This window comes from Talpa occidentalis, unplaced genomic scaffold (assembly GCF_014898055.3).
Source record: "Talpa occidentalis isolate TD23 unplaced genomic scaffold, MPIMG_talOcc4v2.1 talOcc4.7, whole genome shotgun sequence".
Lineage (NCBI taxonomy): Eukaryota > Metazoa > Chordata > Mammalia > Eulipotyphla > Talpidae > Talpa > Talpa occidentalis.
Window position 1 is genome coordinate 26925238 of NW_023605083.1, and position 51790 is coordinate 26977027.

Sequence of the window (51790 nt, forward strand, 5' to 3'; positions counted from 1 at the left end):
CAGTTTTATGGGGCATGGGTTGCTCTTAGTGAGAGATAAGAGATGTTTGTACAACAATTTAGTCAGAGCTATGTAAGGGAATATGCAAGAATGTGCCTGAGAAATATGTAAGAGAAGATGCTCAGGGCTCTAACAACTTTTGTTCAGGCAGTAATGCAAAGCTGAAAATCACCCAGTCAGTTCATGAAAGTAAAACCTGCAATGGACAGAAAAAGGATACATAAATTGCTGACACACAATAAACATAGCAGAATATAGGAAATTTGAGTTGAAATATATAGATAACTCCAGGAGATGCTATTGTATACTACTCTTTTATTAAGTTCAAAGCAAAATTAAACAACATGTTGTCTGGGTAAATATATGTATTATAGGACCTTTAAAAGAAGAAAGAATGATCAGCCCTCAGTAATCAATTCACAGTGGTGATTACAAGCGGGGCGGAAGATGGGAACAGGAGAGGGGCACAGGTAGGTGTAACTTATTTGTAATATTCTTGGATTAGGAGTCAAAGGGATTCATTACAAATATATATAAAAATATAAGGGAGGGTTACCCATGGGTTAGAGATGATGTCACAAACCAGAGAATAAAATAAATGAACTCAGGTTGCCCGAGGGCCAAATAAATGACAAGGGAAAATAAATTAATGCATGCCAAGTGTAAAAGTTTGGATTCGTATATAAGATGTAATTATAAAAAACGTTTCACTGGTTATTCTTCCCGGTAAAAAAATTAAATAAATATTCTAGTGTTCTTGACTCCCAATCTTTCCCCTACGAATTAAAAAAAAACAACCTGATACTGAAAAAATGTCAAGTTGATAAAGTCTGTGCCTTGTGGGAATGGCTTAGTTCAAGCTCAAGCCACCCACTCCAGATTCCAGCGTGGCCTCAGCGCTCCCAGCAGCCATTAACTCTTTAGGCAGCTGTCGCACAGTGACAGCTCGAGGGCGGGGCTGGCAGCGCGGACCGCTCCGCCCCGCCTCTCGGGTCAGAGAGCACGCCCGGGGGCGGGCCCAGTTCCTGGGGGCGTGGCTAAGACGCCAGGCGGTCTTCCGCTGAAGCTCAGGTAATCCGGGCGGGATCCCGAGAAAGTAGCTCCGCGTCGCAGCGTGGTGACGTCAGGACGCGTCTAGCGTGGCGTGTTCGGTGTGCGCGGCTGCTGTTTGGCGTCCTGGTCTCGTAGCGCCTGAACTAAGGAGGGTCCTGGTGTCCGCCGGGATGTTACAGGTTGTTGGAGCTGTGGGTGAGGAAGAGGAGCAGGCGGAGGAGGACTGTCCCGAACTGATCCCCATTGAGACGAAGCTAAGAGAGGAGGAGGAAAAATCTGCCCCCGGCGCTAAGATCCCAGTCACAATTATCACCGGGTATTTAGGTAACTAACCATCCCGGTCAGAAAATGCCGTGAACTCTAGTATCCTAGAATTTTTGGGTGCTGACGGCGCTGCTCTTTAGGTATCGGGGCCTTCCGGCCGAGAGCAAAAGTCCCTGAGGTAGGGGCTGGGTCACTTGCTCTCGGTAAGGGTTGCTTCTCATCTCGGGGGTTCGTGATAGCCGGACCCCTCTACCTTAGAGTCACAGTTCTCAAGTGAGATGGAAAGTTAGACTCGATTTTTGAAGAGTTCTGGCTTTGCGGTTTGAAGCCGGCACCCCTGTCTGCCCCCTGTCCTTGTGGCCGCTAACGATTATCTTTCTGAAGCTCATCTGCCTCGCTTGAAATTGAAATAATAGCGATTCGGTCACCTGTCTGAGCTTGTTTACTCATCTCCTGAATGGGCCAGGAAACACCTTATAAGTCTATTACGACGAAAGGATTGTGCTGTCTAAAATACTCGACACATGAGCTGCATTTTTCAGTAGATTCCCCTTTCCTCACGAGTCCATCTCCTCCAGCCATTCGTGGAAAGTGTTCCTATTGCAAACATTTTTTTGGAGATCTGTTTGTATAGCACGCGAGGAGAAAGAGTGAGAAGTCTCTGCCCTCCATGACTAGATCTCTCAAACTGAGAACGTTCGGGAGTGCACGGGGACTTTTGAATTCATAGGTTTGTAAACATGGTGCAATTCCCAGCAGAACAGTTTATGCAGTTACCTTGGAGGAACTTTATTGGCAAAGTTTGAGAAGTTTTTTAAAAACCTATAGTTAAGTAGAAGGGCTAGCATAAGTACATGGCCTTTTTAAAAGCATGGAGAAAGTTAAGAAATGTAAATAAAGTGATGTAATTTCTAGGTGCTGCTAGAGAGAAATACAAACTTGGTGCACCTGAAGGCCTTTTACATAACACTAGTTAAATCACTGGTATTCTTCCTGCCCTTCCTTTACTTGATAGTCCCTAAGTTTATTTCCATTTTTTACAAAGCATTGTTTTTATAATGGAATTTATTTTTGGTATTTCTCCACGTGTTTTCAAAAACTGCGCTACTGAGAAGTTGAGCAAATTCGGTGCCCCAAACAGTATATTTCAGACTTGCCCCCCTGATTTTCTGATTTTACTCAGTGAAGTTTAGGAGTGAGAACTAATGCCAGCAGCCTTGCCTTATTGATGAGTAAAGGGGATAGTTTCACGGCTTACCCTTGACCATTTTTTTATTCCTTGAAACAGTTCTCTTGTCTTCCATCACATTTTCTCTTGATATTTCCTTCTACTTCTATGATATGGTTTCTATTTTTTAAGGTTGTTTCTTTTTCTTTATTTTTCTGTAGCTTCCCTCTGTATATCTTTTACCTGTGTACCCAGATAGTTTACAGACATCTCAAAGTGAACATGTCCAAATCTTCATGCTGCTATTCCCTCCAATCCTGCTGTGATTCCATCCACTTGGAATACTATAAAAACTTCCTAGTCTTGAGCTATGCTGCCCTTTAATATACTCTGTATTTTAGCCTTAGTGATCGTTATCAATGTCAATCTGATTGTGTCACACCCTTCAGTGATATCCCTTTGTATTAAAGTTCAAATTCCTAAGCATGAATTACAAGGCCCTAGACCACTGGGCTTTTGCCAACCTTTCTAGTCTGCTAAACTGTTGGCCAGCCAATCGAACTAATTTTACTTCTGGTGGCGCAGCGGGTTTAGCGCAGCGCTGTGAAGCTGTCTGCAGCTTCTGCAGCGCGGTTTCGATTTCCAGTGGGCCAGGAAGATTCCCACATGTCGCGGCAGACCTTTCCTGTCTCCCCCGCTGCTCCCCTCAGCAGTGTATTTCAATCAGTCTGCCTGTTCTGCTCCCCACTCTGTCTCTGGTGAATCCTCTCACCCTCCTGTGACTCTGCTTTTACCCCAGCTAATGTAAATAAAAAAATAAATCTTCAAAAAAAATTAATTTTACTTTTAAAAGTGCCAGGTAGTTTAGTCCCTGGAATATTTTTCTTAGTGTTACTTCTTTGGCCAGTCGTTCTTCATAGGTACTCCATAACATAATTGTCCTTGTCCTATTGAATGTATCAGCCTATAACATAATTGCCACATCACTGCTTTGGATTCCCATACGGTCTCCCACACCCTTAATTTTTCTACGCTTCAATAAGGTAGAGAGACTGCCCTGTCGAGCATTTTCCACAAGGCCCAGCATAAAACATGGTCTATAGTAAAGGTGTGAATAAATGAACTGTGTCTTACAGTCTTTTGCTTTATAATATTGTTAATTACTAAGCACAAGTAGTTAGCTGATATAGTCTCTTCTTCATGTTTTCATGTCTTCCACCTTGTGCAGCACTCAAGTTCATGGCCTCTGTCCCACTCTTGGACTGATTTTAAGAATTTCCTCACTGCTCTGCCTCCTTAAAGTGTATCCCTTCCATTTTATACTTCACACTTTAGTGATGTGGTACTTCCTAAACGGCTCTAAATAAAAAGCCTTTATCTTTCTATAAATTTTAAAGTAACATGACCTATAAATGAAGATATATTCAAATACTCAGCAAATCCCTCCTCGTTGTATCTTAGAAAACGGAAAGGTAGTTCAGAAGATGTATACAAGCTCTAGGTAAAAGTTCTTATCAGCACTGTTTTAATACCAAAAGACTAAAAACAATCCAAATCTCCACCAACAGAAAAATAGGCAAATAAATGATATATTCATACAATTGAACAACACTACTGTGCAATTAAGATTTGTTTTTTACTTTCCTCAGGGAACTTAGATGTGTGTGGTTCACCAGACATGTTTTTCTCCCACTCGAGAGAACATGTATTAGGTCTAATATGCCACCTACTGGATAAAGTTGGTGTAGCTTTGAGTTTATCTTTCTAAATACCAAATATGCTGTTCATTGTTTATACTTTCAACATACATTTTTGTGTGTTTGTTTGTGGATATAGCTAATCAATTTTATAGATTGCTTTGAGCATACTAAAAAAGTAGCCATATAGTCAGTTTGAATTTGTGTCTGGTTAATGATAGATGTTAAAAGGTAGGTCTTGATAATACACATTTTGGGGAAGTAAACCATGTATTCTTGGCCCCCCCCCCAAAATTTGTCTTCATATAAAGGTATTTAAATAGTCCATATTTTATAAAATACGTGAGTACTTTATTCCTTGAAAGCCATAAACCAGTAATTTAATAGAAATTTTAGTAATTGTATTTTAAGTCATGTAGAAGGCATATTTTGTGTCATATGCATTTCAAGAAAGCTATTGATTCAATCTACAGGAGTATTTGTAAATATTTATAAAATTTTCTTGTTAACATAAAGTGTTTTTAAGGTTTTCAGAAGGTATATTCATCTTTTTCTCCACATTGTATGGCATAGTTAAATAATAAAATAACTTGCAAACTCTTAAAAATAATGGGATTCTTTGTGGGGTTTTTTTACCTTTAAAATTAATCCTTAAATTTCATTATTTAAAACAAATGTATTTTATAGGCGCTGGGAAGACAACACTTTTGAACTATATTTTGACAGAACAACATAGTAAAAGAGTTGCAGTTATTTTGAACGAATTTGGGGAAGGTAAGTAAAGTTCAATAAATGCCATATTTCAAGAATTTATGGGGCAATTTGTTCCACTAGTGAATTGATATATTCCATATTGTAATGTGAAAATTCTTGATATTATTTTGTGACCACATTGATATTGGGTAGTTTCAGAAAGAAAGGATTGTTTTAGAAAAAATTGATTTCAGTCAATTTTTATTTTGTATAAGTTTGGCATATCGAAATCACTTAGTTTCTATTTTGTGTACCCTTGAAATTCATAACAACAGAATTAAATAATTCTAAAAGTAAAAATCTCAAGTTCCTCTTTCTCTGAGGAACTCCTGTCTGCATTGTTTTTGTACTCCTGTCTACATTGTTTATTGCAGCTTATGAAAATACTTCAAAATGAAAAGTTGTAAGTTTAACTTTGTTGAATGTTTATTCTCTGCAAAGCAGTTAAAACTGAAGATTTTTTTAAAATAGACTTAGGTCTCTATTCTCACACAATTTCAATTATCTGTGAAAATACATTCAACATTCCATTTTTTTCTTCAATATTGAGCTGTGGTTTCAAAAGTCTGTAATACAATGTTAGTATAAATTTTAATAAAAGCTCTCTTTTAGTCAAAAATATAATTTCTGTTGGAATTTTTTAAAAATATACTAACTTTTTAATTTTGTTTTTTTTAAGATTTATTTTTTATTTATGCCTACAAGAACTGGGGTGTAGGCCAAAAGTACAGGGGGTGTGAGAGGATTCACCAGAGACAGAGTTGGGGAGCGGAACATGCAGATCTACTGAAATATACTGCTGAGGGGAGCAGCAGGTGAGATAGGAGAAGTCTGTCATGCCATGTGGGTCAACTCCCTTGCCAGGGTTCAAATACGTGTTGCAGTGGCTGGTGAAAGCTTGATAGTGTTGAGACTTAACCCCTTGTACCACCAGCGAGGCTCCAATTTTTTAAATTTTGAATGAGAAAAGGATTTGAATGAGTAATAGATTTTATGAGCAGGATGGGATGCTTGTGAGTTAAATTTTATTTCTGACTTTAGTAAACTAAAGAGAAAGTCCTGTTAGACAAAATAAAAATCCTAAGATTTTTATCATAGCCTCTTATTCTACCTTGTTATTAAATGCTTTTCTGTTGAACACTGATTACATTTATTATTCTTATTGTATTTCACTATTCTTGATCATTTTCACAATTTTATCTTTTATGGTATACTCAATACTTTCCTTTGAATTTTGTTACTGTTCTTGTAGTCTGTTTATTTATATTCTCTTTTGTTTCCCTTGCCATTGGAGACAAATACACAAAGACATCTCTGAAGCCAATGTTATGGAGTGTTTTGCCTATGTTTTCATCTATGTATTTTATGGTTTTAGGTCTTATATCTGCATTTTTTATCCATTTTGAGTTAATTTTTGTATGTGGTATGAGAGAATGGACTAGTTTCATTCTTTTGCATGTGGCTGTCCAGTTTTCTCAGCACCATTTGTTGAAAAAATTTCCTTTATCCAATTTATACACTTCGCTCATTTGTTGAGATTAACTGTCCAAATAAGTGTAAGTTTATTTCTAGGCTCTCAATTCACTGGTCGGTGTGTCTATTTTTATTCAGGTACCATACTTTTTTGATTACTGTTGCTTTGTAGTATATTTTGAAACCTTGGTTTGTGATGTCACTTTTTTGTCCAGTTTGCTTTGGCTTTTTGGGGTCTTTTGGTCCATATGAATTTCAGTATTGTTTGCTCTATTTCTTAGAAGAATTCCATTAAAACTTTCATAAGAATTTCATTGAATCCATATATTGCTTTAGGTATGATCACCATTTTAACAGTGTTCAATCCACAAACCGGGAATATCTTTCCATTTCTTTGTGTCTTCCATTTTGCTTTTTTTTTTAATTTAGCAATATCTTCTGTTTCTTTTCATTGTATAAGTCCTTCACCATCTTTGTTAAGTTTGCTCCTAGGCATTTAATTCTGCTCTGATACCAAAAACAGACAAAGACATCACAAAAAAAGAAAATTACAAACCAAGTATCCCTGATGAATACAGATGCAAATATCCTCAACAAAATCTTAGCAAACCCAATTCAACAATGTAGTAAAAAGATCATACATCATGACCCAGTGGCACTTATTCCAGGGATGCAAGGATGGTTCAACATCTGAAAATCAGTCATTGTAATTAACCACATCAAGAAAAGGAAAGGTAAAAATCATTATGATCATATCAGTAGAAGAAGAAAAAGTATTTTATAAGATGCAGCATCCATTTATGATAAAAACCTAAAAGAAGTGGTGATAAGTGTGACATAGCTTTACATAATAATGTCCATGTATGGCAGACCTACAGCCAACATCATACTCAATGGTGAAAAACTAAAAGCTTTTTCTCCAAAATCTGGTACGAGGCAAGGAGGTCCACTTTTACCACTGCTCTTTAACATAGTATTAGAGTTCCTATCTAGGGTAATTAGGCAAGAGAATGATATAAAAGGCTTCCAAATTGGAAAAGATGGAGTAAAACTATCACTAATGCAGACTGCATGATAATATACATAGAAAGCCCTGAAACTCAACTAATTGAAACAGTGAACCAAAACAGTAAAATGACAGGTTACAAAATCAATTTACAAAAATTAGTTGTGTTCCTACATGCAAACAAGATAAATCAAGAAAACAATCCCGTTTACAGCCTGAAATCCTCTCATAGCTCTTTTTCATTACCTAGATGCAATGTAAACAAAAATTGTATGTAAATGAGAAACTTTTTTTTAATTTTGTCATGCTTTGATATTTAGAATTCTTACTTAGCTTTGATATATTTCTTTAATTTCTTTGATATATTTCTTTAATTTAAACTCTTCTTTATATAACAAACTCTTTATATAACAATATCTCAGATATCTTTGTTCTTCTCAAGTTAAACATTGCTAGGGAATTTATGTGTATTTGACTAAAATTTAATTTTTAAATGAGCACATTAATAGCTTGGCCAAAAAAAACTTCCTCAAAATAAACTAGGGGTTTTTACTCATACTGGGAATACTGAACAGTCTATTAAATAGAAATAAAAACAAATTTAGAGGAAGAATGGAAAGAAAAATAATAGGTAAAAAAATCCCTTAAAGCTTAAGGCATAGAAAAACCAATTGTAAGACAAACTAATCTATCTAGAAAATTGACCATTAAAGATTGCCTTTAATAAAATATAGCTAATTTATTAGGAAATGGAAGTGGACAAGTAAGAGACCTAGAGAGTTAAGAGGGATAATTCTTTCGTTTTGGATTTACTTTTTTAGGGGAGTAAGTCTTTTAGATATAAAAACTAAAGCTAGAACACTATAAATTATTGAGACTCTAAGTGTAATGAAAGAATTTAAGTTATTAAATATATCTTCTGCTTTGAAATCTGCTTTGTTATTGAGTACCCTTATCTGTGTTTTTGGTTAATTAGTGAACATAATCTAAAAAGTGCTTCTGAGCCTCCCTGTTTGTGCAAGGGGTTGGGCACAGCACTGTGAAGCTGTCTGCAGTCTCTGCAGCACCAATTTAATCCCCTGTGCCAGGGAGCTACCCACATGGTGCAGCAGTCCTCTCCTGTTTTGCCCACTGCTCCCCTCAGCAGTGTGTTTCAGTAGGTCTGCCTGTTCTGTTCCCAGCTCTGTCTCTGGTGAATCCTTTCAACCACTGCACCTCTGACCTGTACCCCAGTTCTTGTATGCATGAATAGATAAATCTTTAAAAAAAGTGAAATAAAATAAAAAGTGCTTCTTGTTAATTACTCTAGGAAGTGCAGTGGAGAAATCCTTAGCTGTCAGCCAAGGTGGTGAACTCTATGAAGAATGGCTGGAACTTAGAAATGGTTGCCTCTGCTGTTCAGTAAAGTAAGAATTTGTGCTTGTTGGTTTACTCTAAATGTTTATTGATGATATTTCCAGCTTTGCCTTTCTTGTGCAGTTTAACTGAATTTACGGTCTGCTTCATTGTGTTTTCTAGTAGATAATAGACTTATTAAGATACAATTTAGTAAAGTGGTTTTTTTCTTTGCTATCTTAATTATTTTTCTATCTGTTTTAATGTTTTGGTTCTTTTGTTTTTTATGTCAGGGTTTAATTAATAATCTTTGTGGTGCTTATAAGTTTCATTTCATGTATAAAAAGGAATATTTTGAATTTAATAAGTCATTGGTCTTATTTCCAAGTATTCAACCTTTAAAAACAAAAATAATTTATTTTTAAAATAGGAAAAATACCTTACATTATATTCCACTATACGATTAAGTTTCCAAGGAAAGTGTCTATTTCATCACTAATATGCAATGAATCTTAGAAAGGTACCTGACACATAGTAGTCACTCAGACATATGTTGAATGAATTAGGAAAATTCATTTTGTATATTCTAGTGATTTTGTTGATTTTGTATATTCTAGTGAATTGAATTTCTTCTGCTCCATTTACCTTATCATGTAATTAACTTTGAGTCAGTCATATGTAATTAACAAGGCTAAAATCATAACATTTTCTTGAACATCCAAAATGCAACCCATTAAGTATTTGTTCTAAATATTATAAAGAAAAAGGAGATTGAAGTCTGATATCCTAATTCAGAATGGAATTAAAAGGTATTTAAATTAAAAGGTAATATACCTTTAGCTTTTAAAACTACTGTAATTTATAAGTTTTATCATTGTTTTGGATGTAATTTCATAAACCTATAGAAGTAACAGATTCTGACTTGTTTTGGTCAGCTATATTGAAATTACCTCTACTTTTAATAAAATTATTAACTCATGTATGTGATTTCTTTTTACTTATCAATATATTAAGCACATATTTTTTTCTCTATAGTGGTAAATAATAGGTAGACATATTTTTAGAGGTTTGGCAAGGAGGTAAATTTTCAAATGCCTAAAGATATTTTTGTCTCAGGTTACTGAATATATTTTAAAATGTTTATAAGAGTACTTTACTATTCACTATACATTGTATTTTGGTATTTTCTAGGGACAATGGGCTTAGAGCAATTGAAAATTTGATGGAGAAGAAGGGGAAATTTGATTACATCTTGTTAGAGACCACTGGATTAGCAGATCCTGGTAAGAAATGACATTGTTGATAACTAAATATAGTTGTGAAATATTTTAAGATAAATGTATTGGAGTAATAATTAAAATGAGTATTAATGCTTTGATTTAGATTAAAATAATTTTTTTAGCTCAAAAGAGAAAAAATTTGGGTTATGTTTCTTTGCCAGATGAATTATGATAAAAGTAGTTTAAGCTCTTAACAAAATTTTAAGTGTTATTCATAGATTTGGTTTAGTGGTAAGAACAAAAAACTTAAATTTTTCGTATATTTCATACATTTCCTGTAGACACATCTGACTGATGATAGGACTTGGACTATTTGGGTGTTTAGTGTTAACAAGAAATTGTTAAATTTCCTGAATGGAAATTTAGGAAAAACAGACTTGCTATTTCTAAGTATATATTTGATTGGTTATACTCCAAAGAGATCTTATTTTCTTTATTTTCTAAGCTAGCTTCTTAGAGTCATTAAGAGAGAGTTAAAGGATTTTGAACTCTGTTCCCAGCAATACTTGTTCCCTTTAAATTGCTAGTATTTTGTTTTTCTACTACTGAGCCTGAAATAACATTATGTATAAATGCTGTCCTCAGGTACACAGTTAAATCAAGCCTACTAGACCTTTTTCCTGGTGTTGAATTATGGAACGTCTAAACTACTAAATATGACACAGATTTGGCCTATATTTAACAATGTTTTACTGTTACCTTCATACCAGAGTTTTAACTCTAATAATAAGATCTATTTTCTCCAAATAACTTTTGTGTGACCTCTTTATTCCTAGTTTGCAAAACATTTACTGTTTATTCTGTTACTCTACTCATACTATTTTTTTCTTCTTTGATCTGAGTTTATGGCATTGGGCTATTGAAATATTGTTTGAGAATAATTTATCTAAAAAGTCGTAGTTGTTTAAAACAAGTATTGGTGAATTCTGAAGGTATAAATGTAGTCAGTAGTTATGGTTCTTCAAAGTATTACAATATCATTATTGCCATGTTTTCAAATTAGTGTTGAGTTGGTGGTATTTTAGTTCTTATTATAGGCATGGAATTTTCATATCAGTAGCTCTGACTGATCATAGGACTTGGCCTGGTGTTCAATGTTAAGTTGAATCTGGTAAAATGCAGAAAGTATGCATCTTTTTGAGAGAGCAGTTTCTTTCTTTGGAACCACTTTATAGAGAAAAAGTCTTGTTACTTTTTTTTCCAAAATAGATGAGATTAATGAACTATGGTTCAACTTTTCACATTAATTAACAAAAGTTCAATAAAGATCTCAGAGAAAGCTTTTTTAGAAATTGTAGGTATTAGTGCATCCATGTTTCTTGTTTCTAACTCTCTGGGGAACAATGATCCTATAGTTTGGATAAAAATGGAATAATCATTTAAAAAAATTTTAAGTAATACCTAAGAAAATGCAAAGAAGAAAAGTAACCCTATATTACACTATGATGTAACACAATCAGGTAATTTCATTACAGTGAGTACTACTTGATGTGGCATGGTAAATGACAGAAGCAGTCAGGTTCTTGTGAAAATGCAGATTCTTGGGCCCCATCTTAGATCTGTTGAATCAGAATCTCTTATGGGTGGTGGTACCTAGCAATCTGTTTAAGAAGCTCTCCAGGTGATTCTTGTATAGTTGTCAGTTTAGTAAACCCTGCTTTGTGTACTCCAAAAAGCTGTATAAGTATACAAAAACAATTTTATAAAAATTGGATCATATTCTTTGTGTTTTTTTTTAATTTAAATTTTATTTTTATATTCCCCATACAATTACAACCCCCTTATTTTGACTTCAATCCCTCCTTTCCCTGCCCCCCACCTGCCATAGAGTGTCTCTGGTTCGTAGTTGTTTGACGATTTTGATACTTTCTTTCTTAAAATTATTCTTTTTCCTGGTCCCTTATTTAAGTTTTCTAGATTCCTGCCATGAGTGAGACCATCCAGTATTTTTCTTTTTCTTTCTGGCTTATTTTGCGGAGCATGATCCCTTCTAGCTCCATCCATGTTGCTGCAAATTGCATGTGTTTATCTTTTTTGAAGGCTGAGTAATATTCCATTGTGTATATGTACCACATCTTCTTGATCCAGTCATCTATTTTTGAGCATTTGGGTTGTTTCCAAAGCTTAGCTATTGTAAATAGTGCTGCTATAAACATAGGGGTGCAGGTGTTCTTTGGAATTGATGTTTCTGTGTCCTTTGGGTAAATACCTAGGTTATTTTTAATGATTTATTTATACTTGAATCTAAAAAAAAAAGAAAACTTGAAAAATAAGTGAAGGAATTACTGAATATCAAACAAATGCTTTTCAATGCAGGAGATATGTATTAGAAAAATATATAAAGAACAAACAAATTGAACATGTTATTTTTAAAAAAATCTTACATTTTAATTATCATAGTATTGTCTATTGATATCTCTAGAATAAAAGATGAGGGAATTAATACTCTTCCACTTTGTCCCATCTCCTGGTTTTCATTGATTGTTCTTTGCTATGTTGTCAAGGTTTCTAACATTTATGTGCTGTGATAATTTGTTTATAAAGTTCTGCCTCTATATTTAAATATTTTTGATGCTTATTACCAATATGGTAACATCTCTGTTTCCTGAGTTGACCAGTTTCTTGATTGATAGAATTTTAGGATCAGGTAATATTTTCAAGCTATAAATACTATCTTCCTTGAATTCTTACATACCATACCACTTGAAAATATATGTCTTTTATTTTTATATTTGAAGAATATTTGGCTAGGTATAAAATTTCTAGGTTACAATCTCTTCTCCCTCAGAACTTTGCAAATACTGTTCCAAGATATCTTAGTATTTTTTGATTGGCCAGCTTTGCCTATTTTAATTCCTGAAAAAACAGCTTAGCAGGAGGTGATATCCTTAGGGAAAACTTTCATTAGAACTCTATGGTCATTATATTGGGCAGTAAGTACCACTGTGGAAAAAATCTGATTTTTCTTGAAGGTGATAAGTTTTTTCATGAAAACTGGTTATACATTTTTTTTTTATCTTTGAAGTTCAGTAATATAACCAAGATACATCTATAGGACATTCATAATCATTTTTTCCTGAGTTACAATATACTTCTTAATCTGTAGATTTAGTACTTCATTTAGGGACCTACCCTAGTCATTACCAAAAAGAGTTTCTTTTCTGTCAAATTATTTGGTCTTCTTTATGACACCAATTTTCTTATTTTGACTTTTCTTTTGCTCTCCATATTTTAATTGTTTTGATTTGTCTTCTGTCTCTGCATTTATTGAATAATATGAAAAAGTAGTTAGGATCCTCAAGAAATAAATTTAAAGCCAATACAATAGCTACTTAACCAATTAATGCATTTAAAACATCAACATACAGAAAAACTGATGGAAACAGATTACTGACAGAAAGAAAGGCTTTTTCATATTATTCTGCTTTATCTTGCTTTTCATATTATTCTGCTTTATCTTGCTTTTGAGCTTGTTTTTATTAAGGTTTTGTTGGCTATATGTTCTCTTTTTATGATGAAACCCCAGAAATTTATTTTTGTATTCTTGATTATGCTTATTTCCAGATTTGGTTCTAAGCCAGTTGTCTGCCCTATTTATTTCACTTCTTTGCTTCCTGCCCATTATCTTTTTTTTGTTTCATATGAGCTATGATACATATGCATAGTTTGTTTCATCCCTGGTTGAAAAAACTTAAAATACCTCCAGACGTTGCCAAATATTTCCTGGGTAAAAAAATCATCCTGGGTTGAAAGCCAGTGATTAACCTCATTCTCTTATCTCTACTCCTACATCCAAATTTTAAATAGTTCTTTCTTGTGTGGTTTGTTGTTATACCAAAGACAACATCAGATTTAGAATAAAAACTATAACATATTCTTTTAGTTAAACTTATTAATAGGCAAAAAAGTTAATTGTAGTACTTAAAAGCTGCTTATCTGAATAGTAATCTGTAACGTTAAAACCAAGAAAATAGCTCTATGTACAATGTTAGGAATTTTTAATGATTTATTTAAAATAAATTTAAAAAACCTTTTAAAATGATTTATTTTTGTTCAAACTGATGATATGCTCACTGGAATTACTTTTTTCTCCTTCGTTAATTAAAATCATGTTGTTAGCTAAGTAAGTGAGGAAAATTCTTATTGGCAATTCAGTTGTTTCCCGTTTAGGAGACTGACACTCTCTAGTTCTAAGCTAAATAATTGTCATGGTAAAGTAATTTCCTTGAAAAGGACAGGCATTGATTCAGCCCCTGTTACTCACAAATCCTATTTCAGTCAAATTGGAAAACTATTAAGTTTTTGGGAAAAAAATCAATAGGTATCAGGAAACCATTAGATCTTGTGGCCCTTGCTATATCTTGCATGAGTAATCACTGTAAACAGCTGACAGGTATTTCATTGTTGACACAGAGTGATGCTTCGGGGACCACATCTCGTCAGGGTTGGTGGACAGCTTCAGACATTGGAATGAGTTCAGTTATCCTTGTTTTTCCCTAATACTCATTCTTTTAGACAGCCCTGTCACTAACTGGACCTGTGATGGTTTGAAAAATCAAATGCTTTTTTTTTTCCTGTCAGTTTTCTTTCACTTGTGTGGTGGCATACTAATCAGGATGTCTGGTTTGGTCCTAGCCAGTATCTGTTAAGAACAAGTTCTAATTTCTGATTTGGACATTACTTTTACTCAGACCCAAATTTTATATCAGCACTAAATAGTGTAATGCCATAGAGCATAATTATACTTTTTATTCTTTTTCTATTATAAAACTTACAAGAAAGTTTTTTAAAAAATTTAGACATGTAATTTTGGAATTATCTCTTTTGTTTTGCTTTCCTTTAGAGCCATAATTCATTATTTGTGAGCCATATGATTACTAAGAAGAGAGAAAATAAAAATAAGTCCTGTGTGCATACAAACATATTGCCTAAATTAGTTGATAATTTATGTTGGTAAATTATTTTATTTTTGGCAGAAACTTACTATTGGGTTTGCATAGGATGAGTTAATCTGTTTATTTTTTGAGAAAAAGCAGAGAAAGGAGGAAATGGGTATAGTTACAGATTCTGTCACTAATTCCATAAGAGGATTAAGAACTCATATTTAATTTATATAAGTGTTTGCTACTTATTCTATTGAGACATATTAAAACATGGATAAAATTTTGTTTTCAGTATGAAGAAATTTTTTACTTGAATATTTTATATTTTAAGGTGCTGTGGCTTCTATGTTTTGGGTTGATGCTGAATTAGGGATGGATATTTATCTTGATGGTAAGTTACAAAATGAATTTTCTTTGGTTTTCAAGTAAAATTTTATTTTTATAGTTAAGATCACTTTTGTTCATGTTATAATTCTAATTCCTTGCATAACTCTTTTAATATCTGTATAGTTTCATGATGAAATCTTTGTTCATATTGATCCAAAGGCCCCAAACAGTCATAGTGCTAAATGTCAAATTTTAATCCTAATTTAGTGCTTCCACTAAGGTTTTCCTTTTAAAATATGTAGATTTCTTATATTCTCTATTATTTGATTTTATGCACTTGATATAATGTTATAGCTTTTATTTTAAATTAGCCAGACAATATGAGGATCATATTTCTGTTTGCAGTTTCCTTGAAGAAAAGAATTAAGCACATCCCTCCATCTTTATTTACCTTAACACTTTTGGGAAATTTTATTCATAGACTTCATTAAAGACATATTAAATTGGCGCAGCGGTTGAGCGCCGGGTTGCGAAGCTGCCCGCAGCCTCTGCGGCGCCGGTTCGCTCCCCGGCTGCTCCCCGGCCACCGGAGGAGGGTCCCGCATGGCGCGCAGACCTCTCCTGCCGCCTGCTGCTCCCCTCAGCAGTGTACTTCGGTCCTTCTGCCTGCTCTGCTCCCCGCTCTGGCTCTGGTGAATTCTCTCACCCTCCCGCGCTTCTGACTGTACCCAGTGCTTGTATAAAAAAAAATAATAATAAAATAAATAAATAAATCTTTAAAAAAAAAAAAAAGACATATTAAATACTTTCTTAGTTAAGCAACCAAGTTGCCTCCTTCCCCCAGCCTCTACCTTTCTTTAAGGCCAGGTCTTTCATAAACTGAGGGATGAGAATTAAATCATTGAGGTTGAACTCCATTATTATAGCTGGTTGAATTCCTTAGGCCTCATTGAACTCATTCTGCTGATACTCTGAAAAATTTATTTAGCATATAAATTCAGAGATTGCTAAGTTAAATGATCAGTTGGAAGCTTAGGTACATGCTACATAAAACATTTGTGTAAGTAGACTTGGTAAAAGATGTAAGATATTCTAAAATGGCAGATTTATTAAGCAGTAATTTAAATATTAAGAAAGGTCTTGATTTTGATTTTGTGAAAATAAACAATAATTAACCTATCTATGTATTGTGTAATTTATCACATTCTGCTATATAAAATGAAATTTGCCTTATATTTTGGAGTGTAAGCTTTTTAAATGTTTATTTGTTTATATAATTTAAAACTTTTAAATCTCTCTAGTGCCTTAAAAATAGTATTATGCTTTCAGTACCTTTTTGAAATTCATCTACTTAATAGTGGAGTTGAATTTAATGGCAGTGTTGGCAAGAGAAAAAAATAATACTTTGTTTTTCTGAGTATCATTTGTGAACTGAAATGGATTAGTTTCATTTTCATTCTCAAGTATAAGTGATTTAACAGTTTATTTCTTTTGTAGGTATCATAACTGTAGTGGATTCAAAATATGGATTAAAAGTAAGTAGATAAATTGCTGTGAGTTCTTAAAGCTGGGTATATGGAGATTGATGATAACATTTTCTCTATGTTTGTGTTTGTTTGAAATTTTCATTAACAAAAACTGGTTTTATAAAGTATCCTGAATAATAAATGTGTGTGTATAAAAATTGGAAATGTAATAGTTGTAATAAGATGGAGACAGGATTCAGTTTGGGTATGTGTAACTCCTTACCCCAATATTGGTTTTTGTTTGTAGAGGAAACTGAGATTGATAAAGTATATTAGAGCTTTTTGTTGTTATTGTTAAACTGCTATCAGACACAAACTAGAGGTAACTGAGCTTTTAAAAATTGCTGCTTTATCTTATTTTTGAAGAAATCTAGGTACATGCATAGCATTATAAAGAAGGGAAACCCCATTAAAGGCATCCTTCTGTGAGTGTTTTTGTAACTGCCAAGGTCCCTAAATGCACTTATATGAACTTCAGTTTATAAAATACATTTAATAAGAGCTTTAAAAGCATATTGCCTACAGTGAAATAGTGTTTCTTACTATTATTTCTAAGTGAAATTTTAGTAAACGCAGAAGAGGATGAAATTATCCCATTACCCACTATCTCTCAAGCATACTTAGAATATATGAAAGGCTTGTCAAATGGCTGCCTCAGTACCCCATGACTGTACCCTCAGTTCACTTAGGGTTAGAGCATCCTCATTTGAGAAGTTTGGAGATAACTCCATTTTAGATTATTAAGTCCAATTTTTTTGATAGTATGAAGAATCAAAAAAAAATCCCAATTACAACTTTATTCAGGAAAAAATCCAATGACTGTTCAGAAATCATGGCATTTCTAGCAAAATGTTTCCAGAGGTAGAAAAAAAGTCAAATTTTTTATTTTGAATGTTTATTATAGGCATGTTTGAATTAATTGCCTATATAAATTTATTACTAACTGTGGAATATCGATGAGATAGATAACATTTCATTTGTTTTTGCTTTCTTGGCAGATTTAAAGTGCCATACCAGAAGTCAAACTCTATCTATATATGTATAGAAATAAATTTATGTGTATGTTTGAGTGTGGCGATTAGTTAAATAGAACCTATTATCTGTGTGATAGAAGCCAAAATGAAAACAAAGCAACATTTTGAATAATGCAAACACCGTAAATGTTTAACCCCCCCCACACACCTTGATAAAACCTCTTCAATTATTAAATCAATATACCTACACAAAAACTGACATACTGTCAGGATAATGGAAACTTTAGATTTTCTAAGTCAGATGCCAGATAAATAACTTTTCCTTTATATAAAGAATTTGCCAACTTGTCCAATTCCTCTGGTTGCAAAGCTTGACCTCAGTAGCTGCTTGTGATTTGGAGAATTCTGAGGCAGTTCAAGTAATGACACTTGGATAATGGGCAGCAATTTAAGGGTGTCATGCTTCACAGAGCCAGCCCATCACAAATAAAGCTGAGAAATGGTACCCCGTGGCCAGCCAGCCAAATTGAAACTGAAGTGGTAATTGATATCATGGGCTATCACTCTAATGGGATTGTCACCCATTGATCTGAAATATTCATTTTTTAATCATGGGCGAAGAATTGGACAACTTCAAATGACAGCTCTCTATTCTCAAGACTTGACACCCAGGCTACTGACGTTGTTCTTTTCAGTTCTACAAATGTGACAGTATTTAATGCAATAGATTCAATGAATGAAGTTACACAAAAAAGGTCAAGTGAGAGGTTTCATTTTGGTTCTTCTGTTATATTGCACAAGCTGTTGAAACAATTGAGTCAGAAGAGTTTGGCTTGAAAAAGACCAGAAAAATAAATAGACTGGCATTATGCAATACTTTCTTTTTAAGCTAAACTAGTGTTAGATCTATAACTTGTATATTGGAAAAGAAATAGCTTATGTTTTTAAATGACATCTGGCATTTTGACACGAGATTTATTTCCACTTCAGTCAACAACAGTGTTGTTCTTTTATTTTGGCGCAGTTAGTTTTTGTTTCTGTAGAAAGGACACCCTATATATAACCTTTACTGAAGTTATGTTTATAATGGTGTTATTTCTTGTGTTATGCTAAATCGGAGGGTTGAACCTTAACATTTTGAATGTGTTGAATTAATTAGTAACTGAAGTTATTTTTCTCTCTTTTGATTTACAAGCAAAAGCCACAATCTTTAAGCACAGATCTTAAGACAGAGAAATCCGTGGGGGGGGGGGGGGGGGGGGAGGTGTGTGTGTGTGTGTAAATAATTTTGAAAAAGTTTCTAAACAGAAAGAATGTAAAAAAATTTTCATATCTCACCTTGATTTTAGTCTTTTTGCAAAGTTGGCTTAGGGAGGCTGGAAATTTCATAAGGGAAATGCTGAACTGATGTCTAGAGGAAAATATTAGTTGCATTTATTATTTCTCTGTTTGTATAGCTCCACATGGGCACGAAACAGGGCATTTATCTCTTCTGTTGTAATTATACATGGTTACTACATATAGTCTTAATAGAGTTGTATATATTGGCAAGTTTTTACTTTAGGGTATTTTAACATGCTTTTATAATTGACACTTCTTGGTTTTCTGTAGGTGGTAAAATATTAATCTATCCCCAGTTAGCTTTGTGGAAGAGTTTTAAGTAATATGAATTTCTTTGTGAAACTACTATTTTTATTAGTTCCGTTTAGGTATGGAAATTCAGAAACAAATCTCTAATTTTCTTGCCATACTTGATGTACATTATAATATTTTGAAAAATATTTATAATTTTTAAAAGAACTTCAGTATTACAGGATCATTCAGATACAGGTGGCTTGCTACAAATATATCTTTGTTAAGTTGATATACTCCTGAATAGAAGGGGAGTTGTTGCTGCATGCTATGTAGAATTTTGCATGTTAAAACCTCCATGTATCTATTTTACAAATAGAGGATGTTAAAAATTTCATTTTAACAAATATTTATTGAGCTTGGGTGCCAAGAGCTATGCCAGGGATTGTATCAGCCTTATTTTTATTAGGACATAACAATAGGATTTGCTTTAACTTTGGGCCAAGATTAATTAGCAAAGATAGTTAACTTGGTCTTTTGGCAAGAACAAGTTTTGATAGGATTTTCTTCAAGTATTGTGACTTCCATAATTTCAGAGTGGATTTGCTGTTGAATTATAGAATTGTTCCTGAAGTGGAAATCAATATCATTACAATAGTTGTAGTTTAGTCCTGTTCCCCTAAAATGGAATTTAGCAATATTTAGAACAACAACTATTTTTTTCCCTATAGAATTAAATAAAGTTATTACCAGTTAACTCTTAGGTTTCAAACTGTCCAAATATTGTAATAATCTGCCTCCCTGTGAATTGTGAAAGTGGTTTTGTGAAATAACCTTGAATATAATTCTTAGGTAATCTTGTGCTCATGTGATACCATTTGTGTAACACTGTATATAGACCTTATTTTATGTAACAAAAAAGGATTATTTAAATCTTTATAGGACTTGAAAAAGAAAAAGTGTGTTCATTTTATTGCTATTGAGCACATTTTTAGTTTTTTAAAGATAGCCCTTAGAGGGCCTCCCTGATGGTGCAGGGGTGTAAGTCTTGGCGCTATCAAGCTATCACCAGCTACTGTGGCCTGAGTTTGATCCCCAGCTAGGGAGCTAACCTACAAGTGCAGCAGACCTCTCCTGTCTCTCCCACTGCTCCCCTCAGCAATGTATTTCAGTGGATCTACCTGTTCTGCTCCCCACTGTCTCTGGTGTATCTTCTTACCCCCCTCCCTACCTCTGGCCTACACCCCAGCTCTTGTATGCATAAATAAATTTTAATAACTAAATAAATAGCCCTATAATAGGATATCCTCTTATAGTGAATTGTTAGATTTAGTTTCTCCTTTGTAAAATGAGGAAAATGCCCATTTCCCACAGTAGTTACAGAGGCTAATATATGAAACAATGTATGAAAAGATATAATAATTTGTGAAGTTTGACTCAGATACAAAGAATACTGTACTAGTCTGTATATCTTAACAGGCAGCTTATAATTGTGAGAGGGAACATCTGTTGAAGGTTAAGGTAATGAAGGGGAAATATGATTTTTCAGAGATGAATTTTTTTTTTAAAGATTTATTTATTTATTTATACAAGCACTGGGTACAGTCAGAAGTGCGGCAGGGTGAGAGAATTCATCAGAGCCAGAGCGGGGAGCAGAGCAGGCAGAAAGACCGAAGTATACTGCTGAGGGGAGCAGCAGGCGGCAGGAGAGGTCTGCGCGCCATGTGGAACCCTCCTCCGGTAGCTGGGGAGCAGCCGGGGATCAAACCGGTGCTGCAGAGGCTGCAGGCAGCTTCGCAACCCAGCGCTCAACTGCTGTGCCACCCGGGGGAGGCCCCAGAGATGAATTTTATGGCCTTGATGACTTTTTAAGGATGTAAATAGGTTTATGGAAAAATAACTGCTCCAGAGAGATGCAGACAACTTCATGGGCCCCTAATATTGTTTTGGACCCAGCTTGACTCTGGAGAGACCAACAAAATGAACAGTTGCACTGAGAGACCTCATCACTTAAATGTGGATTTCTTTTTTTTTTTTTTTGAAAGAACTTTTTTTTTTTCCCAAGATTTATTTATTTGTGATTATAAGAGCTGGGGTACAGGCCAGAGGTGTGGGAGATGAGAGGATTCACCAGAAACAGAGTTGGGAACAGAACAGGCAGACTGACCGAAGGACACTGCTGAGGGGAGCAGCAGACGAGGCAGGAGAGGTCTGCTGCGCCATGTGGATAACTCCCTGGCCTGGGATCGAACTCGCACTGCAGAGGCTGCGAACAGCTTCACAACGCTGCGCTCAACCCCTTGCGCCACCAGGGAGGCCCCTTAAATGTGGATTTCTAAATGATAAATTGCTTTTAGGCAAGAATTGAGTCTGCATCTTGCCCACACTTTCTTTTTTTTGGAGAATGTGAAGGCCCAGTACTGAGTTCATATTAGGTATGATTCTGGGATGGGGAGTAAGGCATGGGGAATAGGAACAGAGGGAAGTATATTCAATTTTAAGAGTATAATTTCAGTGGCTGTCTCTTTTTTCAGTAAGTTATAATGAATAGGACAAGAACAGTTTTATAAATAAAAAAATGTCTAAAATCTGAACTATAATGTTCTTTTTTTTTCCCCCAAAATTTGTTTTTCTTTAGCATTTAGCAGAAGAAAAACCTGATGGCCTTATCAATGAAGCTGCTAGGTATTCATACTTAAAGTATATGTTGACTACCTGCTAATAGGAAACAAAATTAATATGAAAACCAAAAATAAACCTAGAAATAGAAAACTCTTAGCAAAGAAAATTTGTTAACTTTGTCCTATAGTTATTTGAATTGTTACTAGCTAGCTATTTATAGTGGTCTAATACATAAAATTTTACTTTAAACCATTTCTGAGAATTTAATTACATTCTTTGAAATAATTAGGTATACCTTCAGGTAATATAACACTTGAATTAGTAGCAAATATTCTAGTGGTTAATCTATTTTACAAAGATAATATGTATTTGTAGTAATGAGAAAGACACTTGTTCTTGATCCCGACATGTCTTCTGAATTGTAGTTTTTCAAAAACTTTAATTTAGGTAAATTTATTCTCTTTCTTTGAAAAATGTGGTAACTTTTAAAAAGGCAGTTTTAGCAAGCTGACTTGTTTCTACCCATATTGATATTTGAATTTGATGTAACTTCTTTATAAAGAATTAATGAGTGAAAATTATCCTCTTGATTGTTTTCTTTTTTGAGGTTTATTTTTGCAGCTCTAGAGAAGCAAGAGCGTACTTAGTAAATATTTTTTGAATGAATAATTGTGAAATCTCAATTTACATAGTGATGAATACAATTCATTTTCACTGTATGAAGGATACTAACATTGGAAATAAATCACCATTTAGAGTACAATGTGTTCATAACTACAGCTTGATCTGAATGAGGTGTTTCTGTTTTTAATTTCTTAACATTTCTCTTTTTACACTTGTTCTTTGTTTGCTAATTTAGGCAAGTTGCTTTGGCAGATATCATCATCATCAATAAAACAGACTTGGTTCCAGAAGAAGATTTAAACAAATTAAGAACAAACATTAGGTACAAAATTATGTGTTCAGTACCTGCAAATCCAAAGCTTACAAAGTAGTAGTCCTTATCCTGTTTCATTTTCCTTGATTTTCTTTCCACTTTTGCTTTGCCTGGTTTATTAATTAAGCTTCATCATAGGTGTGTAGATATAGGAAAAAACATAGTATATATAGGGTTTAATAGTATCCACAGCTTGAGGCATTCACTGGGGGTCTTGGAATATATCTCCAGTAGATGGGAACTGTTGTACACAAATATCTTTACATATAGAAAATTAAGGTTCAAGGCTTACCTACTTCAAATAGTATTAGGAAATCATAGACGACTTGTTGCCTAATTGGTGGTCACATAAATAATAATATGTAATATTCCCTATTGCTTATGGAATATAATTAAAAATTGATAGACCGATAAGGTCTTCTCTATCTATCCTTTTCCTCTTTTCTCTTTGACTCTTTGCCAGTGTGAAACTTCCCTAACTTTACTTAGAATGATTTACTAACTTCCCCATTGATGTGTCTTGCCAAATCTTTTCTTTACTCATGATGTGTTCCTACTCTGAAATCCTTGAATTCCTTAATTATCTGTTTTGGTTTTTTTCCTCAGTAATTTTATCCTTCTCTAGAACCTACTTCCCAACATTTTTTTCTTTCCCAACATTTCCAACCTCCTCTGTGAAGTCTTTCCTACTCAGGAGGACTCACTTGTCCCTGAATTCATTTCCCTGAATTCTCATTGACTTTATGTCTTCCTTAACTGTCAGCTAGCCATGCCTGAGCTTGCTTTAATGTCTTCAGAGTCCATGACTGAGGCTTAAATATAAGTTCAATGATTCAGTAGTTGTGTGGATTTTTCAAGTGAAGCTAGAGTTCAGGGACTTTGTTTTGAATTGTTTTATAAGACCTAAACTACTTAATGGCATAATGCAAAGAAATATTCAATAACTTTTATTATTAGTCATATTTAATGGGTATAGTATCTTGTGTGTGATGGCTTGAAATGATCTTTTATAGTATTTATAACTTCTGCTATCAGTTCACACAGTATGTATTATAAATTGAATAAAAAAGGTAAGGTTTATTAAGAGATTTGGCTGTGGTGATTAATGATTATGGAAGAAAAAAATTCTTTTTTGTATTTGGTCTTATTTTAATAGTAACATAGTCTGACTTTACTATTAAAAAATGTAATAGTGTCTCCACAATTTTTACAACATGTGCTGGGGATAAATTGGGTATCAGTAAAAGTTTTACTACTCATTTTAAGAAAATTAGAATTCCTGGCTACTTTAAATTGTTTTTTCCAAAGTGAAGGATCTTTTTATAAATCACAAAGTAACCCCTAGTTTGTCAGTTGTCTAGTAAATTTTTATATGTTATGTTTTAATTTCTAAGTGAACTACACCCTATGTATGATTTGAAAGAAAGAGTAAACTATTTAAAATGTTTTTCTTTTTACTTCTGATATATTTGTGTATGCCTACTTCCTGTTTTAGAAATAATGTGCCTTATGTGCTTTTTTAAAAAGCTTAACATATATTCTTTGGCCTTTTCTTCCTCATTTTTAATATATTTTAGATCAATAAATGGACTGGGAAAAATTTTAGAAACACAAAGATCAAGGTACTTGTAAAAACTTTTACTACTACTACTACTACTAAATTAGTTATTAATAATAAATATTAAGTATTGATTCTATGCTTGATTAATAATAAATATGCTTGTTTCTAATATAAGAAATATACCGGTACAGTTTTGAAAATGGGATCTCAAAATGTTTTGAATTAGTTTGACATATTTAGTTAACATATTTGCTTCTCCTTCTGGTAACTAAAAATACAGAATTGTAACACTGTTTAGCTATACTTTTGCTTAACAAGTTAAAAAACATAGGACTTTGAATCACTCAAAGAAGTAGCATAAAAATTTATAAAAGTTTGCTGTAAGATTTTACTTATTTTGAGATATGAAATGGCTCTTTAGTGTTTCATAGTTGCAGAAACAGTATCATATAAAAACATGAAACCCTTTAGGTTCCTGATACATTCCTTTATTAAATTTTTATTTTCATTTTCCTTAGTTTCTTCGATTGTCTATTCTGTGCTTACTTTAAAAATAGATGGGTTCTTAAAACTTCTGTAAAATAGAATAGAATTCTTGAATGCTCTTATGATTTCACAAAATTTCTGTACAGGGATATTTTGTTAAGTTTGTTTTTTTAGCAACAAAGGCTCAGCAGCTGATAGACCCACGAACATGCAGCCAACAGTCTGACTCCCAGTCCCACCCAGTCCCTAGATCAGAAATTCTTTCCTTGGAAGCGCAGCAGAGGTCTGAGTTGGGTGGCTTCTTTGATCTGGCAGAGATTAGAGGTGCTGACAGACTACCAGAAGTGTTAGGCAGTAACAGCAACAGCTGTTTATATGCATGTGAACAGCTGGGGAATTAGTATGCATTCTCTAAAACCTCTCATCTGCTGGCAGAGGTAGTAGAAGAATGCCCTTAGTGTGAGTCCTCTACAAGCATACTATACCAGATGTGTCCCCTGCATTTTCAAATTCCTTCATAGAAAATTTCTGATAACTGCAGTTCTTGTCCCAAGACTGTCCACCTGTGTCTATGCAGGCATGTCTCTTAACAAGCCATTTCTTTTCAAAAGCAGCAACAGCTGCAGCAGCCACTCTATGGCCACCTGTGTCTATACCTGTACCTCTTTTTTCCATCCACTTTTCCTAATAAACCTGTTGTTTTAAAGTGCAAAAAAAAAGAGAAAATCACTGATAACATAACTCATATCATGAGCTATTCCTATAGCATTTCTATTTCCTTTTTCTGTAATTTTTCTCTTCTTTACAAAATGACACACAACCATTTAATGCTTAAATAAGCTTTTAGAAATTGTTTCCACAAATAGCTGTGGCTTTGTTGTAATAGCATTTACTTGACATACATAGTAAACTATCTTGAATTGTTTTTTATAAGTCCCTGGATTTTTTTATTAACTTTTTATTGATTTTAATTTTGGAACTATCTATGTCCTGCATGAAGAGTTCATTTTGGATAGTTTATTATGTAACAATTTTGTTGACATTTCTTAACACTTCTATTTATTCTATTGTGGAGCAGTAAACATGCAAATGTTGTTACTTCAAATGGATGGAGGAAAAAGTGAATAAAATTCCCCTTCCATTTTTTCAGTGTTTGGTGTTTATCGGCACATCTGGGAATCTGGGGACTTTCTGAAATAGTACTTCCTTGCTATGAGGACTGAAGTTGGATTATCTTTTTCAGTAAAGATCAGACCTCCTTGTTAGAAGTCTTACTGTCGGGTCATGAATCTTACATTAAATCATTCCCAAAAATTCATCGAGGCATAGGAACTAAAACATTTAAGGTTAGAAACTAGAATTCTGATTTTTAATAAAATAACTTGTCACTCTGATAGAAATTTTATTTTTAAAAATTTTATTCTCTTAAACATTTTGTAGTTGACAAAGGTTGACATAGTAAAACTGCTTTGAACATGTGTAAAAAGTTTCACCTTGAGTATTTAAGATTAATTAAGGAGTAGGAATGGTGTGTAGTGTTATCTTACTGGTAAGGACTGAAGTTGATTTTGAGGCAAATGGAAGTTTAATGAACCACATAGACTTCAGAAGTAGTAGTGGAAGATTAGAAGTGCCATTTTTAGTTTTTCCTGTGTGTTGTTGTTGTTTTTTTTTTTAATCCTGGAGATTTAAGTGACTGAACAGAGGAAAACCAAAACCCAGTTCACCTATAAATAAGTCAGCCAGTTCAACAAACTATTTGTTGACCATTCTAGTTGCTAAGCACTTCTTGTCAATGAGGATTTGAGTAATGGCTAAGGCAAAAACTGCGCCTGTAAGGAGATCAGTTATTTGAAGGAAACAAGCAAACAAGTAAAGCCCAATGTATTAGGTATTTTTTAATACAACAGATATGCACAGGTTCCTGTAAGAGCAGGAAGGCAGAGGAACAACTACTCAACTCTTAGAGAGTAGCAAGATTTTGACTGAGAAGGTGATCATTGACATGAGTCTTGAAGAAAGAGTAAGAGTTTACCAGATGGGTTAGAGTAGGGATGATTTTTCCAGGTCAAAGGAAGATTTTATAGGAACCTGTGAATATTTTAGAATGACTATAACACATGTAAGCAACAAGGAGTTATGAAGGATTAAAAAAGCAGTATGATTCTTGGGAGATGGTTTGAATGGTGTGCTTCTCTGAGTTAGAAAATATAGGAAGGAGGAGCACCATTGGTGTAGGGGGGTGATAGAATTGGATTTGATAAAGGTGTTTAGTTCAGTTTTGTAAATATTGAGTTGGAGGTGCCCTTGTTGTTTTTAGAGTTTAGGACAATTGACCTGAATTTTGAAATTTACACAGTTGGCATGTATAACCTCTCTAAAATTTTAAACTATTTCCTAGAGTAAAGGTGATAAATTTGGGGGAAAACTTCATTCATCACCTGTTTGATTATGATGGTGAGAAAGGAAATATGTTTAATGTTAGATATTGGTCTCATGTAAATTGATATTTAAAAATTTCTTCATGGAACATAAACTTAATTGTTTGATCATTTTCTTAATCTCCTCATCTAGAATGTCCAGAGTTTGAAATGTTGTTACAGTCTATTAACATAGAATTTTGGAGTATTCTTTTTTTAATAAGATGAAAATTTGTCTATATTATGCCAAGGTAACTATTCATAATCTTAACTGAATTTTTTTACCACAAGTATGAATATTTGGCAGACTGCTAAGAATGAGCAAAGCAGGCACAGCTGGTCAGTCCTAAGTTAAAGGAGATGATTTAACTTCATGTTTGTAAATTTTAAAAAGTCCTTGTTTTGACAGGTTAGTTTTTCCATGTAAGAAAATGTTTGTCAAGTTTCTATAGTTTAATTTTGAAATAGATTGTTCCTATTATTTTTCTTTAATCATTCCTTCATTTTACTTTTGATTGTAAAGAAATCACTGTCTTCTATTGTTTAATAAGCTTGAGTAAGGATTAAAACTCCATTACTAGTCTCTATAAATTCATTTTATATATTTAAATCAGACATAATATAAATTATGATATGATATTCTCTTCTGATTTGAATCATGGGTTTCCTTAATGAAACTTAATTACCACTGGGCCTCCCCGCTGGCGCAGCATGTTGAGTGCCACGCTGCGAAGCTGTCCGCAGTCCCTGCAGTGGGGGTTCGATCCCTGGCCAGCCAGGGAGATAACCACATGGCGTGGTAGACCTCTCCTGCCTCGCTTGCTGCTCCCCTCATCAGTGTTTTCAGTCTGTCTGCCTGTTCTGCTCCCTGCTCTGTCTCTGGTGAATTCTCTCACCCTCCAGCGCCTCTGGCCTGTACCCCAGTTCTTGTATAAATAAAGAAATCTTTAAAAAAAAATTACCACTAAGTAATTCTAACAGATATAATGTTTATTCAGATGGAGCACAGAGATGTTTCAGTCTCTGTGAAACCCATTTTGAAGGAAGTAAAATCAAGTCACATCTTTTAGATGGAGATAGGAATCTTACAGTAAATGTATAATCTTTGGTTGTTTGACTCCTCATATTTTTATAATTTTGCTTGTAAAAGAGAGGGAAAGGAAAGGAGAGGGAGAATCATGGAAAGGAGAGGGAGAATAAAAGAAATATAAAAATGCTATAGGCACCTGCAGAAATGACATGTATCCCCAGAGAGCAGGAGTAAGATGTGAAGTTAATTGAAAGTCTGTAAATAGAATGCCTTCTCACAACTTGAACATAAGACACCCAGCCATTGGGCATCTCTCTCCAGACTTCTTTCATGGAGAAATTTAGTAATTCCCATTTATCTGTATCTGAGGAACAGTCTGTAGAAGCAGACTTCCTATTTGATAACTTAAAGCAATGTTCATCAATTCTGAAGCTCAACTCATTATAGATCTCCAATCAGCTTTTTTGTGACTCATTCTTAAATAAAAACCAATGGTATCATCAGACATTTGAAAAAAAATTCCACCATAAAAAAAGGGACTAGGAAAAAAAAAATGACCCCAGAGAACATAGAGAGAAGAAAAAAAATTGATTGAAATCTTCAGAGAGACATAAAAGCTACTGAATCTATAAAACAAAAATATGTTGCTATGAAAAAGAAGCAGTTATAGTACTCTTGGAAAATAAAAGATATGTTGGACCAATATAAAACAAAGTAAAGGAGTTAGAAAATAAAGTTGAATAATTCTCCCAGACAGTAGAACAAAAACACAAAAGAGACATAGCTTATGAATAAAAAGATAAAAACAATCTGGGAATTCCAGTGCAGCCCTGGGCAGCACTCTTGATATGTGTACAACCTGGAAATAGGAGAGATTAATAGCCTATGGAGCAGTCTTCAGCCAATGGAAGATGGAGCCCATGGATAAATGTACTCATTGTTTCCAGGGTAAATAATGTCTTCATGCTTTTCATGTGGTTTCCAAAGAAATCTTAGTGGGATGAAAGCCCACTAGAGTTGTCTACAGTGGTGATTAGATACACATCCTTGGATGGTTTTCTCTTCCTCTTTTACATTTCCCAGCCCCCTACCTCTATTTTCTGGTATCATTTCCTAAAAATAATTCCAAAGGTAATGCACCTATACTACTGTTTTTTCCATTTGTGCCCTTTCCTCATTTCATTTTTTGAGTAATTAATTGCTTTGAAAGCTTTCAGGTTTTCTTTTCTTTTTTTTTTTTTGCTGTAAGAATTTATTTGAAAAGATCGTAAATTTTCAGAATTGATAAGACAATTGAAAGTAAAACAACTATAGCTTATTGAAACAAAATAACCAGTAATTTTCTGCTTCGATCTTATACGTCACCCATTTTTAAGTCTAACATGTAAATTCTATAAAAATAATTTTTTAAACAATCTTTTTATTCCTTTCCTGTCATTTTTTATGTGTTTCCCAAAATAGCATAATATATTCATTAATCTTCATATCTACAATTTTGGCAAAAGTGTCCAGGAGTTTTTTTTTTTCCTTGATTTATTTTATTTCACACTATTGGTTTTCTCCCTTCTAGAGTTGATCTTTCCAATGTATTAGATCTTCATGCCTTTGACAGTCTTTCTGGAATAAGGTATGTTTCCTGTATTTTGATCACTTTTATTATAACATGCCTTTTATTTGACAATTAGGGGAGTACATGAATAGTTTACACAGTTGCACACTTGACTTAAGCTTCTTGTTATTACTTTGGCATACAAACCTTTCCTGAGTATGTTCTTGAAAATTTTGTCAATTGGATGTTTGGAAATCACAATGAATAGATATCATATTTTCTTATAGAAATTATATGTAAGTGGTAGCTCAATTTAGAAACAAATTGTTAATATTTCACACCAACCTGTGTGTATAGTTCTTTCTGTGAGAAAGTGTATTAACTACATAGAAAAACAGGTTGGGGTGTTCCCACAGACTCCTCCATTCTCTTTAGTGATAGATCAGTTTTCTGCCTATTTTCCCTGAGGGAATCTTTTTGATAAAGGAGAGAATGACCATATCTTTCTTTCTTAGACATTGGTATCTTTTTTTTTAATCAACTATTTTTAAGCTTACATTTCAGTAGTGTTAAGTATATTCACTTTTTTGAGCAATGAATTTACAGAACTTTTCATCTTGCAAAACTGAACTATTACAAGTCCCTATTTTCCCCTCCCACAGCTCATGTCAACCAACACTCTACTATTTTTTTCCATGAATTAGATTATTTTAGATACCTCTTATAGTCATACAGTATGTTATTTCATTCCATCCTCAAGATTCATCCATGTTGTAGCATGTGTCAAGATTTCCCTTCTTTTTTAAGGCTAAACATTATTCCATTGTATGTACCACATTTTGTTTATCCATTCATCCATTGATGAACATTCAGGATGTGCCCACCTCTTATCTATTACAAATAATATCACTATGTGTAGGTGCACAAAAACCTCTTGATCCTGTTTTCAATTCTTTTGGGTATATTCCCAGAAATGCTCGATGATATGATTACTATTTTTAGTGGAACCACTGTACTATTTTTCATAGCAGCTGCACCATTTTACAGTCCCACCAACAGTGCTCCAGGGTTCCAATTTCTCCATGTCCTCTCTAACACTTGTTATTTTCTGTTGCTTTTGTTAGCAGCTGCTGTAATGAGTATGAGGTGATAGCTTATTGTGGTTTTGATTTGTGTTTCTTTAATGCTTAGTGACATTATGCATTTTTTCAAATGTTTTTTGGCTATTTGTGTATTACCTTTGGGAAAATGTCTATTCAGATACTTTACCCATTTTATAATTGAGTAACTTGGTTTTTGTTGTGACTGAGTTGTAGGAAGTTTTTTTAATGTAATCTTAGTATTAGCCCCTTAGCAGACATATGAGTAGCAAAATATTTTCTCCCATTTCTTCTGAAGTAGATGAATCATAAAACCTTTCTTATACATGACATACCCTTCCTGTGTCCAGACTATAGGATCATCCTTATCTCTGAAGACACAGGGACACAGAAATCTGAAGGAATAGACTTCACGGTTTTCCTTAGCTTAGTTCCCTTGACTCATAATCTGTCATATCCTTCCATGACTTTTCTACTCTTCCTCAAACCTAGTATAAAAACAATCCATTTTAACCCTTTTATAGGATCTTCATGTCTTTCTGAAGGCTCCTGTGTTAGTTAAAGCTCTTAAATAAATTTCTGTGCTTTTATCCTGTTAATCTGGTTTTGTCAGTTTAATTTTCAGACCTAATGACGGTAGACCTTCTAGGAAGTTAAAAGAAACCTTTCTTCTTTGAGGGAAGGGTAGTTACTGTCCAACAATATTAAATGTTGAACAGGAAGTGTATGGTTTTTCAAACATATTTCTTTAGATAATCTTTTTCCACACTTGCTTAAGAGCAGTAATAATACATTAGTGACACTTAAAGAAGTAGCTATTTAATGTGATTCCCCCACTGTAAATAAGGCCTTTGTATAACTTTTCATTGTGCTAAGTTGCTAAACAGGAGAATCCTTTTCTGAGCAACCAGCTGGGAAGGATTTAATTTGACATTTTCCCTATTAAGACCCCCCAATGAGACTCATTCCCTCAAATAGTTCCTACAAGCCTTTCTCTTTCCTAAACTTGGTGTTACTAATTTACCCCTCACTGTTTTTCAAGGCAGAACATCTGCTGCAAGATTTTAAGTCCTTTGCTCCTCCCATTGTACCCCCATCAGTGACTGAATGTATGCTATAGTTGTTATGGTTATAATTTGTTATGCCATATTGATCTTGCTCTTTTCATATCAGAACAATGCATTTTTAAGATCCTGACTTTTTGTTTTCTCTCAATCACTGGTAACTTACTATATAGAATGCACCTATGGAAATTATTTTTTGATAACTTAGATATGTTCGAGGGAAAGTACTTATAAAGAAAATTTAAACTTCTGACTTTCTTTAGGAACCAGTGTTATTTTTATTTTAGGAAGCATGGGGAGAGTTGATGAAATTTTGAGCAATAGTAAAATCTTTACATATATTATTTAGGCCTATATTAGATGTATTGGAATGAAAAAGAAATCTCTCTTAACCACACAAAATAATGTTGTTAAAGATTAATTTTCTCTAAATTATGTATAAGTATGTGAATGTGTTCATTTTTAAGATAAGTTAAGAAAGTGATCTGTGGCTACTTTGTTAGAATATGTGAACAATGTATAAAATTGGAGCTATAATAAGTGTCAACTGTTGAAAGTCTCTTCCTTATTTCACTTTGTATCTAAGTAATGAATAAGGTTAAAATCAAAAGGGTTTTATCTCTGAATTTAAAATTAGTTATTCTTAGTTTACAGAAGAAACTTCAACATGTGCCAACAAGACAACCTCACATTGATCAGGTAAAAAAAATCTTTAAAAATGTCTTTTAAGCATCTTTGGTTACTCCATTCTTTAGGACATTCAGCATATTTTGATGCATTCTTTTGGGGAATTACTGCTTAAAAGCTGCTTAGGGATTCTATATGCAGTTCATTTTTTTTTTTAAAAAAACTGTATTATATGAACAAAATGATTAAGGAAAAACATCTCAAGCTCATTAAAATAAAAACTGACTTGGAGCTTCACCTTCAGTTAGCATTGTAAATTTGAACCCCTTAAGGTTTTTTGCATGCTCTAAAACTCTTAATTCCTGAGTAAATGTTAAAGATGCTAGAAACAAATAATAGTTTTCTCTATACCTATCTTTCTTTCATGCAGATTGCTTTTGGTAGAGTTGTAGCATAACTTCTTTGTTGTATGTGAGTGTGTAGTGTACATTGTCCTCCTTCCTCTGTCTTGGAACTATCACTCATTTCTAAATCATTATTAATTGCAATAAGTATAAGATAACAGCCCTTTTTTTGGCTCATATTTACGGGGAGCTACATTGCCATAATGCCAAAAATAATACCATGTTTGTGGCACTTTTTCCAGAGAAATTTATCTTAATAGATTATTCACCTTTACTTACATTTAAAATGAGTTAATGAGAGAAATACAACTTCCATCAGTAAAATTTTGGGGAAAAATGAATTGTTTACAATATTCAATATTAGTCATAAAAATGATCCTGAAGTACATTTTTACTTACCTTCTGGATGAAGGACATCATAGTATGAGTTGTAAGGACTGAAAGATGAACAAAACGTAATATACTCTTTCAAGAACCTTATGATGGCTCGTATCTACTCCCATAGTATCTTGAAATAGACCCCCATCATAGCATCTATAAAGCGTTGTAGTTTCAGTTGAAATGCTTTTCTCGTACATAGTCTGTAAATTCTTTAAATGTAAATTCCTCATTACTTAAACAGGGCTTGGTACATGCTAGGTTCTCAGTGAATATTTGTTAAAAGAATAAAAAGCTGATTCTAAGGGGGAATATACATCAGAATCACTTGTGGAGCTTTAAAAAGGAGTTGGCCAATCAGTAGTCCCCACCTCTCTCATTTTCAGGAGTGGGATTTGAGTATATACATGTTAATACATATTTTCAGCATCTTATTATGGAAATTCCCCCCTGCTATCCGAAAGTAGAAAGTTTCTGTTTGGTATGATTTGTCAAGGGTGTTTTTGGATCTAGGAATGCTCAAAAATTTTTCTTATAAATTAATGGTAATAGTATTCCTAAAAAATAACCTACCAAATCATATCAAAAAGGAATGCTTTCTTTAGGAAAGCATTTTTTTTTTTTTTGGCTAGAGTTTTTTTTTTTTTTAACTTTTTTTAAAAAGTAAAAAATTTCAAATTTACATAGAAGTAAAAAGATATATGAACTCATCATATACCCATCAACCTTGCTGGAATGTATTCAAGCAAATCCTAGACCTTGTAATTTACTAGAAAATAGGCCATGTATTTATTCATTTATTTATTATAAAATTCTAAAGGAGCAATTTCCTTCTTTAGATGCTTAAACATAGGACAGATTATAAAATTGGACAAAGGACAGTGGAACTCAAAGGAATGAACACTCCCACTTTTTCAGTGGTTCTAAGGTTTTGTGAAAGGTAGTATTTTTTTCTACATATAGTAAAACATACAAAGTTTTAGTTTATAAGTCAGTGTTCTTTACATATGTTTGTACCTACATACCTATCCATATGCACATATGAACACTTTCCTGCAATTTGCAATCAGATCAAAATACAGAGTTCCAAAATCATAGGAGAGTGTCTTTGTATACATCCCCAGTCAATAACCCTCCCAAAGAGGATTATCTCCAAAGAGATAACTACTATTCTGACCTATACAACAAAAAGTAACCTTGACTGGTAGATCTTTTTGACTGGAAGCATTAAAGAAAGGAACAATCCAGAGGTTTAGAGGTGAGAAAGTAAGAATGCTCTGGAATACCAGGACTCTAAGACTGACTTGCTAGCAAAGAGAAGTCATGCTGTGCTATCTGGCAGAGTCAGATAAATTAGATTAGAGTATGGAGTTAGGTTATCAAGTAGGAGTATATTGTAGAAGTCCAGATAACCCTAAGATAAGGGCCTAGACTATATTGGTTACAATGAGAATAGAAATGGAATAAACCAAATGCTTTTTCACAGGTAGACTTGCCTGAATCATCTTAGTGATTGATGATGGAGCAGTATGAAGAGAGAGAAGTGATAGGAAACAACCTGGTTTGACTAGAATAATCGAAATCTGGAATGTAGACTTACTTGGATGAAAATGCCAAATATGGGGCCTCCCCGGTGGCGCAGCGGTTGAGTGCTGGGTTGTGAAGCTGCCCGCAGCCTCTGCAGCACAGGTTTGATCCCCGGCTGCTCCCCGGTCTCTGGAGGAGGGTCCCGCATGGCACGCAGACCTCTCCTGCCGCCCGCTGCTCCCCTTAGCAGTGTACTTCGGTCCTTCTGCCTGCTCTGCTCCCTGCTCTGGCTCTGGTGAATTCTCTCACCCTCCCACGCTTCTGACTGTACCCAGTGCTTGTATAAATAAATAAATAAATCTTTAAAAAAAAAATGCCAAATACATGATAGCTTTGTGCCTGACTAGCAGTTTTTCACAGTGTCAATTACACAGGCAAAGAGGAAAAGAAAGCTGGAATATAGATATACAGATTTTGAATTTTGCTTGTTGGTAGGCTTAGTCTTCCAGATGAAAAAAAGAAATTAATTGCATTTTAGGTATTGTTTGCCAAAGAAAAGAAAACTGAGGGAAATAACATTGTAGGTTAAAGAAAAAAAAATAGAACAAAAACCCCTGTTATTCCTAAATTTTATTTGAAGGCAGTTTGCTTTAGTTTTCTGAATTGTTGTCTCAGTTTTCTGCTTCTTTCTGTGTCTGTGGACATGAGAAAAGGAAAGTTACTTTAGATTCAAAACAAATATAAGCTGGGAAAAAGTCTGAAATGGGTATGATGTGTGTGTTATTAAAGTCTTATCCCTGAATAGTGTTTAATGCAGTTCTCTCTTTTTCATGGATTTCTTATTCACTATAAGGAGGACCCGCAGTTGGAAGACAGGAAGTAGATGAGAAAAATTCAACTGGCAGTCTATGTATACTTGATTAGTACAGCCAATTATGGATTATCAGTTGTGACCTCATCTTACGAACTGGAAATTCATGCATTTCATCATCTTTAGGGTCTATTTAAAGTTTATTTGTTCAGGCAAACATCTAGTTCTAAAATGTTTAATCTCCCTTCCTTAGCCCCATGATGCATTGTCTTTTTAAAAACATTTTTCCTCACACTGAAATTAATTGTATTCATTAGGAATATTAAGCCATTGCTCTAACTGCCAAAAAAATCTCTAAGATAAGAATGTAAAAAATCATTCTTGATATGAAAAATCTTTAAGGTAAAATAAAGCAGTATCAGACTATATTCAGACATTCCCAATATTAAAGCCAACTTATCTAACCTATAATATACACTTTAAGCATTTTTTTTAAAGATTTATTTATTTATTTATACAAGCACTGGGTACAGTCAGAAGTGTGGGAGGGTGAGAGAATTCATCAGAGCCAGAGTGGGGAACAGAGCAGGCAGACTGACAAAATACACTGCTAAGGGGAGCAGCGGGCGGCAGGAGAGGTCTGTGTGCCATGTGGGACCCTCGCCATGGGAGCCTCGCTGGTGGCCAGGGATCAAACCGGCACAACAGAGGCTGCGGGCAGCTTCGCAGCCCAGCGCTCAACCGCTGCGCCACCAGGGGAGGCCCACATTTTAAGCATTTTTGAAGACAGAATTTCTACCTTACCTCTACTAAACTGACAAATTTTATTTTATTTAACAACCCTTTGCTGCTATTTTGACATGCTGTATGATTTGCTATATATTTCAGTATAGAATTTTAGGTATTTATCATGATTAAAAGAAAAAAGGATTGTGTTTTTATGCATACTATTATTACCTTAAACTTACAAAAAGTAAAGCAAACCTGTAGATTCTGACAACAGAATGGTGGTTACTAGAGCCGGGGAAGGCAGGTGGAGGAATAGGTACAACAGTGAGAGGGGAGAATTGGATGGTGGTGGGTGGAAACTGGTATAAGGGGTGAAGCTATAAATCTAAAAGTTGCACAGTGTTGTAAACCAGTGTTGCCTCAAATAAATTCTTAAAAAGCGGAGTATTAAGGTTTAAAAATACTTTTAAAAGAAAATCATAGTAAAAAATCATAGCATGAAATCTGCCTCTTAACGAAACTTTACATGTGCAGTACAGTATTGTGAGTTATATGAACCATACAGCGAATCTATTTATTATTATGTTAGAATTTTATTACCTTGCATGACTGAAACTATACACTCATGAAACAGCAAATCCCCATTCTCCCTCCCCCTAGCCCTTAGCAGCCATCATCTTATTTTTGCATCTGTAATTTTGGGTGCTTACAAACTTCATATAGGTGGGGACCAGCAGTAACTTGTATATCTGTGATTGACTTCTTTCACTTAGCGTAATGTCCTCAAAGTTCATCCATGTTTGTAGCATTTGACAGGATTTTCATTCCTTATTATTTTTGTAAGCATTGTAACATTGCATTATAACATTATACAATCTTTAATATTAAAACTCAACATGTGGGGCCTCCCTAATGGTGCAGCGGGTTGAACACTGTGCTGTGAAGCTGTCTGCAGCCTCTGCAGCGCAGGTTCAGTTCCTAGCCTGCCAGGGAGATCCTCACATGGCATGGCAGACCTCTCCTGTCTCACTTGCTGCTCTCCTCAGCAGTGTCTTCTGTCCGTCTGCCTGTTCTGCTTTCTGCTCTGTCTCTGGTGAATCCTCTCACCCTCCCACGCCTCTGGCCTGTACCCCTGTGCATGTATAAATAAGTAAATCTTCAAAAAAAAGAAAGAAAAGAAAATTTTTTAAAAAGCAATAAAAGCCTAATACTTAAAAAAAAAAACCTTATCAAGTATCTTAAGTTCACCATTAAAAGTCTCAGTCCATCCTCACTGTACAATCAACCGCTTCTACATGATTTATCCACCCCTCTCCTTTTTTCCCTTCTGATAACACTAATTGGTCTTACAGATCCTAAAGTTTACTTTTGCTTCATCCGTCTGTCAATTATTTGATTCTCTTTATGTTACATGTGAGTGAAGTTTACACTCTTCTTTTTTAAAGAATTAATGATGCTCCATTATTATATCACATTTTATACATTATTGTAGTATATTTTCTTGTCCATTCATCGGTGAACTTTTACACTGTTGCCACCTCTTGGCTGTTGTGAAAAAATAATTACTTTTAAATTCTGATGTTTTAAAGTACTTGTAGTTGATTTACACTTCATATATCTGCTTTCTGCTTTTCCTATTATTAGCACAGTGGAGACTGAATGCCAGTATATTTTATAGTTAAATTGATCTTTACCTTTGTCATACTTTATATTTGGATAAAAAGAGAGTTATTGTCTTTTTATATCTTATGCTAAAAGTCTATATGATATTCTCCCGGTGTGTGAAATTTCTCAGCCAGTGATGCTGTTTTAGGAAGTTAGTATAATTCTCTTGGTATGGTCTTTCTGTCTATTCTAAGACATTTTGAGCTTGAATTCAGCATCTTATTCTCATTATTCAAGGTGATTTTGTGCTCTTATGTTTAGTTCTGGTATGTTTTCATCATTGGGTTGGAAATTTTGGGTTACAGCAGCAAATTGGAGTTTAATTGTGCTTATGTGGCCAGCTGGAGGGAGTCTTAAGCTTCTGGTTCCTTTCAGTGGAAAGCAAGAGATTTATTTATTTGTTTGTTTGTTTGTTTATTTATGGGACCCTCGCCAGCCGCCAGGGAATGAACCGGCGCTGCAGAGGCTGCTGGCAGCCCTGCAGCCCAGCGCTCAACCGCTGTGCCACCAGGGGAGGCCCAAGAGATTTATTTTTGTTTAAGATTTATTTATTTATTTATACAAGCGCTGGGTACAGTCAGAAGCATGGGAGGGTGAGAGAATTCACTAGAGCCAGAGCAGGGAGCAGAACATGCAGATGGATGAAGTACACTGCTAAGGGGAGCAGCGGGCGGCAAGAGATGTCTACGCGCCATGTGGGACCCTCACCCTGTGGTTGGTAATCAAACCGGAGCTACAGAGGCTGTGGGCAGCTTCACAAGCCAGTGCTCAACCGCTGCGCTACCGGGGAGGCCCAAAGCAAGAGATTTATTAAGACCAGGAGAAAAAATAAATCTCAGAATCAACATTCTATAAATGATGATGTCAACCTTCTAAACCAAAGATGACATTATACCATCATTCTCATCTCTAGGCTCTTGCCTCCCCTTGACACATGCTTGATCAGAGACAAGCTGAAGCTTTCCTTTTTATTCATATTTTTCAAGAGAACTTTATCTCTTTTTTTTTCCTTTTCCCCAATGTATGAAATGATAATAATCCTCTTTATACTATAGGATTGTAATCATGAATAAATGAAAAGAGGAAGTGACCAAGGAAAAAGCACCTGGCTCAGTACATGGTCCATACACTGTGTCCATACTTAGTGCTGAGGCTCTTGGCAAGAATGAATAAAATGATGAGTACCTGTGTGCTAATAGAGTTTCTCCATTTAAATCCTAAACCATTGATCAACTCTACAGAATCTAGAAAATGGAGTTGCTGATATAAGGAATTAGCAACTATAGTGAAAAAGATGTATCTACTATATATTGTTAAGCAGCATAAATTTGCATGTGTTCCTTTTCACCTTAAAACTTGTGATATTTTAAATATCAAAATCAACAAACAACTATGAACCAGAGACACTCTATGGGGGGTGAGGGGTGGGGAAAGGAGGGATTGGCGTCAGAATAAGGGGTTTGTAATTGTATGGGGAATATAAAAATAAAATTTAAATTAAAAAAAAAACTTGTGATATTTTAAAATATATTGATATTATAGTTTTTAAAAATCACCATTGATTTTCTCTCTTGATTTGCAGAGTATTGTTACAGTTACATTTGAAGTACCAGGAAATGCTAAGGAAGAAAGTCTAAATGTATTTATTCAGGTGAATTCAATGTTTAACTGAATAATGATTTATTACTTACTGTTTTGTTACATAGTTGTAGCTATTCTTAATGTTGGTCTTATTAAAATATGTCATATGTCACTTGATATAGAATCTTCTGTGGGAAAAGAGTGTGAGAAACAAGGATGATGACTGCATGGAGGTCATACGACTGAAGGTACAGTATACAGTTTAGTTTCATACTTTTAAACAAGACCTCTTTTTGTTATATAAAATCATATTTGGCTTTAAACAAAAGTACTGTTACTAACTAGCTTGACTTGTTCACATTCTTTTGCCTGTTGGCACACACCTTGGTCAGTTAGAAAAAACTGTATTTTTTAAGAAAGTTTCATTATTGGAGAGTTAATATTAGAAATCTTGCTGTAATTGAACTTGATGCTTCTTGATGCATTTAACAAACACCAGGCATTTGTCATGCTGTAAACAAAGTCACAAAGGACTAGAAGTATTCTTTCTCTGTGTCTTGAAATTCATTCATTTTTCTTTTTTTTTTTTCCATTCATATTTCTTGATGTTTGGGTTTTTAATGTCATGAAAGGTTTTTTCCAGGGGATAGTGGTTCTGGGTTGTCTGTTTAAACAATCAGCAGTTATTTGAGTCTACCCTGGCATTTCCAGAGTGTGCATAAAATTTCTACCATACTGCTTATTATTACTGTTAGTAACTAGATTCTCCAGTCAGTAGTGACTTCTTGGTATCACTAGAATGACAGAGTGTGAGACGATCCAGAAACTATTTTGGTTTTCCCTGCCCTGGTCTGCTGGGATTAGCACTGCCGAGCAACACAGGTGAATTCCAGTCTATTCCAGATCGTTCTACTACTTAATGACTTAGCTCCATGTTCATTCCATAATTCTAACTGACAGAGCACAAATTCATCCTATAACTACTCTGATCCCTGTTATTTAATTGGGGGTTAGGGGGCTGCATGTTACTTCAACAACCAATTGTTCAGACATTTATACTAGTAGCTACCAAGACCATTTCAGAGTTCACTGGCTTATCCTTCACCACCACACATTTTGTCCTTAGGTATGTAGCAGTTTTTTTGTCCTTAGGTATATGGCAGTTTTTCTAAGTTGTCCTTTTTGATTCTTTTGGTGTTCCTCTCATCATATCAACAATGGTGGATTCTGTGACAGTACAGTCTATATCTGTATAGACTTCCTCCTCTTTCCTGTACAAAGTATTAGTCTTATAATAATATGTCTAAAATGTTGACTCTAGTAGCAGCTAATACTTCAAAGCAAATAACACAGAATTGAGGCTTAGGTAATTCTTTCCAAGGAGTATGTTATTACATACTAAAATTAAAATTTTGGAAGCAAAAAAAACAACCAAATCATTATGTTGTACATGTTAAACTAATGCAGTGTTATGTATGTCATTTGTATCTCAAAAAATGGAGGAAAAAAGCAAAAAACAATACTCACACAGCAAAGAAAAACTGAAACAGCACACCCAAAATGTATGACTAAACCAGAAATGAACAAAAATTGTGTATTGAGGGCCTCCCCTTGTGAAGCCGTCCACAGTCTCTGCAGTTCCGGTTCAATCCCGGCCGGCCGGCGAGGGTCCCACATGGCGTGGCAGACCTCTCCTGTCTCGCCCGCTGCTCCCCTCACCAGTGTATTTCGTCAGCCCACCTGTTCTGTTCCCTGCACTGTCTCTGATGAATCCTCTCTGGTGAATCCTTCCGTGATCTGGCCTGTACCCCGGTTCTTATATAAATAAATAAATAAATCTAAAAAAAAATTTGTGTATTGGGAGTAACTATGAGTGTTTCTTCTCTTACTGTTTCTCATTATGTATATTATAACAAATATGTTTAACAAGCATTTCAAAGAAATCATTTTATTCCTACAGGAGCTAATTTATCAGATAATTTGTGCCTCATTTCTCAGATCAATATAAAATGATCCAGATTAATAGTTTTTCTTTTCCTTTATTTTCTTTTCCTTTATTGTATTCTTTTATTGCAACCCAAACAAAAACAAAATCTTTATTGCCAGAATCCTTTAACTTCTTAAATTTTCCCACTAAAACTGTGAAACAAGAATAAAATCTTTAAAAGTAGAATAATCAGTAGAATATGATATGCATATTATCCTTTTGTTTCGATAAATAACTGAAGGAATACTCTAATATATATATAATAAATTTTATCTTTAAAAATGGGATTGTTTTTAAAAAAATCAATGTACATAGAAACATTTTTTTTGTTTTAAAAATAGTCTTATTTGTTACAACTGTATATATAAACTGCATATTGAAAAAAATTTAAAAATACATCTGAGAGAGGCTCAGTCACTCTACAGTTGTTGGTTCCCTTACAGATTCACATAACCCTGTCCCAGAATCTGTGATTTCAGGCTCACAGGTGTACACCAAGGGCTGGAAGCTTAAACAGCAATTCTTTCTCACAGTTCTGAAGATTGGGATTTAGGGTTGTGGGAGCCAGCATGTTGGGCTCTGAAGAGGACTTTCTACCTGGCTCAGAGATGCCACCTTCCTCTGCCTCCATGTGGCAGAGTGGGAAATGGCTCTGTCCTCTTATGAAGCCACTGACCCCATCAGGAGGCCCTGCCCTACCACCCTGATCACCTCTCCAAAGTGCCCGTCTGAGATGTGCTGTTGTACTGAGGGTCATGTAAATAGCAGACAGGCCACAGAGCTGGCAGTGTTGGGGCACACCTCTCACATGGGGCCTGGTCCACTCTGGAGAGTGGACACTTGACCTCCTACCCTCTCAAGGACAGAGATGTGTCATTGCTCTGCCCCCCTCCTTCTACCACTGATAGAGTCATTCCTTCCCCTTTTGTCTCTAAGGTGTGTGTCATCTTACTCTGTGTGCTCCATTTCTGTGAGTCCTTTGTCTTGTATTTTGCTCTGGATTTTCTTTTACAATGTGCTCTTACTTGAATGGTTCACATCCTTATGTTTTTTTATTGTATTGGTGGTTACTCTAGTTTCATTATCACAACAGTAGCACCTGATTTCTTCTTTATATAGGACAAGGAATTGAACATGTTACAAAAATGTTTTTCAAATAGTGGAAATCACATCAGTGTAAAAAAATAATAACAGTACAAAACACAACAAAGCAAAAAATGGGCAATTATAAATCAGAGACATACTGCAGGGGAGGAGGAGGGAGAGGTATCAGAGGGAGGCAGGAAAGGCACAGGGGACTGAGGTGGTGGTGCACGGGTGCATTGGTGAAGGAAACTCTATGGGGACTACACCTGAGGGGGGGGGGGAAGCAAATACTGTTTAAAAATGAACAGTGATGTAAAAAATAAAAAAATTAAAAATTAAATAGTAAAATTAAACAAATAGTGGAAACCTTAGAAAACTTTTTCTTCAATGCACAAATAACTGGATTTAAGTAATCTTAACAGTATCTCTTTTATGAGTTTGTATTTTAAAAGAATATGAATAATTAATCCTTTAACTCTGATGCTCAATTTCTGCTTTTAAATTTGAACCAAGACCAAATTGATCATTCTCTATTGAGTAGGGACTGGTGTCAATCAAAGACAAAGCACAGCAAGTGATTGTCCAAGGTGTCCATGAGCTGTATGATCTGGAGGAGACTCCAGTGAGCTGGAAAGATGATGCTGAAAGAACAAATCGATTGGTTCTTATTGGTGAGTGACAGTTAAATTTCTAAAGCAAAATAAAAAATGTATTTAGAGATACAATGTACTGCTTAAGCAATATTCACAAATCAGAACCCTTTTTATAAACCTATATAAACTTGTGGTTAATATATTTGTCTTTGTCATGTGTTAAAATTCACAAGAACTCAGGCCTTTTACTCTTCAATTTATTTTTAAAATTGTATTTTTTTCATTGAAGTAACATTGTATTATAACACATTTCAGCAATACATCATTGAGAATGAGCTTGCATATATTCTACATTAAGGTCACCACTAAAAGTCTAATTCTTTTCTTCACCATGCCATTGTCCCCTTTTTCCTGATTTACCCACCCTTCTTTCCCCTTCCCTTCTGGTACCCAATAAGTGATCTTATAGTCCAAAATTTTATTTTTCTTTTATTTAGTTAATTTGTTTTTTTTTCTCTCTGTACCACTTATATGGGAAATTACATGGTATTTGTCTCTCTCTCTCTGGCTTATTTCACTAAACACAATTATCTGCTGGTCCATTCATGTTGTTGCAAAAGGCAGGATTTCATCTGTATTTACCTGGAGTATCCAAAAAACACAAATTTAAAGATATATATGTATGTATATATACCCTTATGTTTATTGCATCAGTATTTACAATAGCCAAGAACTGCTAACAATGTGAATGCCCATCAACTGATGAATGAATAAAAAAGATGAGGTGTATATACACAATGGAATATTACTCAGTTACTCTTCAGTTTTAGAAAAGTGATTAATCCATGACCCAATTTGGTTTTGAGGAACTTAACTAGAGAGTTAAGGAAGGAATCACTCAATTATTATTGTTTTTATAAATTAGATCATCAAGCATTTAATGATCTGGAATTGATAAGTGAACTGTGTCATTTTGATCATTTCAATATACTTACACCTTATTTTGTTCTGTTTGCAGGTAGGTATTTAGATAAGGATATCCTTAAACAACTATTTATAGCTACTGTGACAGAAAAAGAAAAGCGATGAACAGCAGATTTTAAAGAAGATCAAGTTTGTTTATAATACTTGAAGTATTTCTTATCAAAATGATTGGATGATAAAATTGGGAATAAGTTTTCTACATGGCGTATTTCAATCATCACTTTCCATTATTTCTGTAATGAATTCCATTGTACTTTTAAATATTTATTTATAGAATACACAATAGTAAATCAGTGCTGTAAAACATTTGACATCATGCAATAAAATATACCCTCTGAAGTATAAATTGGCTTTGGAGCTTACATATACTGAAGTTCACCCTTGAAGTTATTTAAAATAATGTTAAAAACTTACATTAACATTGTCATTTTTCCTTAAACTTCAGCTGATTGCATAGTTTTTGTTACTAACAAAACTTTTTTAGAAATCTTTCACCACTTTTATTAAATGAAATAAAAGTTTTGTTGTGGCTACAGGCTTATTAGTGGAAGAAATAGTTATCAAAGAAATTAATAAGAACCTTATTATGAATCAATTCTAAGCCTTACTGGTAGACAGTGTAATGAAATTTCAGTCACTCACTTTGTAATATATTTAGAAGATTCCAATTAGAACTTTAAAGTAGATTTTACTACTGATATTAAATTTATCTTGTTTTTTTTAACTTCTCTAATTCTCAGAATAAAATAAAAATTGGAAAGCTATAGAACTTCAGATATAATTGCAGGCAACTTTGAATAATTTAAGTCTTCACCTAAGTGATTGGTATCTAAATGTACAATAGCTTTTCTCCAGGTCAGCATAACTATATTTAAGTAGTAAGAGAAAAGCATTAGGTGGCTAAATATCAGAGAAAGCTATCAAAATGGTTTTTTGATTTTTTTCTTCTGGAATTTTAAATTAAAAAGTTATGACTGTGAATATTCAATGTTTCCAGTGGTTGGAGGCAGGCTAATTGACTAAATTATCTGTCTTACCCTGTATTCTGTACCTTTTAAATGTAACTTCTTTATACTCATTCTTTTGCCCCTTGAATCCATTCTCTTAATTTAAAGTTGAAAGAATATGCTTATTTCATGGTAGCAAGTTCCTCAAAAGAAATTCTAGCTAGTTTTTGATTCATATCTAGGCTTTAATTCCAGTCTTACTGTTTCTTGGCTATGTAATTTTGGGCAAAGTACTTTCTGCATTAGTTTCCTTGTTTATAAACAGAACATTGATAACACCAACCTTCAAGGTGGTTGTGAGGACTAAATAAAGGCACCTAGCTCAGCTTCAGACATCCAGCAGAGACTAAATAAATGTTTTCTTCTTTTTAACAATTCGTTTTGTAATTAATGTGGTAACAATAATACTTATAATGTTTTCTGCCAAATAAGTGTCTCAATTCATTTGTTCTACACCATGAGGAAAGGACTTCTTATCCTGTTGTGAGAAAAATGTTTGAAGGTATTTTAGTCTATATTCTTTAAAATCTGTTTATAAAACTCAGTTTTATAAACTGTTTTTCCTTTAAAATGTTCTAAATTATCCTTAAATATTTTTCATTAGGTAACAGTATATTTGTGTTGTGAAAATGCAAGCATTACAGATGAAATCAGTCTCCCCTTTCTCTTTTAAATCATTGTCTCTTCATAGAGGTAAGCGATGTTGTCCATTTAATGTGTATGCTTTTAGACATTTCATGTCATGTACACACACATTATGGTTAACATTGTTTCCCAGAGTGGATTTTTTCCCCATGATTAGAGTTATAGTTTCAACTGTTTCTTCAGGAAACTTATGAATTTGCCATAAATATACTCAAAGAAAGGTTTTATTTTTGTAATGTGTGTGTTTTAAATAAGACATCAATATATATTACAGTGTTAGTTTTTTTTTTTTTAAGTGAACTATTAGTCTTATATCTTTCCATGACACTGCATATAAATATGGCTTGCTCTTTAACTGCTGTGTAGTTCATAGTATAGCATAGGAACATTCATTTTTTTAAAAGGCATTATTTTATTTATTTTATTAAGGGCTTCCAGTTTGCCCAAGTATTAGTGCTGGAGCTGAAACTGCACGTGGCATAGAAAGGCCAGGTTCCTATACTGCCTACATTTTGGTGGAGGGATGTGAGAAAATACGAGGTAACCCTAAGCAAGCTGATAAGAATAAAGACTGACTTTAGTTTGAGTAGTATGGAAAGCCTCTGACATGTGGTGACTTTTGAGAGTGGAATTCTTTCAACCTCCACCGAAACTCCAATGCCAGTGTTCTGCCTTTTTCCTTCTCCTCCCTTCTCCTCCCTCCCCCTCTTTTCCTCTGTTAACCAGTATATTTTTCACAGAATCTAAGAATTATTTTTGTTGTGCTTTTCTAGTTTGTATTCTTTGGTTATTTATATACCATACAAGGGTGAAACCATCCAGAAACAGTCTTTCACTTTCTGACTCTTAATCTGGGAATATTTCTCTAGAATATATAAGGGTGGAATCATTAACTTCCAGGATATGCACATTTAAAGATACTGATAAGTTGTCCTTCCAAAGGGCTCTGTCTTTTTGCTTTAGTTCAATAGTGTCTGAAAGCACCTGTTTTTCCAAACCTAGATAATGTTTTAACTTTTTGCAGACTTTACTGGTTTTTCGTTTAGATTTTATACTGTATTTTTATTAAACTGATAATGGCTCTGATCACTGAAAAATATTTCATTTTGGGAAAAATTAAATAACAAGACAAAGCACCTCTAAAATAATTTATGAACAAAATAAAAATACAGGCAAAAAGGTAGAGCCCTTCGGAAGGGCAACTTATCAGATCTTTGTAGTTTTGAGGAGTACTGATCAGATATATAGGATACTCTTCAATTGGGATTTGATGTTTTTCTCATGATTAGATTGGTGTTTTGGGGGAGGCTATCACAGGGTGTCATTTTCATCATAGTATATACTGTCAGCATGAATGATGACTATTGATGACATTGTCTACCTGATCGCCTGGTTATGTGTTTGTCAGGCTTCTCCCCTGTAACATCACTCCCTCCCACACTTTCCATACTCTACTCCTTGGAAGGAAATCACAATGCCCTGCCTACAGTAAGAGTGGGTAGTCATGCTGAAGGGCAGAGTACTTACATAACTTATTTGGAATTCTTCTGTAGGAGAACTTTACTTTTCTCCCACTTACTATTCATTTATTTTTATAAGTGTGGATACATAGATACTTTATTTTTTTGCTCAAATTATCTCAGCTTCAGCCATTGGGAATTCTCAGTTGTTTTCTGTACCCCATTTGACATATTTCCATAATGAAACTTGGTTTTTTGTTTGGGTTTTTATTTTTAAGTGCCCTTTTCTTTTCATTTTTAAATAAGCCAAATCCCCATAGAAGTTGACTCTAGGAAAATTAACAGTACTCCCTTTCCAGGTAATTGGATTCTTCTGGTGATGGAAGCAATGTGCCTTACCTGCAGGGGGTTAAGAGAAGGCATCTGGAATCTAAGGTTGAATAAGACACCTGTTTTGACCCTTCAGAACTTAGTTTAGTAGATCACACAAGTAGTAATTGGTAAATTCAGGATTCAAGCACAAATCTATTAGGCTTAACAACCTCTTTTATTTGTCCTACTTCAAACTACATATAGCTGTTGAAGCCTTAGAGGGTAAACACCTCCAGAGGAGAGATTAAGAATGTAGAAAAGACTTTCAAGGAGGCTGTTTCAAAATTTTATCCTGAAGGAACTAGCTACTTGAAGCTACTTTTTATCCTGAAGGCAGTAAGTGCCTTTTGGTTGTATTTTGCCCTTTTATCTGGTTTCTGATACCTCACTGAAAATTCATTGTCTTTTACAAACTATGTGACAATAGCCTAAACCATTTCTTTTATGCTGCCTTTTTATTAGGTGCCACCTCAAAGTCTTTTCATAAGTAGATGGGTTTTAAGTTATGAATATAAACTGTGGCTTGGTGTTTTACCATATGATCCCTATTTATATAACATATAAAATTATATTCCCCTATACTCTTACTTTGGTCTCTGAGCTGATTTAAATGAAGTCAGTCTAAAAGTCTTGTTACTTCCAAAGATGTCAAGTGTGTTAAGCAGAACTTGTCTGTCATATTACTACTCCTCACCAGTGTGGGAAATGTACCTAGTGATATAAAGATACTGAAACTGCAGGCCCTTCTTTGCCTCCCTTAAGTTTTAAGTTTATTATTTATTAGAGAAAGTGCTTAATGGGGTGAGTGTGTGTGTGTTAAAGAAGGGAGAGGTAGAGAGGGAAGGGAGCAGAAACCCATTGTAGTTATATAAGCCAGTGTATGCAAGATCTTGGTATAAAATGAATTTCAGTGTGGCTAATTGTTCAAGGCTCCACAATCACTGTTGTAAGAAAACTTCTCATTAGTCCTTCTGCTTTTCTTCTACCTTGAACTCCCGAAGCTTAATGCCAGGACTTCTCAGCCTTTTCAAAAACTTGAGTCAGGGAGAACATTTTAAGGATCTGGAGTGGGGATTAGTGGGAACCATATAACACCCTCTTATACCCCCTTGAGTTTAAGGATACAGTTAAAACATTAAAAATCATTCCGCTTGTCATTCTGGATCAGGAACAGAATCCACCAATGAAAATTGGTGAACAATGAACTAGGAAATAGGAAAACATACTTGTGTTGTTACACATTCTTTTACAGTCAAACACCATATACATTTCAGTGCCTTTCCAGCCCCCCCCCCTTACCTCCCCTGCCACACACACACTTTCTGTCTTCGAGGAAATAGGCCCCAAAATCCAGGTGGCCAGAGATTGTTAGGTGTAATTTCCTACCTCTTTTGTTTCGGAGATTTAAAAAGCAAGTGAACAGAGCCTATGCAACTATTGGCTGGTTAAATCTGAGGAGTGGAGCATCTTCCTAGGTGAGTGGTTGTAAGGAGGAGGAGGGTGAAGATTATTTCCCGTGTCATTGTTTGCGCAGCGGACCCTCTTCATTGGACTGCTTGTACTGCCTCCAGAGGAAGTGGGACTGCTCTGAGGTAGAGGTATAAAGGAGAGGGGAGGGAGAATTCATCCCACACAGGCACTCCACGATGCTTTACTAAAAGATAAAGTGCATCTTTTTTGGAGGGTATTGGAAAGGAGGAGAAACCAGCAGAAGAAAACTCCTAAAGGGTAACCACGAGCATTTCTGCTTCTTGGGACACTTAACCCAGGCTTCCACCCAGCCCACCAGGAACCAGGTGAGCGGCTCCACACCTCCCCTTAGTCTGCAGAACCTGCTCCTCCATGAACATGCCAAGAGCTGAGCGGCTTCGAGCTACCCCGCCACGCAGTCTCCGGGGATCTGACGGGGAAGAAGGTGAGATCGATATCTTGGGAGAGGAGGGAGATGAAGACAAGGAGGCCAAGGGGAGCCCGCAGTTTCTAGAGCAGCTGCACCGGCCACAGGGGGCGCGGCGGGGCGCGGGTGCGTTTCCCCAAAAGCGCACCGCGAGCGAAGGCCCGAGCGACCCTTTGGAGTTTGGTACCAAGTTCAGGGTAACTTCCGAGTCTGCGTCGGCCTCTCGGGACGTCCCTCAGCCGGTGAAGCCCCCATACTCTTACATCGCGCTCATCACCATGGCCATCCTGCAGAGCCCGCACAAGCGCCTCACGCTCAGCGGCTTCTGCGCCGTCATCAGCGGCCGCTTCCCCTACTACCGCCGCAAGTTCCCGGCCTGGCAGAACAGCATCCGCCACAACCTCTCGCTCAACGACTGCTTCGTGAAGATCCCCCGCGAGCCGGGCCATCCCGGCAAGGGCAACTATTGGAGCCTGGACCCTGCCTCCCAAGACATGTTCGACAACGGCAGTTTCCTTAGGCGCAGGAAGCGCTTCAAGCGCCACCACGCGCCGCCCGGAGCCCAGCTGCATCACCCCTTCCCCCTGCCCGCCGCGCCCGCCGCCCTGAGCGGCCCCTACCCGAGCCTGCTGCTGGGCCCCCCGGCGCCGCAGCATCCTATTCCCAGGACCTATTCCTCTGCGGCTGCCGGGTGCCACCCTTGCGCGCTGCTGCACCCTCACCCCCTTCGCTATGTACTGCTCTCCACTCCTGCCTACGCTGACGCGCTGGAGAAAACGCAGCTAGCAGACCTGGCAATCCGCGGCGCCGTCCCGGGGCTGCAGCCCTCTCTGCGCCCCCAGCCTTGGGAGGAGGACAAGGGGCCGGCGTCACCGCCGGGAGGCGGATGCACCTCCTTCAGCATTGAGAGTATCATGCAAGGGGTCAGGAGGGGAGCAACCCGGGCTGCGCAGAGTATGCAGCCCACGCCGACGCCGTGGGGCTACTGCCACCTGCTCCAGCACCCGTCGTGCCTGTTGCATGCCCAGGTCAATGCCCCCTTGCTTCACGTTTCCGCCGCCGCTGCTGCTCGAACGATTTTGCAGCAGCAGCAGCAGCAGCAGCAGCAGCAGCAGCAGCAGCAGCAGCAGCAGCAGCAGCAGCAGCAGCAGCAGCAGCAAAACTGTGCCAGCGGCTGCCCTCCCAGTAAGGGCTCTTTGTGGGGCCAGCAGCTGTCTGCAGCTGCGAAGCTGCTAGGGTGTCAACCCAGAGTAGAGGGCTCTAGGCTGATGTCATTAGTCAGTTTTTCGGGCAGAGAAGGGACCTCATCCGCCATTTGAGTAGCAACCTCACCTTGTCCTGGCACCTACTCTGCTGGATGCACTTGGAGCTAAGCTGGCGTGCTGAGCAACCCAGGGTCCCACACTCTGGGCTGTGAACTTGCACTCAAACTCACCACCAGGCAAAGCCGGAACTAATCATGTGTAAATGAATCCTGCTGTGGAACAACCACAAATTTGGGTTCACTGCAATATATTTAAAAAGAAAAATTGGACACTTTTTTCCCTAAGACAACCAGAACCACCAATGGCATTAAGTCCCGTCTTTTCCAGACTCCAGTTGTGGCTTCCTTTTGGTTTTTCCAGTTTGCACATTTTTACATAGGAACTTTGGACGTGAGTGGGGCATTTTGTTTGGGTACTCAAAGAAAATACAAAAACAAAATCAGTGCACAACATGTTCCGCTTTCTTCACTCTCTAGGAAATGTAAGTATTAGTGCAAAGTCAAGTGCAAAGTGCTATATGCCCTTTGTGTCATCCTGAAATCGATGTGTAATGTAAGGACAATTTTAATTGCAGAGCATTTATTTCTGATCCATTGCGCTGAATGTGCTATCTTCCATGGAGATGTGTTAAAATTAAACCTAGCTGTATGAATTAAATAAAATAGTAAATCACTATATCATATTGTATTTTC

At 35.3% G+C, this 51790-nt stretch overlaps 2 protein-coding genes across 3 annotated transcripts; both read left to right on the plus strand.

The window, feature by feature from the left end:
* The first annotated feature begins 1128 nt into the window (after positions 1-1128).
* Positions 1129-45963, plus strand: LOC119230745 (zinc-regulated GTPase metalloprotein activator 1B). 2 transcript variants are annotated; one of them, XM_054688741.1, is made up of 15 exons: positions 1129-1377; positions 4870-4956; positions 8724-8820; positions 9941-10032; positions 15244-15303; positions 16737-16774; positions 21950-21996; positions 22793-22879; positions 24448-24492; positions 29938-29994; positions 32728-32779; positions 39804-39872; positions 39985-40050; positions 43417-43546; positions 45892-45963. In XM_054688741.1, exons 1-15 carry the CDS (start codon positions 1224-1226, stop codon positions 45918-45920), a joined length of 1110 nt encoding a protein of 369 aa, XP_054544716.1. In that variant the 5' UTR covers positions 1129-1223; the 3' UTR covers positions 45921-45963. The 2 variants fall into 2 exon arrangements, with proteins under 2 accessions (XP_054544716.1, XP_037348111.1); XM_037492214.2 differs by lacking the exon at positions 45892-45963 and adding an exon at positions 44487-45116.
* A 3135-nt stretch (positions 45964-49098) lies between these two features.
* LOC119231821 (forkhead box protein D4-like 6) lies at positions 49099-51069 on the plus strand. Its single transcript, XM_037493603.2, is given in 2 exon segments — positions 49099-50630; positions 50632-51069. Coding segments are annotated over 2 exon segments (1290 nt in total). The 5' UTR covers positions 49099-49778.
* The last annotated feature ends 721 nt before the right edge of the window (positions 51070-51790 follow it).

What these genes read in the sequence shown, in the direction of transcription:
- LOC119230745 (XM_037492214.2), top strand. Translation starts at nt 1,224, where the DNA reads ATGTTACAGGTTGTTGGAGCTGTGGGTGAGGAAGAGGAGCAGGCGGAG. An exon ending in AATTATCACCGGGTATTTAG is followed by an intron (nt 1,378 to 4,869) that starts GTAACTAACCAT and finishes TGTATTTTATAG; the next exon opens with GCGCTGGGAAGACAACACTT. An exon ending in GATGGATATTTATCTTGATG is followed by an intron (nt 15,304 to 16,736) that starts GTAAGTTACAAA and finishes TTTCTTTTGTAG; the next exon opens with GTATCATAACTGTAGTGGAT.